The sequence below is a fragment of the Bubalus kerabau genome, chromosome 3 (genome assembly GCF_029407905.1).
Source record: "Bubalus kerabau isolate K-KA32 ecotype Philippines breed swamp buffalo chromosome 3, PCC_UOA_SB_1v2, whole genome shotgun sequence".
Taxonomy (NCBI): Eukaryota; Metazoa; Chordata; class Mammalia; order Artiodactyla; family Bovidae; genus Bubalus; species Bubalus kerabau.
In genome coordinates, this window is record NC_073626.1 from 49,732,836 (window position 1) to 49,804,924 (window position 72,089).

A 72,089-nucleotide genomic window follows, 5' to 3' on the forward strand; every position below is an offset into this window, starting at 1 on the left:
AGAACTTATTAAAAACATACCATTTATAATGCACAAATTGTGGTCGTTGCAGTGGCCATTATTGTTATTCTGAGCTGTTTCTCCAGATTTTCAAAGGAGACCAGTGTCGTCAGACAGTCTCTTTTGTCAATGATGGATTTTTCTTTTCATGTCACAGGACTATAGGATTTGTTCCTTTACTTAGTTCAAAGGGATACACTTCTGTTCATCCCTGTTCTCAATAATTTCCTTTCTATCTTGTCTCTGCTAAGCTGGTTACAGGAGTTAAGTCTTTTTCTCCTTTTCTGAAAATAAACCAAACAGAAATTAACTTTCTGCTTCAAGGGAATTTAAAACTTCCATTAAAATATGTTCCCTGTAGAATTTCTGTAGCAGTCAATTTTGTTTCATGTAAGATTGTTTTGATGTCTTGTGTTTTAACAGCTAGGAGTACTGTGCATTTGTATCATGCCCAAGAAAAGGATGTGTCCTGCCTCATGTGAACTTTTTCTACATTTGCATGAAGAGTTTTTGCAAACATTTAGCCTTTTTTTTTTTTTTAAGGATGGAAATAGCCCCTGAAAAGCATCACTAGAACCAGCATGCTGGTAAACAGCAGCAGCAGACGGATTGCATGGAGACTAGACACTGCAAGTGTTGTCTGATGTGAAGGAGACGTGTGCATCAGTGCGACAAGTCTAACAAGCAGTAGTAACTGGAAGGGAGATAATAAGGAGTATGAAGAGAACTATGGATAATGTATCATCTTTTATTATATAACCACACCATGAAGATGTCATCTCACTAGTGGCAGAACTTTCCAGAGAAGGGGACATGATTTATAGAGCTCAAGCTATGCAAAGCATTGGATGCTATTTATCTTATGGGTTGGGGGCCATTATGGGCTGAATGGTTGTGTTCAAAATTCACGTGTGAAGGGCCTTCCCTCAATGTGATGGTAGTTGGAGAGGATGCCTTTGGGAGGTAATTAGTGTTAGGAGGTCAGTAGGATGTAGCCTTCATGATGGGATTGGTGCTCTGGTAACAGACACTAAAGCAACTCTCCCATCCAGCATTATTCTCTCTCTCTCTCTCTCTCTCCCTCTCCTTTCCCTCAGCACACAAGGAAGTCATCTGATCACATAGCAAGATGACACCCAGCTATGAGCTCAGAGAAGATGACACCTACCTTGCCAACACCTTGACCTTGGATTTCCAGCCTTCAGAACTGTGAGAAATAAATTTCTATTGTTTAGGCTGTCCAAGCTATTGTATTTTATATGTCAGCCTGAGCTGACAAGGACAGGGGCCACTAGAGAATATATGTGTGTGTGTGTGTGTGTTTGTGTGTGTGTGAGCCTGGCATGGTGAGGTGAAACTCGAGTGTAGTAGTTTTTACATTACGACCATTGTGGTCTTTAATGTCACAGCTGATTGCAGGTTGAGGTGGACCCACCTCCACTTCCCACCACACATAAATTGTGACTCACAAAGGAGCAGACTGAATCCTGCTCTCTCCTCCATCAATGCCCGTCATTTATCTTATCTTGGGTCTCCTTGTTATTGAGACTGGTTTTTAATGTTTTTTGTTTTTAAAATAATGGGAACTCAGACGGTGAAGAAAAACTCACCATTTTCACATATGGGCAAATCTGACAAAGTTTTGGATTCACTGAAGTTGAGCTCAGCGCAGTGAAGGCTGGGAGGAGAGGAGTAATTTGGCCCCAGGAGCTGATGTGGCGAAGTGTAGGTGGACCCGGCCCAGCCCTGCTCCCTGCCCCACCCCACACTTCCCCAGGCACGCTTTGTCTCCAGCTCCTCTGGGGTTGCCTGGTTCCAGGACTTGCTGTCCTCCTCTGTCTCCCCATGAGCCACTCTTTCAATGCTGAGCCCCACTGGGGAAGAGATTGGCTAATGAAACCAAAGGTAATCTAAACTAGACATTTCAGAGGAGATGTCTGTTTTGTTTTAATGGCAACTTTGGGTTGTTTCTCTTTTCCCTACCCCTGTTACACATAATAAGAGTTAACAGTACTCAACAGCATGTGTTTATTGGATCACCTCTATATATTAGGCATTGTATAAGCTGCCAAGCATAATGATAAGTAAGACCTGGTCTCTGAACTTGAAATGCTTCCATTTCAATGTGTAATAGGAGAGTGGGTGGAGTAAGGCAATAAATAAAGAAAAATAATATTAATGCATTTTGTTTTCTGGTTGAGGAAAGAGAAGTTCATTCAGGCACGGTCAGAGGGTGGATTTAATAGAGTTTCACAGAAAAAGTAAGAGTTAAATTTGGAGCTTGAATGATAAAAGTCTGACAAATGGGATTGAGTAATAAGAGCCTTCTAAGGCAGGCAGGCGTGAAGAGACTTGCAGTATTCAGACAGCTGAAAAATCTGGCTACAAGGTCAGTGAAGTGGGTTTATGGCAAGGAGAGGGCAAGAGATGACCCTGGAAAGTTGGGTCATATCTAGACTGAAAAACGTCTTGTAGGATAGGCTATAGGGTTTGCCTACTTCAATCTTGCCAAAGGGGTATGGACAAGAGTCTTAAGCAGGAAATTATTGTGGAAGTTTGATTTCTGGACAATCCACTTAGGGTGGAATGACAGGTGTTAGATCAGATTGAAGCCTGTGGTAACATTCGCAGGGATGGGGATGCTGTGGTTAAGGCAATGCAAGTGAAAGAAGGAGCCAGAGAGGATTACAGGGCTTGGCAGATCTAAAAAGGAAGGACAGTTGGTTGTGCTTCCCTACATGTAAAACTTCAGAACTGAGGATTTTTGAATTGGTAAGAAGAAAATTAGGGAATCATGTCTTTAGTGGGATATGATGAGAATTGACTCTGATGTTGTCATTTACCTGGAAACACTGTCTTATGTCATATAAATGCTGAGTTATAAGTGCAGGGGTGGAGACAGATGCCTAGTTTCCTGATGTATCTAAATATTTGTAACAGTTTTGCCTGCCTCCAAGAGCTACATAGAAAAGCAACCCATGTCATATTGAAACTCATGAAGCAAGTTAATGACAAAGTTAAATCTCATTTAAACTTGACTTTTTAATGGAATAGTTTATTTAAATACACAATTGAATTAACCAAAAGTATGACTCATTGGAAAAGACTCTGATGCTGGGAGGGATTGGGGGCAGGAGGAGAAGGGGACGACAGAGGATGAGATGGCTGGATGGCATCACTGACTCGATGGACGTGAGTCTGGGTGAACTCCGGGAGTTGGTGATGGATAGGGAGGCCTGGTGTGCTGCTATTCATGGGGTCGCAAAGAGTCGGACACGACTGAGCGACTGATCTGATCTGATCTGATCCTTTCAATAAATAGTAACCAAAGACCATACTTTGGAGAACTCCCTCTCCATTTGTTTCCTATCACAGATCAGTTGTCATTTGATATAAGCAAGAAGGGCACAGTGAAATGATGAATAAATGCCACTTGCTCTGGTGATCTCCACATATTTTTTTTATTCATTCATTTAACTGTGACCCTATGTGCTTATGCTCTGGATACTTTCCTAGGTATTAGGACATATTCTTTGATACCAAGATGCTTATAGTTTAGCAAACATGATCTCAAAAAAATACACATGTAGGAGCAGGTATCAATATGGAAATTGTATTAACTTGTGTTTAAATATGAAAATATTGGTTAGAAAAGAGACATCTCTCATTTAAAAATAAAAACCAGTATGCTTATCCTTTTTCAAAATATTTAAAGATATTCTTGTTCATATTGTAAAAAAAAGCAATTCTGAAAAAGTATTATTTTAAATATATTCTTTTGCTTGTTTTCATTGATTAGATTCATACTGCCAATATCTTCATTGCAGTCTGTTGTAATTTTAGCATATTAACATAATGTGATAAAATGCTAATTCTTTTGTTTCTTGCTGATTACAGTACCAAGAGACTATTTTATATATTTAAACTAATAAATTTTAAATCATATTGTATAGATTAAATGCTTTCCCCCGGAGCTATTCAACCACCATTATGTACAATGCTATGCCAAGAAATAAGAAAATCTATATGAAATGGAATATTTTCAGAGAAAAATGTTATCCAACTGAATTTAGAAGAATTGATACTTCTTATTAGAAATAGTTCTTTATAGAGATATTAAAAAAGGTAGTCAGAAATGTATCCATATAAAAAGAACTTGGCCTAAAGTTATCTTTGACAAAGGATACAAGTATATACAATGGAGAAAAGACAGTCTCTTCAATAGGTGGTGCTGGGAGAACTGGACAGCTTCGTGTAAAAGGAAAAAAAATGAAATTACAATACTTCTTAACACCATACACAAAGATAAAGTCAAAATGGATTAAAGACCTAAATATAAGGTCAGAAACTATATAACTCTTAGAGGAAAACAGGCAGAGGACTCTTTGACATAAACCACAGCAAGATCCTCTATGACAGACCTTCTAGAGTAATGGAAATAAAAACAAAAATAAACAAGTGAGACTGAATTGAACTTAAAAGCTTTTGTGCAGCATAGGAAACTATGAACAATGTGAAAAGGCAACCCTCTCAGAATGGGAGAAAATAATAGCAAATGAAACAACTGACAAAGGATTAGTTTCCAAAATATACAAGCATCTCCTATAAGTTAATACCACAAAAACAAACAGCCCAATCAAAAAGTGGGCAAAAGACCTAAACAGACATTTCCCTAAAGAAGACATACAGATGGCTAATAAACACACAAAAAGATGCTCAACATCGCTCCTTATTAGAGAAATGCAAATGAAAACTACAATGAGATATCACCTCACACCAGTCAGAATGGCCCTCATCAAAAAATCTGCAAACAATAAATGCTGGAGAGGGTGTGGAGAAAAGGGAACCCTCTTGCACTGTTGGTGGGAATCTAAATCGATACAACCACTACGGAAGACACTATGGAGATTTCTTAAAAAACTAGGAATAAAACTACCATATGACCTAGCAACCCCACTACTAGCCATATACCCTGAGGAAACCAAAATTGAAAAAGACTCATGTGCCCCAATGTTATTTGCAGGACTATTTATAATAGCTAGGAAATGGAAGGAACCTAGATGTCCATTGACTGACAAATGGATAAAGAAGCTGTGGAATATTGCTCAGTCATAAAGGCAAACACATTTGAGTCGGTTCTAATGAAGTGGAGGAACCTAAAGCTTATTATACAGAATGAAGTAAGTCAGAAAGAGAAAGCAAATATGTGTATTGATGCATATATATGGAATCTAGAAAGATGGTACTGATGAACCTATGTGCAGGGCAGCAGTGAAGAGGTAGACGACGGAACAAACTTATGGACAGGGGGTTGAGGGGAGGAAGGTGAAGGTGGGAGGAATGGAGAGAGTAACATGGAAGCATATGCACTACCATAGGTAAAATTGGCTTCCCTCGTGGCTCAGATGATGAAGAACCTGCCTGCAGTGCAGCAGACCTGGGTTTGATCCCTGGGTCAGGAAGATCCCCTGGAGAAGGAAATAGCAACCCATTTCAGTATTCTTACCTGGAGAATCCCTTAGACAGAGGAGCCTTGCGGGCTAGAGTCCACGGGCTCACAGAGTCAGACAGGACTGAATAACACTTTCACTTTCATATATAAAATAGATGGCCAGTGGGAATTTGCTGTATGACTCAGGGAACTCAGACCAGGACTCTGTAACAACCTAGCGAGGTGGGATGGGGTGGGAGGTGGAAGGGAGGTTCAAGAAGGAAGGGACATGTGTATACCTATGGGTGATTCATGTTGATGTATGGCAGAAACCAACACAATATTGTAAAGCAATTATCCTTCAATTAAAATTAAATAAAGAAAAAAACAGTACCTGGCCCAGAAAAATTTAAGAACAATTCTTACCAAAGGTAAGGAATTGTTAATTTACATTACAATTGATCTTTGAACCACATGGGTTTGAACTTCATGGGTCCATACATACATGATTTTTTTTTTCAATAAACATATTGGAAAATCTTTTTTGAGATAATTTGAATAAGTTTACAAACTTTATAACCTAGAAATATTGAAAAAATTAAGAAAAATTGTGTGTTGTGAATGTATAAAATGGATGTAGAAACCCATGTATTTTATCAATTATCAATATACACAAATCTATTATCAAAAGTTATCAAAATTTAAACACACAAATATAGAATGTACATAATATCACTCACAGGTGGGAAGAATATAAGTCCACATAAAGGCATGATGTATTTCATTTTTACACAGGGATTTTTTTCTTTTTTAATTTTTATTTTATATTGGAGTATATTTGATTAACATTGTTGGGTTAGTTTCAAGTGTACAGCAAAGTGATTCAGTTATATATATATATATACATGTAATTATTCTTTATGAAATTCTTTTCCCATTTAGTCTATTACAGAGTACTGAGCAGAGTTCCATGTGCTATATAGTAGGTCTTTATTGGTTATCTATTTTCAACATAGCAGTGTTTACAGGTCAATACCAAACTCCCAATCTATCCTCCTCCCTCACCCCAGGTTTCTCCTCTGGTAACCATAGACTATAAAGAAAACTGAGTGCTAAAGAATTGATGGTTTTGAACTGTGGTGTTGGAGAAGACTCTTGAGAGTCCCTTGGACTGCAAGGAGATCCAAACATCCCATCCTAAAGGAGATCAGTCCTACATGTTCATTGGAAGGACTGATGTTGAAGCTGAAACTCCAATACTTTGGCCACCTGATGCAGAGAGCTGACTCATTTGAAAAGACCCTGATGCTGGGAAAGATTGAAGGCAGGAGGAGAAGGGGACGACAGAGGATGAGACAGTTAGATGGCTGGACACGGGTTTGGGTGGACTCCGGGAGTTGGTGATGGACAGGGCAGCCTGGCATGCTGCGGTCCATAGGATTGCAAAGAGTCGGACATGACTGAGCGACTGAACTGAACTGAACCATAAATTCATTCTCTAACTTTATAAGTCTGTTTCTATTTTGTAAACAAGTTCAACTGTATCATTTTTAAAAAAAAAAAAAAGATTTCACATATAAGCAATATCATAATATATTGGTCATTTTCTATTTGACATATTTCACTTAGTATGATGATCTTTTGGTCCACCCATGTTGCTGTAAATGGCATTATTTCATTCTTTTTAATGGCTGAGTATAATAGTACCACATCTTCTTTATCCACTTCTCTATTGATGGATGTTTATGTTGCTCCCATGTCATGGCTATCGTGAAGAGTGCTGCAGTGAACACTCTGGTATATGTATCCTTTTGAACTATGGTTTTCTTTAGATATACACTCAGGAATGGAACTGCTGAATCATATGGTAGCTCTATTTTTAGTATCTTAAAGAACTTCCATACTGTTCTCCATAGTGGTTGCATCAATTTACATTCCCACCAACAGTGTAGGAAAGTTCCCATTTCTCCACACTGTGTCCAGCTTTATTTTTTGTAGACTTTTAAATAATGACCATTTATTATCACCATATATTACCATATATCACCTACAGCTGGTGATATCTTATTGTAGTTTTGATTTACATTTCTCTAATAATTAGACATCACCAGATGGTCAACACCAAAACCAAATTGATTATATTTGTTGCAGCCAAAGATGGAGAAGCTCTGTACAGTCAACAAAAACAAGACCAAGAGCTGACTGTGGCTCAGATCATGAACTCCTTATTACCAAATTCAGACTTAAATTGAAGAAAGTAGGGAAAACCACTAGACCATTCAGGTATGACCTAAATCAAATCTCTTATGATTATACAGTGGAAGTGAGAAATAGATTTAAGGGCCTAGATCTGATAGACAGAGTCCCTGATGAACTATGGACTGAGGTTCCTGACATTGTACAGGAGACATGGATCAAGACCATCCCCATGGAAAAGAAATGCAAAAAAGCAAAATGGCTGTCTGGGGAGGGCTTACAAATAGCAGTGAAAAGAAAAGAAGTGAAAAGCAAAGGAGAAAAGGAAAGATATAAACATCTGAATGCAGAGTTCCAAAGAATAGCAAGAAGAGACAAGAAAGCCTTCCTCAGTGATCAATGCAAAGAAATAGAGGAAAACAACAGAATGGGAAAGACTAGAGATCTCCTCAAGAAAATTAGAGATACCAAGGGAACATTTCATGCAAAGATGGGCTCGATAAAGGACAGAAATGGTATGGATCTAACAGAAGCAGAAGATATTAAGAAGAGGTGGCAAGAATACACAGAACTGTACAAAAAAGATCTTCATGACCCAGATAATCACGATGGTGTGATCACTGACCTAGAGCCAGACATCCTGGAATGTGAAGTCAAGTGGGCCTTAGAAAGCATCACTATGAAAATAGCTAGTGGAGGTGATGGAATTTCAGTTGAGCTATTTCAAATCCTGAAAGATGATGCTGTGAAAGTGCTGAACTCAATATGCCAGCAAATTTGGAAAACTCAGCAGTGGCCACAGGACTGGAAAAGGTCAGTTTTCATTCCAATCCCAAAGAAAGGCAATGCCAAAGAATGCTCGAACTACTGCACAATTGCACTCATCTCACACGCTAGTAAAGTAATGCTCAAAATTCTCCAAGCCAGGCTTCAGCAATATGTGAACCGTGAACTTCCAGATGTCCAAGCTGGTTTTAGAAAAGGCAGAGGAACCAGAGACCAAATTGCCAACATCTGCTGGATCATGGAAAAAGCAAGAGAGTTCCAGAAAAACATCTATTTCTGCTTTATTGACTATGCCAAAGCCTTTGACTGTGTGGATCACAATAAACAGTGGAAAATTCTGAAAGAGATGGGAATACCAGACCACCTAACCTGTCTCTTAAGAAATCTGTATGCAGGTCAGGAAACAACAGTTAGAACTGGGCATGGAACAACAGACTGGCTCCAAATAGGAAAAGGAGTACGTCAAGGCTGTATATTGTCACCCTGCTTATTTAACTTATATGCAGAGTACATCATGAGAAATGCTGGACTGGAAGAAGCACAAGCTGGAATCAAGATTGCTGGGAGAAATATCCATAACCTCAGATATGCAGATGACACCACCCTTATGGCAGAAAGTGAAGAGGAACTAAAAAGCCTCTTGATGAAAGTGAAAGTGGAGAGTGAAAAAGTTGGCTTAAAGCTCAACATTCAGAAAATGAAGATCATGACATCTGGTCCCACTTCATGGGAAATAGATGGGGAAACAGTGGAAACAGTGTCGGACTTTATTTTTTTGGGCTCCAAAATCACTGCAGATGGTGACTGCAGCCATGAAATTAAAAGACGCTTACTCCTTGGAAGGAAAGTTATGACCAACCTAGACAGCATATTCAAAAGCAGAGACATTACTTTGCCAACAAAGGTCCGTCTAGTCAAGGCTATGGTTTTTCCTGTGGTCATGTACGGATGTGAGAGTTGGGCTGTGAAGAAGGCTGAGTGCCGAAGAATTGATGCTTTTGAACTGTGGTGTTGGAGAAGACTCTTGGGAGTCCCTTGGACTGCAAGGAGATCCAAGCAGTCCATTCTGAAGGAGATCGGCTCTGGGATTTCTTTGAAGGAATGATGCTAAAGATGAAACACCAGTACTTTGTCCACCTCATGGGAAGAGTTGACTCACTGGAAAAGACTCTGATGCTGGAAGGGACTGGGGGGAGGAGGAGAAGGGGATGACAGAGGATGAGATGGCTGGATGGCATCACTGACTCAATGGACGTGAGTCTGAGTGAACTCTGGGAGATGGTGATGGACAGGGAGGCCTGGCGTGCTGTGATTCATGGGTTCGCAAAGAGTTGGACATGACTGAGCGACTGAACTGAACTGAATAATTAGTGATGTTGAACACCTTTTCATGTGCCTGTTGGCCATCTGTATGTCTGGAGAAATGTCTATTTAAGTCTTCATTCAGTCATGTTTTTGAGCACCTGCTGTGAGTTTGCACTATCACAGATCCATGATTTTATGGAGAAACCATTTTCTAAAAGTAACTTTTGCCCAAGTGGCCTCTTCACAGAACCACTCATAACTGGAGATAATTTTTAGTTTTCTCAGGTTCCATTAAAAAAGTATAAATACATGATATTTAATCACACCTGGCTAAGTTTATATAGGGCACACTCTCCTACTGTAGTAACTTCCTAGTCACCTGTGTTACTAGTGTGCTGAGCTCAGTTGTCATGAGGACCCACTTGAAATGCATGTGATGCTCATCACCTCCACATGAGCAGTTCATCTCTCCCATAGGCTGTGTATCACAGTAAAAAGTGACCTCTTGCCATCCTTTGTTTAATGTAATATTGTAAACCTTGAATAGCACCACAGGACCCACGGAGTGCTACTAGTGATGGTGGAAGAGCTCCCAGGAAGCAGTGAAAAGTCATGATGTTACAGGAAACGTTGAACTACTTGATGTGTATGATGGGTTGGGGTCTGCAGCTGCGATTCCACCATTTCAAGATAAACAAATCCAGTATAGTGACTACTATAAAGGAAAAAGAAAAGGAAATTTGTGAAACTGTCGCTGCCCTTACGCCAGCAAGCATGAGAACCTGGCACTCTTTGTGAAATAAGTTTTTATCTCAATTGAAAATGCAGCTTTTATGTGAGTGCAGGATTCTTTTAAGAAAGGTATATCTAAAGGCTGTAACATGATTCAAGGAAAATCAAAGTCACTTTTTGTCACCTTAAAGCAAAAGGAATGTGAATAATCTAAAGCTGGAGAAGTTAATGCCAACAAAGGATGGTTTGATAATTTCAGAAAGATGTTTAGCCTAAAAAATCATCAAGATAACAAGAGAAGCAGCTTCTGTTGACCAAGAGACAGCAGACAATTTCCAGAGGCCATTAAGAAAATCAAGGAAGAAGAAGAATATCTGCCTGTTAGGCTTTTAATGCAGACAGAAGTGCTTTACTTTGAAAAAGATGCCACAAAGGACGTTTATTAGTAAAGTAGAGAAGTGAGAGCCCTAAGATTTAAGGCAGTAAGGGATAGGTTAATTCTACTGTTTTGTGCTTAGAAAGCATCACTATGAACAAAGCTAATGGAGGTGATGGAATTACAGCTGAGCTATTTCAAATCCTAAAAGATGATCCTGTGAAAGTGCTGCACTCAATATGCCAGCAAATTTGGAAAACTCAGCAGTGGCCACAGAACTGAAAAGGGCAATGCCAAAGAATGATCATTTCGCATGCTATCTAGGTCATGCTCAAAATCCTCCAAGCTACGCTTCAACAGTATGTGAACTGAGAACTTCCAGATGTACAAGCTGTATTTAGAAAGGTCAGAGGAACAAGAGATCAAATTGCCAACATCTGTTGGAACATAGAAAAGGCAAGAGAATCTCAGGAAAACATCTACTTCTGCTTCATTGACTATGCTAAAGCCTTTGACTGTGTGGATCAGAGCAAACTGGGGAAAATTCTTAAAGAGATGGGAACACCAGACCACCTGACCTGCCTCCTGAGAAATCTGTATGCAGGTCAAGAAGCAACAGTTAGAACTGGACATGGAATGACAGACTTGCTGCAAATTGGGAAAGGAGTATGTCAAAGCTATATATTGTCACCCTGCTTATTTAACTTATATGCAGAGTACATCATGCAAAATGCTGGGCTGGATGAAGCTCAAGCTGGAAGCAAGATTTCCAGGAGAAATATCAATAACCTCAGATATGCAGATGACACCACCCTCATGTCAGTAAGTCAAGAGGAATTAAAGGGCCTCTTGATGAAGGTGAAAGAGGAGAGTGAAAAAGCTGGCTTAAAACTCAACATTCAGGAAACTAAGATCATGGCATCCAGTCCCATCAGTTCATGACAAATAGATGGTAAAACAATGGAAACAATGACAGACTTTATTTTTTTGGGCTCCAAAATCACTGCAGATAGTGACTGCAGCCATGAAATTAAAAGACGCTTGCTCCTTGGAAGAAAAGCTATGACCAACCTAGACAGCATATTAAAAACAGAGACATTACATTGCTGACAAAGGTCTGTACAGTCAAAGCTATTGTTTTTCTAGTAGTCATGTACGGTTGTGAGAGTTGGACCATAAGGAAGACTGAGCACTGAAGAATTGATGCTTTTGAACTGTGGTGTTGGAGAAGACTCTTGAGAATCCCTTAGATTGCAAGGAGATCAAAGCATTCAATCCTAAAAGAAATCAGTCCTGAATATTCACTGGAAGGACTGATGCTAAAATTGAAACTCCTATACCTTAGCCATCTGACAGTAAGAACTGACTCTTTGGAAAAAATCCTGATTCTGGGAAAGATTGAAGGCAGGAGAAGGGAACAACAGAGGTAGAGATGGTTGGATGGCATCACTTACTTGATGGACATGAGTTTGAGCAAACTCCAGGAAATGTTGACGAACAGGGAACCCTGGTGTGCTGCAGTCTATGGGTTCACAAAGAGTCAGACATGAGTGAGTGACTGAATAACATCAACACTAACTGTTTTTTGCAAATGTAGTCAAGGTTGTGGTCAGAACTGCCCTTTTCTATAAAGTTGCTAACCTCCAAAACTTAAGGGCAGAAGATAAACACCAGCTGCCAGTCTTTTGACTGAACAACAAGAGAGCCTGAGTATGAGAACTCTTTTTTTTTTTTTTTTTTTTTTGAATTGATTCCACTGATGCTTTGTCCCTGAAGTCAGGAAGTATTTTGCCAGGAAACTGTAAAGTTCTTTTGATGGTGGAGACAATGCCTCTGCCCACCAGAACTGCATGAATTCAACACCAAAGTCATAGTGGTCTGCTGCTGCTGTTAAGTCACTTCAGTCGTGTCCGACTCTGTGTGACCCCATAGAGGGCAGCCCACCAGGCTCCCGTCCCTGGGATTCTCCAGTCAAGAACACTGGAGTGGGTTGCCATTTCCTTCTCCAATGCATGAAAGTGAAAAGTGAAAGTGAAGTTGCTCAGTCGTGTCCGACTCTTCAAGACCCCATGGACTGCAGCCTACCAGGCCCCTCCGCCCATGGGATTCTCCAGGCAAGAGCACTGGAGTATTTGCCCCCAATACAATGTCTCCACTTCAGCCTCTAAATCAGGAGCTTGTAAGCACCCTTGAGGCTCTATGGAAAGGATTATTAATGCTTTAGGAGAGAACCTTGGACATCATGAAATTCTGGAAGGATTACACCATTAAAGATGCCATCATTGTTGTAAAGAAAAAAAAAAAACTGTGAAAGCCATCAACTCCTTCCCTTATCACACCCCTCATATAAATTCCCATTGGAGAAAACTATGTCCAGATGTTGTGCATTACTTCACAGGATTTATAGAACGAATCAAGGAAATGATGAAGAAACTTGTGGATGTGTCAAAAAAGGTAGAGGTTTTCAAGATACAGGTCTTGGAGAACTTCCAGAGCTAATAGACACCACACCGGAGGAATTAACAGAAGACAGCTTGATGGAGATGAGTGCTTCTGAACCAGGGCCAGCGAGGACGAACGTGTTGAATAAGCAGTGCCAGGAAACAAATTGACATTAGAGAAACTGACAGAAAGGTTTTGACTATTCAGCTGCTTTTGACTTCTTTTATGACGTGGACCCTTTTGTGATATGAGCACTGAGACTAAAGTAAACGGTGAGAGAGAATTGGTCCTATATAGAAATATTTTTAGATGAATGAAAAAGTAAGAAGTCAGACATTAAAGTAAATTTCTGTGAAGTTACACTGAGTGAGCCTGGCTCTCCTACCTCCCCTCCACCTCCTCCACTTCCTCTGTCTCTACCATCCTGAGACAGCTGGCCAACCCCTGCCCTTCCTCCCCAGCCTGCTCAACATGAAGACCTTTATGATGATCCACTCCTGGTTAACAAATAATACATAATCAATCACGATGCAGCACAGTTCATACACTTAATCTGTTATTTATGTGTGTGAGCATCTCATGTGAAAATCTAATAACTGTCTGGCAAAAACTGTATGAGATATTTTTGTGTCATCTTCATCACCTAAGCGTCCATTGTGTAGAACATCATGTGCAAGATTTGTATTGAGGTGGATAGCCTGTCCTCACATAGACATAAAGTGAGTGATATTTAATGTAAAATTAGTAATGTGTTAGTTTTCTTACTGTTTTATAACTTTGCTTTCAAAGAATTACAAGTACTGTATGCCTCTTTCTCTCTTGAATTGTAGAAACTTCATATCAGCCTATCAACACAGGTAAGTTGTTTTTAAAAAATAACAAAGTTTTCTATACTGTGTTATGAATATGACTCTATGCCATAGGTGATACTCTATGCCACAAAATTTTTATAACAATTAATTTATTAGTGTGTAGGTTAGGCTACTGTGAAGCAGTTGTATCAATTACGTTGTTGTTCTTAGCCACTCAAATGTGTCTAACCATTTGTGACCCCATGGACTGTAGCCCACCAGGCTTCTCTGTCCATGGAATTTTCCAGGCAAGAGTACTGGAGTGGGTATTCATGCCCTTCTCTAGGGAATCTTCCTGGCCCAGGGATGAAAACTGGGTCTCTTGTGTTGCAGGCAGATTTTTTTACAGTCTGAGCCACCAGGGAAGTCCATCAATTACATTAGACAACATTAAAGCAATCCTATTGCAGCTTCTTTATTATTAATGCATGAATGGTTATACCTGTATAAAAATATCAATTTCTTTTTCATGATATCTTTTCATTTTTGATGTCTTGTGTAGTAATACATGTAACATCTACAGTGTTTTGTAGCATATCAGGCAATATTGATGAAGGTATTGACAGACAATTTATCTTGTAAGCAGACAACATAAAGTTATGGCATCAATAAGTACAGTACTATAAACATATTTTCTATTTCTTATGAATTTTTCAATAACATTTATTTTCTCTAGCTTACTTTATTATAAGAATTCCATTTATAATACACACAACATAAAAATATGTGTTAACTGACAGTTTATGTTATTGATAAGGCTTCCAGTCAACTGTAGGATATTAGTAGCTAAGGTTTTGATGAGTCAAAAGTTGTACATAGATTTTCAACTCCACAGCAGGCTCAGTTCAGTTTAGTTCAGTCGCTCAGTCGTGTCCGACTCTTTGCGACCCCATGAATCGCAGCACACCAGGCCTCCCTGTCCATCACCAACTCCTGGAGTTCACTCAAACTCACATCCATCGAGTTGGTGATGCCATCCAGCCATCTCATCTTCTGTCAACCCCTTCTCCTCCTGCCCCCAATCCCTCCCAGCATCAGTCTTTTCAAATGAGTCAACTCTTCACATGAGGTGGCCAAAGTACTGGAGTTTCAGCTTCAGCATCAGTCCTTCCAATGAACACCCAGGACTGATCTCCTTTAGGGTGGACTGCTTGCATCTCCTTGCAGTCCAAGGGACTCTCAAGAGTCTTCTCCAACACCACAGATCAAAAGCATCAATTCTTCAGTGCTCAGCTTTCTTCACAGTCCAACTCTCACATCCATACATGACAACTGGAAAAACCATAGCCTTGACTAGATGAAGCTTTGCTGGCAAAGTAATGTCTCTGCTTTTCAATATGCTATCTAGGTTGGTCATAACTTTCCTTCCAAGGAGTAAGCGTCTTTTAATTTCATGGCTGAAATCACCATCTTCAGTGATTTTGGAGCCCAGAAAAATAAAGTCTGACACTGTTTCCGCTGTTTTCCCATCTATTTCCCATGAAGTGATGGGGCCAGATGCCATGATCTTCATTTTCTGAATGTTGAGCTTTAAGCCAACTTTTTCACTCTCCACTTTCACTTTCATCAAGAGGCTTTTTAGTTCCTATTCACTTTCTGCCATAAGGATGGTGTCCTCTGCATATCTGAGGTTATTGATATTTCTCCCAGCAATCTTGATTTCAGCTTGTGCTTCTTCCAGCCCAGCATTTCTCATGATGTACTCTGCATATAAGTTAAATAAGCAGAGTGACAATATACAGGCTTGATGTACTCCTTTTTCTATTTGGAAGCAGTCTGTTGTTCCATGTCCAGTTCTAACTCTTGCTTCCTGACCTGCATATAGGTTTCTCAGGAGGCATGGTGGGTTGCTACCCCTAATTCCTGCCTTGCTCAAGGGTCAACTGTATATGAAAAAGATGGAAGCCTTTTTAATTCTTTAAGTCTTGTGTGTGTGTGTGTGTGTATATATATATATATATATAAGAAAGCTAAGCAAGTGAGTATACCACAAGGGAAATGACAGAGATGTTTTATTTATTTATTTTATTTATTGTTTTTATGAGGATAAACATGAATAGCTTTAATAATGTATCATGAAATCAAGCCCATCAAATATATTTAAATTTGAAATATGAGAACTGCCATTAGAATCAGAAATTATCACTGTTAATATTGTACAGGTGATGTTAGCCAATGAATGGAATAAAAAAATCAATAAATAGCTCCAAGACACAAAGAAACAAAAAAATGAGAGTTAGAAAGGACACGTTATGTTTGATTTTCTTTGTTTTTTTTTTTTTTTTTACTTTCTAATCTTCTCTTTTATTATTATTTTTTTAAATTTTGAGGTCTTTTTCAATCTTTCCCCTACAGTTTTGTGGTTCTTTTTTTTTTTTTTTTTTAGACTTGGAACTTAATTCTTTATTGTGATTTATCTTATGCTTCCTGATTATGATCTAACATAACTGATCTTATGAAACAAACTTTTTTTTTTCTCGTTTCATACATGATATTATACATGTTTCAATGCCATTCTCCCAAATCTTCCCATCCTCTCCCTCTCCCACAGAGTCCAAAAGACTGATCTATACATCAGTGTCTCTTTTGCTGTCTCGTACACAGGGTTATTGTTACCATCTTTCTAAATTCCATATATATGCATTCATATACTGTATTGGTGTTTTTCTTTCTGGCTTACTTCACTCTGTATAATAGGCTCCAGTTTCATCCACCTCATTAGAACTGATTCAAATGTATTCTTTTTAATGGCTGAGTAATACTCCATTGTGTATATGTACCACAGCTTTCTTATCCATTCATCTGCTGATGGGCATCTAGGCTGCTTCCATGTCCTGGCTATTATAAACAGTGCTGCAATGATCATTGGGGTACACGTGTCTCTTTCAATTCTGGTTTCCTCAGTGTGTATGCCCAGCAGTGGGATTGCTGGATCATAAGGCAGTTCTATTTCCAGTTTTTTAAGGAATCTCCACACTGTTCTCCATAGTGGCTGTACTGGTTTGCATTCCCATCAACAGTGTAAGAGGGTTCCCTTTTCTCCACACCCTCTCCAGCATTTATTGCTTGTAGACTTTTGGATTGCAGCCATTCTGACTGGCGTGAAATGGTACCTCGAACAGAAAGAGAAATTAAGGAAACAATTCCATTCACCATTGCAACGGAAAGAATAAAATACTTAGGAATATATCTACCTAAAGAAACTAAAGACCTATATACAGAAAACTATAAAACACTAGTGAAAGAAATCAAAGAGGACACTAATAGATGGAGAAATATACCATGTTCATGGATTGGAAGAATCAATATAGTGAAAATGAGTATACAACCCAAAGCAATCTATAGATTCAATGCAATCCCTATCAAGCTACCAACAGTATTCTTCACAGAGCTAGAACAAATAATTTCACAATTTGTATGGAAATACAAAAAACCTTGAATAGCCAAAGCTATCTTGAGAAAGAAGAATGGAACTGGAGGAATCAACCTACCTGACTTCAGGCTCTATTACAAAGCCACAGTCATCAAGACAGTATGGTACTGGCACAAAGACAGAAATATTGATCAATGGAACAAAATAGAAAGCCCAGAGATAAATCCACGCACATATGGACACCTTATCTTTGACAAAGGAGGTAAGAATATACAATGGATTAAAGACAATCTCTTTAACAAGTGGTGCTGGGAAATCTGGTCAACCACTTGTAAAAGAATGAAACTAGAACACTTTCTAACACCATACACAAAAATAAACTCAAAATGGATTGAAGAGCTAAACATAAGACCAGAAACTATAAAACTCCTAGAGGAGAACATAGGCAAAACACTCTCCGACATACATCACAGCAGGATCCTCTATGACCCACCTCCCAGAATATTGGAAATAAAAGCAAAAATAAACAAATGGGACCTAATTAAACTTAAAAGCTTCTGCACAACAAAGGAAACTATTAGCAAGGTGGAAAGGCAGCCTTCAGAATGGGAGAAAATAATAGCAAATGAAGCAACTTACAAACAACTAATCTCAAAAATATACAAGCAACTCCTACAGCTCAACTCCAGAAAAATAAATGACCCAATCAAAAAATGGGCCAAAGAACTAAATAGACATTTCTCCAAAGAAGACATACAGATGGCTAACAAACACATGAAAAGATGCTCAACATCACTCATTATCAGAGAAATGCAAATCAAAACCACTATGTTTGATTTTCTACTCAACCAAAAATTATTAAGGTTTCTAAAAATATTTAAGGAAAGTGATTGTCATTCAGTCAACATATAAAAGTAACTATACTATATGGATACATTTCCATTTAGAAATGTAAATGATGAAAGTATATCCTTTAAAATAACTGAAAAACTTAGAACATGCAGGAATAAATCTAATCAAAATGTGCAACATCTATGAATTAGTTTCCTGTGCTGCTGTAACAAATTACCACGAAGTTAGTGTCTTAAGGCAACACAGATTTATTGTTTTATCATTTTCGAGGTAGGAGTTCAAACTAGTTAGACAGGACTGCATTCCTTCTGGGGTCTCTTTCTAGTTTCTGGAGACTACCTGTGTTTCTTGGCATATGAACGCTTCTTTTATCTTAATAGAAAACCATTTGCATCACTTTGACCTCTGCTTCTTCACAGACTTTTCTGTTTCCCTCTTTCATCTTTTAAGGATTGTGATTACATTAGGCCTACATGGATAATTCAGAATAATCTCCCTCATCTCAATACCCTTAATTTAATCACATCTACAATGTCCCTTTTGCCATGTAAGGCATTAAAGTAGATTATTCAATCAACTATAATCTGTATGAAGAAGATGAGGCACTGTAATGTGGTCATTAAGATTATTAATTTTAAAGTCAGACTACTTAAAGGGGAATTGTAATTCTATCACTTAGATTTACTGTTTTTATGATTGTAAGAAATTTTGCTAAGCTTCTTTTTCTTAAATGTAAAGTAATAATAATTATTCTTCATTCCACAGTGATTTCAGGAAATAAGATAAACTGCTTAAAGAGTTTTGCACAGTTTGATAATTTAAGAAAACATTGCATGCATAATCAAGAACAGCATGTGATTAAAAAAAGAAAGATTATAGACAATAAAGTATTCTTGGTAAATATAGTTAAGCTTATCAATATAAAATTTTGATAGAATTGAAAGAAAAATTTTGGGAAATGTCATAATATAAAATAAGAGAATGGCTTCCCAGGGGGCGCTAGTGGTAAAGAACCTTCCTGCTACACGAGGCGTAAGAGACACAGGTTAAATTCGTGGGTCAGGAAGATCCCCTAGAAGAGGAAATGGCAACCCACTCCAGTATTCTTGCCTGGAGAATCCCATGGACAGAGGAGTCTGGCAGGCTACAGTCCATGGTGTCACACAGAGTTGGACATGACTCAAGCAACTTGGCATGCACACAAGCAAAATAAGACAACAAAGGGAAAATGTGAACTAAAGTTTAAAGACATAGAGAATAATTTTAGCAATTTCAACATTTGATAATGGGTCTTCCAGAAAGAGAGAACAGATTCAACAGAGAAAGTTATAATAAGAATAATAGTTTCTCATAGCTAAAGAATGACATGAGTCTTCAAATGGAAGAGAATTATTAACTGCTAAATGAAATGACTATTATCAGACTTCTTATGGGAAATACTAGATTCTGGAAAGCAGAGGAGTACTATGTTAAAAATCTGTCAGGCAATGAATTTCAACCTAGATTTCTATACCTAGTCCAACTATCACTCAAAGTGAAGAGAAGATACATTTTCAGGTACACAGAGACAGAAGTTTACCTTCCATGTAGTCTTCATTAAGGAAGCAAAGTGAGGGAATGAAATAAAAAAAAGGACTTGACATCTGAGAACAAAAGGAACCACCTAAGGAGAGAAAGGCAGACAGTCTTATCATAAGTGTGGCTAAAGCCCAGAGGTAATTAGTCTAGGTTGGAGTAGGAGGGCTTGTGGGTCACTATCTCTAGTGTGTGTAGCCTTAATCTGTAGCGTCCAAAACATCTCACTGCCTTGTCTGTACCTCACCCAATAGAAAGGAAAAGGGAAAGAGGAGAACCTCCCCTTAAGTACATGATCAAATGATTCTCATTTCTGCTTATGTCCTACTGGCCAGAAATTAGACCTGCTGAACCTAATCACACTTACTGAAATGGAAACTCAGGCTCCCAACCTTGTAGCCTAAACTGTTTCATTATTCCATCTGCTCTTGAAAACTGTTTATTAAATGCTTAACATGTGTCAAACACTGTGACAAGTTCTTGAATTAACTTACTTCATCTTCAAAATAATCATATGAGGTAATATTCTCATTTAGAAAATAAAAAAAGAAAGACACATGAAGTTTAAATTATTTTCCCAAGGTCATACAGCAAGTAAGTTGAAGAGTCAGGATGAGAATTCACATCTAACGCTAGTGTTTAGAATCTTCATTACCAAACTGTATTGCCTTCATCATGATTGTCAACTGATGCAACGAGTCAAGGTTCACAACCACCAGAGCTGAAATCTTGGTGTCACTTGTATTATATGCCTAGGAGCTGTGGTCTCCTGAAAGGATATAAAAAGACACCGATATGAACTTTGGGTAAAGATCATATTTGTGGAATGGGGCTGATGGGGAGCAACTCTTGATTGTCTGGGATATAACTGAAGTTTCAAATGTTTAAATTAGGGGTCTCTGGAAGCATTTCCTCACATCTTATCTCTATAAATGGAAATGCTTTAGACATAACCCAGGTACTAATCATTTCTTAAATCCATTAATTTGCTTTGTATTTAGAAATAATTTTTTTCCAAACTGAGAAACTCTTTGATATTATTTATTTAAATTCTGTTACAACTTTGAGTCTTTTCCAGTCTTCATGGGTCTTTTAATTGGAAAGTGAATGAGGCCCAGCTCGCTTACTGCCTCTAAACTTGGAAATTAACTCAGTGCCAATCAGTGTGCTATGTAAGGAGCAGGTATTAAAAGACAGAAAGCTGAGTCATGGCTACTTCATATGCTTAGCAGGTCTGAGCAGATATAGTGACATCCAAAGGGAAAAAGTAATATCATACAAAATCACTTACATGTGGGGTATAAAAAATGATACAAAACAGAAATAGACTCACAGACAGAAAGCAAATTTATCATTACCCAAGGGGATAGACAGGGAAAGGATAAATTAGGAGACTGAGATGAACATAAGCACATTATTATATATAAAATAGATAAGCAATAAGGGCCTACTGTATAGAACAAGGAATTCTACTCAAAATTTTGTAATAAACTCTAAGGAAAGTAATCCAAAAAAGAATATATATATATATATCAGGATCACTTTGCTGTGCACCTGAAACTAACCCAAGGTTGTAAATCAACTATACCTGAATAAAAACTTTTTGAAAAGAAAAAATGACTCCGTGTTTAGCATGCACTTTCTCAGAAAATTAATGCTTTTCTTGTGAAGAGGTGTCTGTATGTTGGTGATTGTACATGTAAGTGAACAAGTGTTTCAATGGTTAGGAAAGTCAGCTGGTGGAGAAAATTTGAAGGGCACCAGCCTTGAAGTGTCTACTCTGTCCTGGAAGACTTTGGAGTATCAGGGCTTGGCCTCATTCCTCAAGTATGCTCTTCAGAGGCAGAATGCCAAATATCACCAATGACTGCTTGGCTAAGGCCCCCAGGAGTTTATTCTAGGGCACATTAATAAGATTTGGGGAAATGCCCAGATTGGGAGAAAAAAATGAATCTGGTTTGAAAATAGTACCTGTGAGCATACAGTGGGATTTGCCTTAAGCTGGGTCCCCAGCCACTTGACGGGGTGGGAGGGCAGGGAAAGAAGGAGGTAGAAAAGTGCATCTCTCAGTACAGTAAGGAGCAGGTCTGAAGGGGACGTGTCTGAGCAAGGAGTCCTGGGAAGATTCATTTCTCTGGATGCTCTTCCTTTGAACTCTCAGAAAAGCCATGCTTACTAGACAGTTTCAGTTTTCTCCTAGGTGTAATCCTCTTTAATTTCTCCAACCCGTCAGTAAAATAAAATACTCCTGAACAGCTGTGTGTGGGAATTGTTCTGAATAAAGTGAGGATAAATGGACATGTGAATTGCATTAGTTCTCAAGAGCTATAATGAGGGAACAACTTCAATGTCAGGGGCTTGGGGGGTGTCAGGCAGGTCCACTTTGCTGCTCTCAATGTTAGGGGCAGCACTACGGTAACAGTCTGGGGAGTAGGCAGGACAGGAAGGGCTTACAGAAAACCGCTTCTTCTCTTTCCAGATGGTGGCAGGGAGTGGTGGTGGTGGTGATTTATGGCTTCATGGAGGGAGGGTGATAATTGGAAGTAAACTTTGAGGTAAAGTGCTTGTTTATTTGTCCGTCTTTTCCATTGTCATAATTTTATTACCAGTCTCCTAGTAAGATTAAAAAATAATGGTTAGCTAGATTTATTGTAATCATTTCACTATACATATATAGAAATAGTATCAAATACCTAAAATTAATATAATTCTATATGTCAATTACATACCTCAATACACTTTTTTAAAGATTAAAAGATAAGTGGTTCCTTCTGATAATCATCATCACAAAAACTTGCCTGGGTAAAATATTATTACTTTTCTCTATATATGTTTATACAAAGAAATACATTTTAAAGAGATTTCTGATAAGGGCATTTGTGCACAGAATAAATGTTCATATGTCTTTTACAAATACAATTCTGGCTAAAAAACAATATGCTTAGATTAGCATTTATAGTGCAATTCAAAGATAACAACGTGTTCCTAACATATACCGGGCCTGCTGGAAACCAGGAGAGTTTGTAAATAATTTAACAGTCTTCAGTAGTATAGGCTGTGGAACATCTGGAATCTCTTTCTTCTTTTTGGATTGCACACTTTCAGATTTGTTTTGCCATCTTTCCTGTTTTTCCCCTAAACTACCCAATAAGGAAAACTGAAAATCTGAAAGGTGCTCATCCTCCTGACTGCTTTTTTCTCCCTCTAACTTTCTTGGCACCAGATGACAGAAGGAAGTTTATTCCCATCATCAGGACATGCTGGTCCTATTGAGAAGCCATTCTCAAGACTAACCTCTTACTGATGCCCCCTGCCAGAAGAGTTACTTAGCTCCACTGAAAGCCATGTTGTGCTTTTCCAGGCTACAGCTGCTGCACATAAATGAGGTAGGGAAGGTCTTAGAGTCATTTTATGGCTATTCTTCCATGTTCTAGAGTCAAGAAATCTCTGAGTCCTTATTAACATGCTCTCTCCACTACCCTTAGGGTCCAAATTGCTGATTTAAAGTATACATCACATCTTGGAAATTCCTGCCTCATTGGAGGAGAATAAGTGCTGTTCTGATGAGGAAACTCCATTTGCAGCAGCTGCACAGGCCCTGTCTTCATCTGTCACATCCGAGTCTCCTGTGGGAGGTGAGGGGTTGCATCCATCCACAGCTTTCCCACATGGCCTTCAGGGCAACTGTTCTGGTAAATGTGCTGGAAAGTGGTCCTGTTGGGAGCTGTGCATGTCCACAGTCCTGACTGAGAGTTATTTTCCTTCTTTGTCCTGTCCTAAAACAGCAGAATTTTTGAGTTTTACAGGGACAGTAAACATAGAGATTATTGTATCTTTTCTAGAGTTGCCTGGTGATTTGAATCCTGTGCAATTTAGATTATGAGATTTTGCATACTGTCACAGGCATTGGTAAGGAAAATATTTTTTGAGTGATTCCATTATAAAGTGACATACTTCCAGTTTGCAGCCCAGCTAAGACTAAGAATGACTAACCAAAAACACAGAGAATATTATCGATGGATTTTGGGTCTTCCAAGGAAAGCAATTCTCAATGTTGTAACAGACAATCCTAAAATCCCTGTCAGATTGTACAGTTAAATCCCATTTTTCAATCACATGATACCTACTGGAGGAGAAAGAGCTTTGTTACATGGTATAATTTGAGAATTCAGACTTCTTTCTTTTTGTGGGGCAGCATGTTCAAGTAAACCTGTATGCAGATCAAGAAGCAACATTTAGAACCCTGTATGGAGCAAATGATTGATTCAAGATCAAGAAAGGAGTACGGCAGGACTGTCTGCTGTCACCCTGTTTAACCTATACACTGACCACATCATGAGAAATGTCCAACTGGATGAGTCACAAGCTGGAATCAAGATAGGTCGGAGAAATATCAACAACCCCAAATATGCAGACCAGCTCAGTTCAGTTACTCAGTCTTGTCCAAATCTTTGTGACCCCATGGACTGCAACACTCCAGGCTTCCCTGTATATCATCAAATCATGGAGCTTGTGCAAAAACTCATGTCCATTGAGTCGAGATGCCATCCAACTATCTCATCCTCTGTCATCCCCCTCTCATCAAGGTCTTTTCCAATGAGTCAGTTCTTCACATCAGTGGCCAAAGTATTGGAGCTTCAGTTTCAGCATCAGTCCTTCCAATGAATATTCAGGACTGATTGCCGTTACAATGAACTGGATTGATCTCCTTGCAGTCCAAAGGATTCTCAAGAGTCTTCTCCAACACCACAGTTCAAAGGAATCAATTCTTCAGCACTCAGCATTCTTTATGGTCCGACTCTCACATCCATACATGGCTACTGGGAAAACCATACCTTTGACTATATGGACCTTTGTTGGCAAAGTAATGTCTCTGCTTTTTAATATGCTGTCTAGGTTGGTCATAGTTTTTCTTCCAAGGAGCAAGCGTCTTTTAATTTCATAGCTGCAGCCACCATCTACAGTGATTTTGGAGCCCAAGAAAATAAAGTCTGTCACTGTTTCCATTATTTCCTCATCTATTTGCCATGAAGTGATAGGACTGGATGCCATGATCTTAGTTTTTTGAATGTTGAGTTTCAAGCTAGCTTTTCCACTCTCCTCTTTCACTTTCATCAAGAGGCTCTTTAGTTCCTCTTTGCTTTCTGCCATAAGGGTGGTGTCATCTGCATATCTGAGGTTATTGACATTTCTCCCAGCAATCTTGATTCCAGCTTGTGCTTCATCCAGCCTGGCATTTTTTGCATGATGTACTGTGCATATAAGTTAAATAAACAGGGTGACAATATACAGCTTTGCCGTACTCCTTTCCCAATTTTAGCCAGTTCTTTGTTCCATGTCTGGTTCTAATTGTTGCTTCTTGACCTGCATACAGATTTCCCAGGAGGCAGGTAAGGTGGTCTAGCATTCCCACCTCTTAAGAATTTTCCAGTTTGTTGTGATCCATACATTCAAAGACTTTGATGTGGTCAGTAATGCAGAAGTAGATGTTTTTCTGGAACTCTCTTGCTTTTTTGATGATCCATCGGATGTTGGCAATTTGATCTCTGGTTCCTCTGCCTTTTCTAAATCCAGCTTGAATATCTGGAAGTTCTCGATTCACATACTGTTGAAGCTTTGCTTGGGGAATTTTGAGCATTATTCTGCTAGCGTGTGAGATGAGTGCAATTGTGCAGTTTGAACATTCTTTGCCATTGACTTTCTTTGGGATTGGAATGAAAACTGACCTTTTCCAGTCCTGTGGCCACTGCTGAGATTTCCAAATTTGCTGGCATATTGAGTGCAATAATTTAGCAGCAGCATCTTTTAAGATTTGAAATAGATCAGCTGGAATTCCATCACTTCCACTAGCTTTGTTTGCAGCGATGCTTCCTAAGGCTCACTTGACTTCACACTCCAGGATGTCTGGCTCTGGATAAGTGATCACCCCATCGTGGTTATCTGGGTCATGAAGATATTTTTTGAATAGTTATTCTGTGTATTCTTGCCACCTCTTCTTAATATCTTCTGCTTCTGTTAGGTCCATACAGTTTCTGTCCATTATTGTGCCCATCTTTGCATGAAATGTTCCCTTGATATCTCTAGTTTTGTTGAAGAGATCTCTAGTCTTTTCAGTTCTTTTATTTTCCTCTATTTCTTTTTCATTGCTCACTTAAAAAGGCTTTCTTGTCTCCCCTTGCTATTCTTTGTAACTCTGTATTCAAATGAGTATATCTTTCCTTTTCTTCTTTACCTTTAACTTCTATGCCTTTCTCAACTATTTTTAAGGCCTCCTCAGACAGCCATTTTGCCTTTTTTCTTTCTTTTTCTTGGGGATGATCTTGATCACTGGGAATGATGCTTAATTGTATACAATGTCATGAACCTCCATCCACAGTTCTTCAGGCACTCTGTCTATCAAATCTTATCCCTTGAATCTATTTGTCATGTCCACTGTATAATCATAAGGGATTCATTTAGGTCATACCTGAGTGGTCTAGTGATTTTCCCTACTCTCTTCAATTTAATGAATTTTCCAATAAGGAGTTCTTGATATGAGCCACAGTCAGCTCCCAGTGTTGTTTTTGCTGACTGTGTAGAGCTTTTCCATCTTTGGCTGCAAAGAATGTAATCAATCTGATTTCAGTATTGACCATCTGATGATTTCCATGCATGGAGTTGTCTCTTGTGTTGTTGGAAGAGTGTATTTGCTGTGACCATCCGTTCTGTTGGCAAAACTCTGTTAACCTTTGCCCTTCTTCATTTTTTATTCCAAGGCCAAACTTGTCTGTTACTCCAGGTATCTCTTGATTTCCTACTTTTGCATTCCAGTTCCCTATTATAAAAAGGATTTCTTTTTTGGTGTTAGTTCTGGAAGGTCTTGTAGGTCTTCCTAGAACTGTTCAACTTCAACTTTTTTGGCATTTGGGATTGGGGCATAGACTTGGATTACTGTGATATTGAATGGTTTGCCTTGGAAATGAACACAAATCATTCTGTCATTTTTGAGGTTGTACCCAAGTACTGTATTTTGGACTTTTTTGTTGACTCTTAGTGCTACTCCATTTCTTCTAAGGGATTCTTGCCCACAGTAGTAGATATAATGGTCATCTGAATTAAATTCACCCCTTCCAGTCCATTTTAGTTCACTGATTCTTAAAATGTCTATGTTCACTCTTGCCATCTCCTATTTTACCACTTCCAATTTACCTTGCTGCATGGACCTAACATCCCAAGTTCCTATGCATTATTGCTCCTTACAGCATTGGACATTACTTCCACCAGTAGTCACATCCACAACCAGGTGTTGTTTTTGCTTTGGCTCTGTCTCTTCATTCTTTCTGGAGTTGTTTCTCCACTGATCTCCAGTAGCATATTGGGCACCTACAGACCTGGGGAGTTCATCTTTCAGTGTCATATTGTTTTGCCTTTTCATAACATTCATAGGTTTTTCAAGGCAAGAATACTGAAGTGGTTTGCCATTCCCTTCTCCAGTGGACCGTGTTTTGTAAGAACTCTCCACCATGACCTGTCTGTCTTGGGTGGCCCTACAGGGCATGTCTCTTAGTTTCACTGAGTTAGACAAGGCTGTGGTCCATGTGATAGGTTTGATTAGTTTTCTGTGATTGTGGTTTTCATTCTGTCTGCCCTCTGATGGATAAGGATAAGAGGCTTATGGAAACTTCTTGATGGGAGGGACTGAATGTGGAGTAAACTGGGTCTTATCCTGATGGGTGGGGCCATGCTCAGTAAATATTTAATCCAATTTTCTGTTGATGGCCAAGGCTGTGCTCCCTCCCTGTTGTTTCACCTGAGGCCAAACTATGGTAGGTATAATGAAGATAATGGCAACCTCCTTCAAAATGACTTGTGCATGCACTGTTGTGTTCAGTGCCCTGACCCTGCAGCAGTCCACTGGACCCACACCTCTGCTTGAGACTCCTGGACACTCACAGGCAAATCTGGTTCAGTCTCTTGTGGGGACACTGTACCTTTCCCCTGGGTCCTGGTGCACACAAAGCTTTGTTTGTACCCTCCAAGCATCTGTTTCCCCAGTCCTCTGGAAGTTCTGTAATCAAATACAACTGGCCTCCAAACTCAGTCCCTTTGCCAGATCCCCTGGTAGGGAATCTGTTGTGGGTACTAGAACTTTCTTAACAGTATGAGAATTTCTTTGGTATAATTGTTCTGCAGTTTTCAGATATGCAGATGATACCACTCTAATGGGAGGAAGCACAGAGGAATTAAAGAGCTTCTTAATGAGGGTGAAGGAGGAGAGTGAAAGAGCTTGCTCAAGAGTAAATATTAAAAAAAAAAATAAGATCAAGGCATCCAGCCCCATTGCTGCATGACAAATTTCATCTTCTTGGGCTCCAAGATCACTGAGGAAGGTGCTGCAGCCTTCAGAAGATGATTGCTTCCTAGCAGGAAAGCAAAGGAAAGCAACACACTAGATAGTGTGTTGAAGAGCAGAGATACTACTCTGCCAACAAAGGTCTGTATAGTCAAGGCTATGGTCTTCCCAGTGGTAGTTATGATTGTGAGAGCTAGACCATAAAGAAGGCAGAACAAGAAAGAATTGATGCCTTTGAACTGTGGTGCTGTAGAAGACTCCTGAAAGTCCCTTGGACAACAAGATTGAACCAATCAATCTTAAGGGAAATCAACCCTGAATATTCATTGGAAGAACCGATGCTGAAGCTGAAGCAACAGTATTTTGGTCATCCGATGCTGAAGCTGAAGCAACAGTATTTTGGTCATCTGATACAGATGACTCGTTGGAAAAGTCCCTTATGCTGGGAAAGATTGAGGGCAGAAGGAGAAGAGGGTGTCAGAGGATGAGATGGCTGGATGACCTCACAGATGCAATGAACATGAACCTGGGTAAACTCTGGGAGAGGGTGAGGAAAGGGAGACCTGGCATGCTGCAGTCACTGGGGTCTCAAAGAGTCGGACATGACTGGGTGACTGAACAACAAGAACAACATGTTCAAATATGGCCTCTAAGTTTCATAGAATAATGGGAAGAGAGAGGGACTAGAGCAGGGTTGGCAAACTTTTTCTAAAGTGTTAGATAGTTACTATTTTTGGTTTTGTGATCTGTGTGGTTTTGTTGCAATTGTAACTGAAAAGCAGCTTTAACTGTAGCTTTGTTTCAATAAAGCTTTATTTACAAAAATATATGATGGGCGGGTTTAGCTGCTGGGTTATAGCTTGCTGACTGCTTGAGTAGTCTTGCAGGATATATATTTATGATTTAGACAAAGGAGTAGCATGTATTTCTCCCACTCATTATGTTGACAAATTAGTCCCATAGTCTCAGCCTAATTGAAAAAGAACTGAAATGAATTTTACCTGGGTGCTCAAAAGAGAAGAAATGGATATTATGGACCCCAGCAGCCTCTGCTACACTCTTCAACAGCTTAATGTGAACTGGCTCTTTCAGGCAAACCAGAAACTTGTAATGATTCAACTTTTGGCTAAGATTTTAGATTATTTAAATTTATATATCTTTTCTACTGTGGTTTTTGTTGGAAAAACCACTACAATGACAAAGCCTCAGAAAAAAGTTATTATACAATGTGCATTGAAAATTTTATTGCTCTTGTGATCTTGGTTCTGATGTTTCATAGAATTGGAGGAAAGTTGCCTGCAATTAAAACAAAGCAGATGAGTGCTGCCTATTTGATGAATTCATCCAATCCACTCTGGTTGGATGTGGAGTAGAGGAGTTTCCAAAGTCACAGCTTTGATTAGAGACTCAACTTGAGGAGTCTGGCTAGTCCTTAGGAGTTGCTTGATTCCATTTATATAAGGTATCTAAAGCAATCAAATTCAGATAAGCAGAGAATTCAAGAGTGATTGGCAGAGGTAGGGGAATTGGGTGGGGGGAGGGGATTTGTTATCCAATGATACAATGCTTCATTGTTACAACATTCCAGAGGTCTGATGTAGAAAATGGTGCCCATAGATCATGGTACTCTACTGTGAACTTACAATTTGTTAAGAATGTAGATCTCAACCTACATGTCCATCAACAGATGAATGGTAAAAAAAGTTGTGGTACATATACACAATGGAATATTGTGCTACATGTTAACACAATGCCATAGACTGGCTGGCATATAAACAAAGGAAGTTTATTTTTCAGTCCTGGGGGCTGAGAAGTCAAAGATAAAGGCACTGGCAGATTTAGTGTCTCATCAAGACGCATTTCCTGGTTTACAGATGACTGTCTCTTCACCGTGCCCTCATAGGGCAGAAGTGGAGAGTAAGATCTCCAGAATCTCTGTTATAAGAGCAATCAGACAAGAAAAAGAAACATGTCATCCAAATTGGGAAGGAAGTAAAACCTTCACTGTTTGTAGACGACAGGATACTATGTATAGAAAACCCTAAAGTCTTCACCAAAAAACTTTAGAACTAATAAAGGTATTCAGTAACACTTCAGGACACAAAATTAATATGTGAAATAATAAAGGAAGTCTGTTGCTTTTCTATAAACTAATAGTGAACTATCAGAAAGACAAAGCAAGAAAAAATTCCATTTAAAATCTCATCAAAAAGAATAAAGTATCTAGGATAAACTTAACCAAAGAGGTAAAAGATCTGCCCTCTGTAAACTATAAAACACTGATAAAGGAAATAGAAGAAGAAATAAATAAATGGAAAGATATACTATGTTCATAGATTAGGAGAATTAATGTTAAATTGTCCAAACTACTCAAAGCAATCTACAGATTTAATGCAATCCCTATCATTATACCCATGACATTTTTCACAGAACTAGAATGAATAATCCTAAAATTTATTCAAAACCCCAAAAGACCCCAAATTGCCAAAGCAACCTTGGGAAGAAGAACAGAGGTGGAGAAATCATGCACCTTGATTTCAGACTATTCTGCAAAGCTATCATAATAAAAACAGATTGATACTGGCACAAAAACAGACACACAAATCATTGGAACAGAATAAAGAGCCCAAAAATAAACCCACATACTTATGATCAATTAATCTATGACAAAGGAGGCAAGAATATACAATGGAGAAAAGACAGTCTCTTCAATAAGTGATTCTGGGAATACTGGATGGCTGCATGTAAAATAATAAAATTAGAACATTTTCTCACACCTTATACAAAATAAACTAAAAATGTATGAAAGACCTAAGCATAAGACCAGAAACCAAATATTCCTAGAAAGGAACATAGGCAGAACATTCTTCAACATAAATTGTAACAATATTTTTTTGGATCTGTCTCCTAAGGCAAAAGAAACAAAAGCAAAAATAAATAAATAGAACCTGCATGTATTTAATTTATAAAATTTGATGAGTTTGGCATATGCATGCACCATCACCACAATCAAAGTTACAAATATAACCATCACCTCCAAAAGTTTCCATGTGTCTCTTTGTTTTTTTCTTTTTCTTTTCTTTTTTATTCTTTTAAAGAACATTTAACATGAAATCTACCCTCTTTATTTTTTATGTGTCTTAGAGGATTTCCATTTTCTTTCTTTTATAAAAAATTTTATTTATTTTCAATTGAAGAATACTTGCTGTACAATATTGTGTCGGTTTCTGCCATACATCAACAGAAATCGGCCATAGATATACATATGTCCCTTCTCTCCTGAAGCTCCCTCCCACCTCCCACCCCATCCCACCCCTCTAGGTTGTCACAGAGCACCAGTTTGAGCTCCCTGAGTCATACAGCAAATTCCCACTGGCGATCTATTTTACATATGCTAATATATGTTTCCGTGCTACTCTCTCCATTCGTCCCACCTTTTCCTCCCCTCTTGTCCTGCCCACCATGTCCACAAATCTGTTCGCTATGTCTGTGTCTCCATGGCTGCCCTGCAAATAGATTCATCAGTATTGTCCTTCTAGATTCCATATATATGTATTAATATACAATACTTGTTTTTCTCTTTCTGACTTCACTTTGTATAATAGGCTCTAGGATCATCCACCTCATTAGAAGTGACTTGAATGCATTCCTTTTTAAAGCTGAGTAATATTCTATTGTGTATAGGTACCTCAACGTCTTTATCCATTCATCTGGTGATAGACATCTAGGTTGAGATCTACACTCTTAACAAATTGTAAGTGCACAGTAGAGAAAAATAATACTTTTCTACAGCAGGTCTCTGGAACAGACACATCTTGCAGAACTAAAATACTGTTTCTATTGGATAACAACCACACCCTCTTCCTATTCTCCCTGGCCTCTAAGGATCACTCTTGAATTCTCTACTTCTCTGAATCTGACTATTTTAGAAACCTCATAGAAATGGAACATGCGGTATTTGTATTTCATTTAGCATGGTGCCCAGGAAGTCCAGACCTCAAAGGAGTCTCCCCAACCAGTGCCAACTGCAGTGACACGGAATTGCTCAGGAACACTCTGATGCCACTCGCAAGAAGAAGAAATATCTACAACTAGTATCTTCCAATAGAGTCAAATTTCAATGACAGAAGGGCCATTATCTCCTCCCAGACAAAGGATATGGTCCTTGACACCAGATGGACCAGAATATGATATGGTGCAAAGACTCTGTGGGTCCAAGGACCACAACTAGCCCTGAAGCTAAGAGGTCTCCTTTCACCCCCAGACACTTAGAGACAAACTCAGAGAAAGAGGCAGAAGACAAAGCTCTGAGAAGCACTTTTGTCTAAGAGAAATTGAATAATACTAACAGTTCTATTGGACATATAGGTTATTTTTTCTAGCTAATCAGCTTGAGAGCAAAGCTGATTAATTATAGACAAATTGAGAAATTACTTTTTCTCTGAACACCTGAATTGACTTGTGAGTTAAATATTTGCTATCCTTGTACTCCAATGAATCAAAATAAAGCAAAAATCTACAAAGAAACCATGTAATTTTTTTTTTATTGCATTTCAGACTCTCAGCTAATTGGAAAATATTTGTATTATCCAAAATGCATGTATGTTTACATCTACCTATCTTGAAAGAATCAAATATAAAAAATGAAAGACACTTTTTTCAACATTAAGCAGAGATATAAATTGGATGTTCTCTGAGTTTTATAATAGCACACTGGCTTCATATACACATAATGGTTCACCTCCAAAATCCAAATGTGCCTTTAAAATATGTATCCTTATAGGAAAGTTGCTTGTCTTTTTTATGCAATTGATAGCATCACAGAAAAAGGCAAGTCACTACATACTTCCTTGTGGTTAACACTGAATGAAGCCACATGCCACTTTTCACCCTGAAGCTTCCTGAGTATTCTACATATTATTACTTTGTGCCTGAGATAGAAATTTATCAGAAAACAAAATTCGATAAATGTTAAAGAGGGAAAACATTCTCAAGTGAGGTGGGTGCCAGGCGAGCAATGTTTGCTTTCCCTTGTTTTTAAGGAAACATGCTATTCATTCCCCGCTCTCCCAGTTGGGTACCATGGGTCGCATCACTGTTCCCTCTGCGCTTGCACGCTTCTGGCTGAGGCACCCCACCAGGGGCGGGCCTGCCCGGGGACCAGGCATGGGTGCTGCTGTGATGTGGCCTTGTGGAGCAGGGCAGCCTGGCGTCCCCTGGCCCATTGGCATGCTTCCTACCCTGTAGATCATGATTCGATAGAATCCAAATCTTTCACTGCCTGGAGGGGCCAGGCTGCAGGCCCAGAGGCCTTTTTAAGTCAGGGTTTTTGCACTTATTTTCATCCATGGGAGATGCCAGCATTTTTCTGCCTCACAAACACAAACAAAACTGTACAAACACAAAGGCTGGTGAGATATGAAGTCTTGAGGAGAAAGTGGAGCCTGATTCTCTTGTGGGGGAAAGCATTAGAGCTAATGCGTGTGTACCCTTGGTTGTGTTAGTCCGCTGTGTGTTGCAGTTCTCAAGGCTGGATGCAGGTGGCAATGACACAGCAGATAAATAAACATGGGAGAAGAGTGCAGACAAACACAGCAGGGAAGCTGCAGCCAACACACTGTGGGTCAAGTGACCCTGATTCAACAGCGTGACTGGCCAGAGTCACTTTCACTTCATGTGGTTTCCGTGGGACCTCGGGGGGATGATTGCCCAGCACTAATTAGCTGAACACTGGGTGTCTAGCAGTGATGCTGAGATGTAAGTTCACACAGAGCCCTGGACAAGCAGTACAGAGCCTAGTGGTTACAACGGCACAGATGCTGGGACCATGTGCCTGGGTTCAAATCTTGCTTTGTCATTAACTGATGATGAGAGTAGAGAGGGCAATGGCACCCCACTCCAGTCCTCTTGCCTGGAAAATCCCATGGAAGGAGGAGCCTGGTAGGCTGCAGTCCACGGGGTCGCTAAGAGTCAGAGATGGCTGATTGACTTCACTTTCACTTTTCACTTTCGTGCATTGGAGAAGGAAATGGCAACCCACTCCAGTGTTCTTGCCTGGAGAATCCCAGGGACAGGGGAGCCTGGTGGGCTGCCGTCTATGGGGTCGCACAGAGTTGGACATGACTGAAGTGACTTAGCAGTTAGCAATAATGAGAGTGTGGGCACATTTGTAACCTCTCTGTGTGCTCTGAGTTGAGATAGGGGGTAATGACTTTGCCTACAGTGAGGGTTTAATGAGTGAATGTATATGGAGAGCATAAAGCAGAGTCTGGCTCACAGTGCTGTTCAGAGTGTGGCTGCAGCATCAGCAGCTCATTAAAAATGTAGGTTCTTAGGCCCTATCTCTGATCTCCAACATCAGAATTGCATTTCAACAAAATTCTGATGGACATTAAAGGTTTGAGAAGCATTGCTGTGTAAATGGTGTTGGTATTTCTAGCTGGCACTAACTAGTTGAAGAGATCAGGGTAAGAGGGGCAGCCCCACTGATTCGCCTGTCCAGGCCAGGTTCTGAGCTCCAGGAAGTCTTTGTTCTCCCTGATTGTCCTGGCTGCTTGGTGACCAGTGGAGTGCATTCTGGGAGCCTCTGCCTATATCATCCTCAGCCTCCAGGTCAACTGTGAATGTCTCCCTTACATCCATATGCTGAAGTTTCTGACTCCACCAACTTATTTAACCCCAAGTCCCTGTGAGTGCCTCTGTTGGTCAGCTATACTGAAGGTATTAATTAGATACTACATCCTGAGGACTTTCCAGCTCAGCTGGAAGGTTCTAACCCATTTGCCTTCCTGATCAAAATAAAAGTATGAGGAACATGTTAGGAGGAATAAGAAATTTGGTATTACTTAACACTTCCCTCCTAGGCTCCACATCACACAGAAACATTTATAGTCAGCTCCAAGAAGCAATTTTCTACCAGATTTTATAGCAGAGAAGAGAGCTCAGCCTTTAAGGAAAGGAAAGGTCAACAAAGCAAAATTCACTCTATTTATGGTATTGGTGTGACATTTGGACCTCCTAGCAGCCAATATTCTTTTCGCTTTAGGAAAGGGTTCATTACCATACCTGCTTGCTTTATTTCATATTAAATGGTCTTTAGTAAAGAGAGACGGATGCAGAGACCTTCCATTGGTATTCATGCCAAGCTTATCACAGTTCCATGATGCTTGGCCAATAGCGCAATGAGAAAGGATGATACAAGGATGCCAGAGCCCTGGTGTGTGGCGAACCGAAGGGAATGTAATTGTAAGTGAAATGGACAGAAATTTCAGGGGCACACTGGCTCCTGACTCACAGTGGCAGAACAACCCTGGCAAGTGGCAGGAATTCACAGTAATAAGTTTCATATGCTGCTATGGATCAAACTGGAAAAGAGGAGAGAATAGTTATTTGTAGACTGTGTGATAAATGGCATTCTTAGTGCCACCTATAATTGTGGGTGGCCAAGCAATCCTTCCACAACTGAAATGGTTTGTGAGTCACATCATAAATGGCACTAAGGAAGCTCCTTCATGGATCACAACCTTGTTGTGGCAGAGGGGCTTCTGTAACTTGGTGAAGCTATGAGACATGCTCTGCAGGACCACCCAAGACAGATAGGTCATAGTGAAGAGCTCTAGCAAAATGTGGTCCATTGGAGAAGGAAATGGCAACCCACTCCAGTATTCTTTCCTGGAGAACTCCATGGATACTGTGAAAAGGCAAAAAGACATAATGCCAGAAAACGAGCCCCCTAGATTGGAAGATGTCCAATATGCTACTGCATAAAAGCAGAAGACAACTACTAATAGGTCCAATAAGAAGGAAGTGGCTCAGCCAAGACAGGAATGACACTCAGCTATGGATGTGACTGGTGGTGAAAGTAAAGTCTGATGCTGTAAAGAACAATATTGCATAGGAACCTGGAATGTTAGGTTCATGAATGAAGGTAAATTGGATGTGGTCAAGCAGGAGATGGCAAGAGCGAAGATTGACATGGTAGGAGTAAGTGAACTAAACTGGATGTGAATCAGTTTAGCTCAGTTCAGTTGTTCAGTGGTGTCTGATTCTTTGTGACCCCATGGGCCACAGCATGCCAGGCCTCCCTGTCCAACGCCAACTCATGTAGTGTACTAAAACTCATGTCCATTGAGTCAGTGATGCCATCTAACCATCTCATCCTCTGTCGGCCCCTTCTCGTCCCGCCTTCAATCTTTCCCAGCATCAGGGTCTTTTCAAATGAGTCAGCTCTTCGCATCAGATGGCCAAAGTATTGGAGTTTCAGCTTCAGCATCAGTCCTTCCAACAAATATTCAGGACTGATTTCCTTTAGGATGGACTGGTTTGATCTCCTTGCAGTCCAAGGCTCTCTCAAGAGTCTTCTCCAAAAGTTCAAAAGCCTCAATTCTTCGGTGCTCAGCTTTCTTCATGGTCCAACTCTCACATCCATACATGACTACTGGGAAAAACCATATCTTTGACTATACGGACCTTTGTTGGCAAAGTACTGTCTTTGCTTTTTAGTATGCTGTCTAGGTTAGTCATAACTTTTCTTACAAGGAGCAAGGGTTTTTTATTTTCATGGTTGAAGTCACCATCTGCTGTGACTCTGGAGCCCAAAGAAATAAAGTCTGACACTGTTTCCATTGCCTACCATCTATTTGGCATGAAGTGATTGGATCGGATGCCATGATCTTAGTTTTCTGAATGTTAAGGTTTAAGACAACTATGTCACTCTCTCTTTCACTTTTATCAAGAGGCTCTTTAGTTCTTCTTCACTTTCTACCATAAGGGTGGTGTCATCTGCATATCTGAGGTTATAGATATTTCTCCCAGCAATCTTGATTGCAGCTTGTGCTTCATCCAGCCCAGCGTTTCTCATGATGTACTTTGCATATAAGTTAAATAAGCAAGGTGACAACATACAGCCTTGATGTACTCCTTTCCCAATTTGGAACCAGTCTGTTGTTCCATGTCCAGTTCTAATTGTTTCTTCCTGACCTGCATATAGATTTCTCAAGAGGTGGGTAATGTGGTCTGGTATCCCCATCTCTTGAAGAATTTTCCATAGTTTGTTGTGATCCACACAAAGGCTTTGGCGTAGTCAATAAAGCAGAAGTAGACAGTTTTCTGGTATGCTTGTGCTTTTTTGATGATCCAGCAGATGTTGGCAATTTGATCTCTGGTTCCTCTGCCTTTTCTAAATCCAGCTTGAACAACTGGAAGTTCATGGTTCATGTACTTTTGAAGCCTGGCTTGGAGAATTTTGAGCATTACTTTGCTAGCATGTGAGATGAGTGCAATTGTGCAGTGGTTTGAACATTCTTTGGCATTGCCTTTCTTTGAGATTGGAATGAAAACTGACCTTTTCGAGTCCTGTGGCCACTGCTGAGTTTTCCAAATGTAGTGGCATATTGAGTGCAGCACTTTCACAGCATCACCTTTTAGGATTTGGAAAAGCTCAACTGGGATTCCATCATCTCCATTAGCTTTGTGGGTAGTGATGCTTCCTAAGACACACTTGATTTCACATTCCAGGATGTCTGGCTCTAGGAGGGTGATCACACATTCATGGTTATCTGGGTCATGAAGATCTTTTTTGTATAGGTCTTCTGTGTATTCTTGCCACCTCTTCTAAAGGTCTTCTTTTCTGTTAGGTCCATACCATTTCTGTCCTTTATTGTGCTCATCTTTCATGAAATATTCCCTTGGTATCTCTAATTTTCTTGAAGAGATCTCTAGTCTTTCCCATTCTATAGTTTTCCTCTATTTCTTTGTATCTATCACTGAGGGAGGCTTTCTTATCTCTCCTTGCTATTCTTTGGAACTCTCAATTCAAATGGGTGTATCTTTCCTTTTCTCCTTTGCTTTTCACTTCTCTTCTTTCCTCAGTTATTTGTAAGGCCTCCTCAGACAAACTTTTTGCCCTTTTGCATTTCTTTTTCTTGGGGATGTTCTTAATCACTGTCTCCTGTACAATGTCATGAACCTCTATCCATAGTGTCTATCAGATCTAATCCCTTGAATCTATTTGTCACTTCCACTGTATAATTGTAAGGGATTTGATATAGGTCATACATGAATGGTCTAGTGGTTTTCCCTACTTTCTTCAATTTAAGTCTAAATTTAAATCTGGATTCGAATGGGAGAATTTAATTCAGATGACCATTATATCTACTACTGTGGGCAAGAATCCCCTAGAAGAAATGGTCATAGTCAACAAAAGAATCTGAAGTGTAGTACTTGGGTGCACCTCAAAAACTACAGTATAATCTTGGTTCATTTCCAAGGCAAACCATTCAATATCACAGTAATCCAAGTCTATGCCTCAATCACAGATGGCAAAGAAGCTGAAGATGCCTGGTTCTATGAAGACTTATAACACCTTCTAGAATGAAGACTAAGATAAGATGTTCTTTTCAGCATAGTAGATTGGAATCCAAAAGCAGGAAGTCAAGATATACCTGGAGTAAAAGACGAGTTTGGCCTTGGAGTACAAAATGAAGCAGGGCAAAGGCTAACAGAGTTTTGTTGAGAGAACATGCTGGTCATAGCTAACATCGTTTCCCAACAACCCAAGAAACCACTCTACACAGGGACATCTCCAGATGATCAATACTGAAATCAGATTGGTTATGTTCTTTGCATCCAACTATAGAGAAGCTCTATAGAGTCAGTGCAAACAAGACCTGGATCTGGCTGTGTCTCAGATCATGAGCTGCTCATTGCAAAATTCAGGCTTAAATTGAATAAAGTAGCAAAAACCACTAGGCCATTCAGGTATGATTTAAATGGAATCCCTTATGATTATGCAGTGGAGGTAATGAATAGATTCAAGGGATTAAATCTGATAGACATAGTGCCTGAAAGATTATGGATGGAGGTTCATAGCACTGTATAGGAGGTGTTGACCAAAACCATCCCCAAGAAAAAGAAATGCAAGAAGGAAAGGTGGTTATCTGAGGAGACTTTACAAATAGCTGAGGAAAGAAGGAAAGAAACAGGCAAGAGAGAAAGGGAAAGATATACCCAAGTGAATGCAGAGTCCCAGAGAATAGCAAGGAGAGATAAGAAGGTCTTCTTCAATGAACAGTGCAAAGAAATAGAGGGAAAAATTGAATGCAGAAGACTAGATATTTCTTCAAGAAAATTGGAGATATCAAGGGAATATTTCATGCAAGGATGGGCACCATCAATGACAGAAATGGTAAGGACCTAACAGAAGCAGCAGAGATTAAGAAGAGGTGGCAAGAATACACAGAAGAGGTATATAAAAAAGGTCTTAATGACGTGGATAACCATAGTGGTGTAATCACTCACCTAGAACCAGGCATCCTGAAGTGTGAAGTCAAATGGGCCTCAGGAAGTATTACTATGAACAAAACTAATGGAGATGACAGAATTCCAGTTGAGCTATTTAAAGTCCTAAAACATGATGTAGTTAAAGTGCTGCACTCAACATGTCAGCTAATTTGGAAAACCCAGCAGTGGCCACAGGACTGGAAAAGGCCAGTTTTCATAGTTTTCATTCCAATCCCAAAGAAAGGCAATGCCAAAAATGTTCAAACCACCACACAAATGTGCTCTTTTCATATGCTAGCATGCTTATGCTCAAAATCTTTCAAGGTAGGCCTCAAACCAAGAACTCCTAGGTGCACAAACTAGGTTTCAAAGAGGCAGAGGAGCCAGAGATCAAATTGCCAACATTTCTAGGATCATGGAGAAAGCAAGGGAGTTCCAGTAAAACATCTATTTCTGCTTCATTGACTATGCTAAAGCCTTTGACTTTGTGGATCACAACAAACCATGAAAATTCTTAAAGAGATTGTAGTACCAGACCACCTTGTCTATCTCCTGAGAAACCTGTGTGTGGGTCTAGAAGCAACAGTTAGAACTAGACATTGAAGATGGACTGGTTCAAAATTGGGAAAGGAGTACATCAAAGTTGTATATTGTCACCCTGCTTATTTAACTTATATCTAGAGTACATCATGTGAAATCCCAGGCTGGATAATCACAAGCTAGAATCAAGATTTCCAAGAGAAATACATTAAGAACCTCAGGTATGCAGGTGATACTTTCTGCTCTAATGACAGAAAGTGAAGAGGAACTAAAGAGCCTCTTGATGAGGGTGAAAGAGGACAGTGAAAAACTGACTTAAAACTCAATATTAAAAAAACTAAGATCATGGCATCTTGTCCCCTCACTTCATAGCAAATAGAAGGGGAAAAGGTAGAAGCAGTGATTGATTTGTTTTCTTGGACCTCAAAATCACTGTGGATGGTGACTGCAGCCATGAAACCAAAAAATACTTGCTCCTTGGGAGAAAAGCTATGACCAACCTAGACAGAGTATTAAAAAGCAGAGACATCACTTTGCTAAAAAAAGCTATAGTCAAAGCTATGGTTTTTCCAGTAGTCATGTATGAATGTGAGAGTTGAACCCTAAAGAAGGCTGAGCAGCAAAGAATTTATGCTCTCTAATTGTAGTCCTGGAGAAAACGCTTTAGAGTTCCTTGGACAGCAAGGGGATCAAACTAGTCAATCCTAAAGGAAATCAACCCTGAATATTCACCTCAAAGACTGATGCTGAAGTCAAAACTTCAATACTTTAGCACCTGATGCAAAGAGCTGACTTACTGGAAAAGACTGATGCTGGGAAATACTGAGGGCAGGAGGAAAAGGGATGGCAGAAAATGAGATCGTCTGATAGCATCACCAACTCAATGAACATGGATTTGAGCAAGCTCTGGGATATAGTGAAGGACAGAAGAGTCTGGCATGCTGCAGTCCATAGGGTTGCAAAGAGTTGGACATGACTCAGTGACTGAACAGCTAAGGAAGCCACCAAGGTACAGAAAGGAGAAGTATGACACTCAGATTCTTCCCCTAATGAACTCAGCACCACATGTTAAAAATGCATTTTATATATATATATATATATATATATATATAAAATATATATATCTAATCTAATATATATATATATTACATGGAAATAAATTTTATCAGGGAGTAAGTTGGAGGTTCCAAGTAAGTAACAGAGGAAATGTTTCTTTTGTCTAGAGGGTCCAGACAACTTTGAGAGGATGGGGATGGAGTTGGGTTGGACTTCAGAAGATCAATTAATATTTGTTGTGTGTTGTACTCACAACCTTAAAAAAGAAGATTAATTGTTGAGGGCCATTAAATAACCATTTTTGTCATCCAAAACTCAAATATATGAAGAGAAATACAGGAGTCAGAACCTTTAGGAGAACATCAACTTACCTACTGATGGAGGCTCCATTGGAGGACCTGGGTGGTGTGAGCTGTATGCACTCTAATGCTTTGCTGCAGATGTAGGCAGAGTTAGCTGCCATTTGCTGGAAGAGCTGGTCAACTACAGGCCACATCTCACACCTGTCACATGGGAGAGAGCAGGCGAGATGCATCTTCTCTGCAGCCAGGCAGCCAGGAAGGAGAACTCAGAGGTGCTAAACCTCTTGGCTTAGCACTTTCTCCAGGGTTCTCAAGTCAGAAAAGCATTTCTACTCTCTTGGAAATATACCCTCTCCCCGATCCACTTGCCTGATATCATTTCCCAGAGTTTATTTTATTTTTTAATGGACTTTGTAAGTGTATTTCCATACAACCAAATGAACAACAATATTTATCTTTCTTTAAATCTGTACATTTTTGTGGTGTCCAGTGTATATATATATCGAATGTACTTAATAGTGTTTTTTTCTGTTAAATTTTTTCTGTTTGATATGATATTAATAAAACATTAAGAAAATATTGTATTATTGAAAATGAACCCTCTTTCCATGACCAACACATATATTCCATCTTCACATGTGTTGTGCTTATTGTCTGAGGGTCTTGATGCAGTTGGTTGCGGGTAGCTCCTTTTCATCCACCTGACTGAGAGCTACCAAAGAGACTCTGGATGATGAGATGACAAAAGACTTAGGAGAAACAAACAAACAAAACTGCAAGTGTTGGGGCTATCATGTGGAAAGCACATGGAGATTTACTCTGAATGGTCTCAGTGGCTTGCATCTAAGAGTAAAAATCGATTGCATCTAAGAGTAAAAATTTTTTAAAGTCATGTGAAGATATTTAACACACATAAGGGAAAATTTTCCAACAATGTGAACTTAAAAATTGAAGCCAGTTTTCTCGGGAGACTGTGAACTTATGTCTCAGTTCAGTTCAGTTCAGTCGCTCAGTCGTGTCCGACTCTTTGCGACCCCATGAATCGCAGCACGCCAGGCCTCCCTGTCCATCACCATCTCCCAGAGTTCACTCAGACTCACGTCCATTGAGTCAGTGATGCCATCCAGCCACCTCATCCTCTGTTGTCCCCTTCTCCTGCCCCCAATCCCTCCCAGCATCAGGGTCTTTTCCAATGAGTCAACACTTCACATGAGGTGGCCAAAGTACTGGAGTTTCAGCTTTAGCATCATTCCTTCCAAAGAAACCTCAGGGCTGATCTCCTTCAGAATGGACTGCTTGGATCTCCTTGCAGTCCAAGGGACTCTCAAGAGTCTTCTCCAACACCACAGTTCAAAAGCATCGATTCTTCGGCGCTCAGCCTTCTTCACAGTCCAACTCTCACATCCATACATGACAACTGGAAAAACCATAGCCTTGACTAGAGGGACCTTTGCTGGCAAAGTAATGTCTCTGCTTTTGAATATGCTATCTAGGTTGGTCATAACTTTCCTTCCAAGGAGTAAGCATCTTTTAATTTCATGGCTGCAGTCACCATCTGCAGTGATTTTGGAGCTCAAAAAAATAAAATCTGACACTGTTTTCACTGTTTCCCCATCTATTTCCCATGAAGTGATGGGACTGGATGCCATGATCTTCGTTTTCTGAATGTTGAGTTTTAAGCCAGCTTTTTCACTCTCCTCTTTTACTTTCATCAAGAGGCTTTTGAGTTCCTCTTCACTTTCTGCCATAAGGGTGGTGTCATCTGCATATCTGAGGTTATTAATATTTCTCCTGGAAATCTTAATTCCAGCTTGTGCTTCCTCCAGCCCAGCATTTCTCATGATGTACTCTGCATAGAAGTTAAATAAGCAGGGTGACAGTATACAGCCTTGACGTACTCCTTTTCCTATTTGGAACCAGTCTGTTGTTCCATGTCCAGTTCTAACCGTTGCTTCCTGACCTGCATACAAATTTCTCAAGAGGCAGATCAGGTGGTCTGGTATTCCCATCTCTTTCAGAATTTTCCACAGTTTATTGTGATCCACACAGTCAAAGGCTTTGGCATAGTCAATGAAGCAGAAATAGATGTTTTTCTGGAACTCTCTTGCTTTTTTGATGATCCAGCAGATGTTGGCAATTTGGTCTCTGGTTCCTCGACCTTTTCTAAAACCAGCTTGAACATCTGGAAATGTACAAATCAAATGACAGGAATTTTTAAAAAGTTATTTTAAGCAGCATATGGCTGGTTGCCTAGATCAGTTAGTTCAGTCACTCAGTCATGTCTAACTCTTTGTGACCCCATGGACTGCAGCACACCAGGTTTCCCTGTCCATCACCAACTCCAGGAGCTTACTCAAATTCATGTCCATAGAGTCGGTGATGCCATCCAACCATCTCATCCTCTGTCACCCCCTTCTCCTGCCACCTTCAATCTTTCCCAGCATCAGGGTCTTTTCCAATGAGCTGATTCTTTGCATTAGGTGGCCAAAGTACTGGAGTTTCAGCTTCAGCATCAGTCCTTCCAATGAACACTCAGGACTGATTTCCTTTAGGATGGACTGGTTGGATCTCCCTGGAGTCCAAGGCTCTCTCAAGAGTCTTATCCAATCAGATCAGATCGGATCAGTCACTAAGTCATGTCCGATTCTTTGCGACCCCATGAATCACAGTTCAAAAGCTTCAATTCTTCACTGCTCAGCTTTATTTATGGCCCAATTCTCATCCATGCATGACTATTGGAAAAACCATATCTTTGACTAGATGGAACTTTGTTGGCAAAGTAATGTCTCTGATTTTTAATATGCTGTTGAGGTTGATCATAGCTTTTCTTACAAGGACCAAGACTCTTTTACTTTCATGGCTACAGTCACCATCTGCTGTGACATTGAAGCCCAAGAAAATAAAGTCTGTCACTGTTTCCATTGTTTCCCCATCTATTTGCCATGAAGTGATGGAACCGGATGCCATGATCTTAGTTTTTTGAATGTTGAGCGTTAAGCCAACTTTTCCACTCCCCTCTTTTTCTTTCTTCAAGAGGCTCTTCTTCATTTTCTTCTGCCATAAGGATGGTGTCATCTGTGTATCTAAGGTTATTGATATTTCTCCTGGAAATCTTGGTTCCAGCTTGTGCTTCATCCAGCCTGGCATTTTGCATGATGTACTCTGCATATAAGTTAAATAAGCAGGGTATCAATATACAGTTTTGATGTACTCCTTTCCCAATTTGAAACTAGTCTGTTGTTACATGTCCATTTGGCTAGATCAGAAGCTCCTAAAAGCCTGTGCTAAAACTAATAGCACAGTGGCTGTTTCAGATTAATCCAGAGAGTGTGTAAAATATAAAGATTTCTGGATAGAAATTCTCATCCAATGAGCTTTGGGAGATCCCCATAATTGCGGTCAGAACTTCCCAGTGTTTGTCATAAGGTATGCCATGAATGGGCCTGTGTTAGTGCAAACAGCCCCTTGGCCCAAGAGCTTCATTCTGCTGTAAATCCCAACCTTTAGCACTAGCTTCTATTTATTTTCCAAGACCTTGGTTTTACCTTGCCTAGCATGTTGATTTTTTTCTTCAAGAAGTAGGAAACAAGAATAAACGGTTAATGAATGATCAGATCTTTTTCTCTCCCAGCTTCCTTTTAAGCCATTCTGTAGGCAGCACATGTGGGCAAGAAAACATTTAGTGAAAGATCAGAAGGATCAGCAAATCTGCCTGCAGTGGAAAATGATGAAGAATCAGCATGTAGACTTGCTGATCCTTGTGATCTTTCTTTAGATGTTATCTTGCCCACATAGGCTGCCTGTAGTCTTTTCTTTCTTTCAGCACTTATCTCCTGAGTACTGGCTTTCAAGTGTCAAGCTGTCGAACTTGAGTTCAGTAATGTGAGGGGTCCCTGGGACACCTTCAGGCTCATGATCACTAGGACTCACAGGGTTCAGGAAAGTTGTGACACTATGATTACAGCTTATTGTGTTAGGACACAGGTTGACATCAGCAAATGAAAAAGTCATGCAGGGAAAAGTCCAGTCTAGGTTCGATGCATGAGACAGGGTGCTCAGGGCTGGTGCATCCCATGGATGGGATAGGGAGGTAGATGGGAGGGGGTTTCAGGATGGGGAACACATGTACACCCATGGCTGATTCATGTCAATGTATGGCAAAAACCACTACAATATTGTAAAATAATTAACCTCCAATTAAAATAAATAAATTAATTAAAAAAAGAAAAAGGGAAATAAGATTAAAAGCAGAAAATAGTAAAGTAGAATTCAATGAAAGCTTAGAGATAATTGACAAAGCCAATTGAGCTGTTGAGTATAATCTTCAAATCTTTTATGCTCTTGCTCACTTGTAGTTTTACTTTACCCATAGATATATTACCATAAAAAAAAAAAAAAGTCCAGGAAAAGCCAAGTGTCAGCATTCTCTCTGCAGAGTTAGATGGGGATGCACTCTCAACAGTGATGAATGACAATATTTGCAAAGTACTGCCAGTCAGGTCAGGTCCCCAAAGCTTTGGTGTCCAGGGTTTGGATTGGGTGTCAGTCAGGCATTCAGCACCTGAGTCACTGACCTTAGCATTTAGTCTCTGCCTAACAGACAGCAAACTGATACACTATGGCCCAAAGCCAAGGGCTCAGAGACATTTTTTTGTCCTTGAGCCTAAACTTTAATAACATAATGTCTGGCCATATAGTGAAGCATACATATAGTAAAAACACCATTAGGACACATTAGGAATTAGAACTCACATTCTCCTCAATATAAGCATTCACTCCTGTGAAGCTTGCTATCACTAAACAGACTTCAGATTGAACCTTCCTCTGGTCAGCTCCAACACTGGCCCCCACCCCACCTTAATGGGCTTTAATAAAGGGGCTTCTTGATGTTCTGGCAGTTGGAGGTCACCTCAGCAACTTCTTAACTCTGCTCCTATTGTAATGTCCTTGCTAAAATGTCACCCAAGAACAAGTCAAGGGCTAGTTCTTTCTTTGAAAAGCTCAGTGTTTGAGCAACCCAGGTTGTGGAGATGACCTTTCACTGCACAGGGATACTGGTGTGACTTGAGATATCCAACTGATCCCTTCAGTACTCCAGAGACCAGTACCCCATGCCAGATGGTATCACCATGAGCAGATCCCTTTTCTGATGCAAGTGTTGTAGGAAAAGTTGAGAAGCACTGATTTGTAAATAATTTCCAGGTGATTCTGATAAGCTGTAAGGCTTGGAATCTTTGAGATGAGATGATTGTCAAGGATTTCAAACTATGATTTCTATGATTCTTGGAGTTAAAATTCCTTGGACATGCTTGCTAAGTGTCTTTTTCTTTCTCTGTATACTTATTTGATTATGTTTAGTTTCTGGCTAAAGATATTGCACTTTGGAGAAGTATTTCCAGATAAAAAATGAGGATGAGAAATAGATATGAGAATATAGTACCTCAACTCTGTCTCCGGAAGAGGAGGTGACAGGAAACCATTGGGGTACTTAAAGTTGAGAGGGAGTAGGGTGGGATTGGCCCTCTGTCTGTTTCTACAAAGAACTCAGGACAAAAGACTGTTGTCATTGAAATGTGATGTAATGAAGAGATGTATGACAAACTGTTGAAAAGAAAAAATTAGAATTTTGTTGCAACTCCAGACTATTACATGTCTCTTGGCCTCATTTACCTTATTAGCTAAGTGAGATTAAATGAAACTATTTTTGCATGATTATAGTATTAAATACATAGATTGTTTTTGAGAAATTTGGAAATATAAGTGCTAATTATTAGATTAAGATTTCACTTCCCTAAAGTGAGTTTAAAGCCGGTGATCTGCTCACAAAGGTTAAATATGTTCTAGAAATTAATTAATTTTCATTTTGGTGTTGGCTTCCTTCTTTGTAATTTGCTACCAGCACCTTATTGTGTTGTCTTGAGGCTTCTAAGGCATCTTTCCTGTGTTTCTCTCTTTTCTCTAATATTTTTCTTTTTTTTGTGTCTGGAACCTGTACTTTTGCCTACCCTTGTGGAAAATTCTGAAAGAGATGGGAATACCAGACCACCTGACCTGCCTCTTGAGAAACCTATATGCAGGTCAGGAAGCAACAGTTAGAACTGGACATGGAACAACAGACTGGTTCCAAATAGGAAAAGGAGTACATCAAGGCTGTATATTGTCACCCTGCTTATTTAACTTATATGTAGAGTACATCATGAGAAATGCTGGGCTGGAAGAAGTACAAGGTGGAATCAAGATTGCCAGGAAAAATCTCAATAACCTCAGATATGCAGATGACACCACCCTTATGGCAGAAAGTGAAGAGGAACTAAAAAGCGTCTTGATGAAAGTGAAAGAGGAGAGTGAAAAAGTTGGCTTAAAGCTCAACATGCAGAAAACGAAGATCGTGGCATCTGGTCCCATCACTTCATGGGAAATAGATGGGGAAACAGTGGAAATAGTGTCAGACTTTATTTTCTTGGGCTTCAATGTCACTGCAGCCATGAAAGTAAAAGAGTCTTGGTCCTTGTAAGAAAAGCTATGATCAACCTTGACAGCATATTAAAAAGCAGAGACATTACTTTGTCAACAAAGGTCCATCTAGTCAAAGCTATGGTTTTTCCAGTAGTCATGTATTGACTCGATGGACATGAGTTTGGGTGAACTCTGGGAGTTGGTGATGGACAGGGAGGCCTGGTGTGCTGCAATTCATGGGGTCACAAAGAGTTGGACATGACTGAGCGACTGAACTGAACTGAACTGAACTGAAATTCAGTTGTGCCCCAACTTTATTTATAAGGTTCTGTTTTTAATGCCTATATTTCCTTTTAGGCTCATTCTTTCAGAACTACAATTGAATAATACAAGTTCATTGAGTGCCTCGGAGAAGGCAAGGGCACCCCACTCCAGTACTCTTGCCTGGAAAATCCCATGGATGGGGGAGACTGGTGGGCTACCATTTATGGGGTCGCACAGAGTCGGACACGACTGAGCGACTTCACTTTCTCTTCTCACTTTCATGCATTGGAGAAGGAAATGGCAACCCACTCCAGTGTTCTTGCCTGGAGAATCCCAGGGACGGGGGAGCCTGGTGGGCTACCATTTATGGGGTCGCACAGAGTCGGACACGAGTGAAGTGACTTAGCAGCAGCAGCAGCAGCATTGAGTGCCTACTACATGCCAGACAGTGTGCAGGGCACTGGGGTTGAGGAGAGAGAAGCAAAGATTCCAGCTTTTCACACATCTTACTATCAGTTAGATTCCTCTCCTCTGCTGTCCCAGCCCTAAATCATACTGAAGCTGAGCAGAACCCTTAATGCCCCCCACAAGTACAAAGGCCCTTCTATGTTCTTCTTGTTTGTAGAAAACCTGGTCTTTTAGGCTTCCCTGAGTCACAAAAGAGTGGATTCAAGTGGTTAAGGATTAGGACAATAGAGTCAGAGTTTGGGTAACTGGTATACATTACTGAATTGTTTTACAGATAGTTTAACAGCCACCAGGGGAAAAAAGCTAACTGTATGACGACCAGACTGCAGCTATGACGTGAGCTACTCCATCTATGGCTAGCACAATTCTAAGAACTGGCCTCAAGACAGTGGGATCAACATTATTGCTCATAATAATCTGCATCTTTGTGAGCATCAAAATAATTTTAGCTTGCTTTGCCCATGTATGTAAGCAGGCAACTGAAAGTGTCAGCAAAGAGATGCTACAGACCCACGTCAACATCTTCTACTTCAGAATACAACACTATATTAATATGAAGAAGCTACCAAAGATGGACCTTTGCCCCTAGTCCCATAGAAAGGGAATGATGTCTTGACAAGTGAGGATTTGTAAGCAGCTCTTTTGTCCTTTGCCCATTGGTTTATTTCTGTTCCCCCGGTAAACTTTTTTCATAAAAATCAGATCAGTAGGTAATGTTTGACCTAACTCCTGACTTACGCTCTGCTAAATGTACATAGTACCTTGCCTAACCTGTTGATTCTTTACTTAGATTAAAAGAGGAATTAAGTAGTTAAAGAATGACTAGGTATCTACCCAGAGCAGCCACCTTAGGAATCTTGTGGGCAGATCATGGGGACAAGACAACATCTGAAGAAAGATCATGAGGAGTCAGTCAGTCTTGCACAATGTAAAATGATGCAGGGCTTGGCCTCCTGCCTCAGTGATTCACTGAGATTCTCTCCCCCTCCCTGCCCTGCCACTTCCCCTTTAAAAAGTGTCATGGCCTAGCAGAATCATCTGAGTTGGTTTTAGGGACAGGAGTCCGCCTTCTCCCAAGACGGTCAGGTTTCTGATTAAAGCAACTTTCCTTTCTACCAACATTTGCCTCTCAAGCATTGGCCTTTGAGTGGCGAGCAGCTGAACCAGAGTTCAGTAACAATACACTGAGCACCTCTGTGTGGAGGTCCTGTGGGCATTGCATACTCACTGTGGAAAGTTGTTACCAAGCTCATTATCTTTCTCTGTAAACCTACTTTTCTGGGTTCCCTTCTCTATTAAACAGAGTTATTCCAGCTTCTATGTTAGTAAGTCTGTCATCTTCTCTGCATCCACTCAGTTGTCAGTCCTTGATTACTCTGCCTTTGATGTGCCCCTCATCTCTCTTTCTGCTGCAGATCTGACTTGCACAGATGGACCTGTGTCTTCACCATGTCCATGTGCCAGGTTATCACAAGGCTCCAGAGTTTCCTTCCTGCCCTTCATTTCCTGCTTACTTTCAGTGCAGCCCACAATCATTCCCACTGTGTCTTCCTGACTGCTCCCCCATCTCCTGCCATCTTAACTCATGCAATCATGTCCTGGTGGCCTCAGACTAGACAGGACCCCCAGCTCCCCCCAACCCCCACCACTCCTGTGTCTGCCATGTCTGGGTGCCTCTGTTGAAGAGTGTTCATCTGTGAAGATGTCTCCACTCCTCCCAGTTATTTGTCCATATTTCTCTTACAACATGTTTCATGTAGTATTTTCTATTCCCAGAAACTTGTTCAATGTCTGATAGAGGAGAGGATGATTTTTTTTTCCTGGTGAATGCTGAATAAGCAAAGTGAATTTTTTTGCATTTTTATGTCTAAGGCCCATTTTTATGTCTAAGGTACATTTTTATGTCTCTGTGACCCTTACCAACCAATTTTCACTTTAACAATTTAGACTGGATCATTGAATAGTTGATACATTTAATTGATGAAAATGCAATGAGAAATGTGAAATGTAAGCATTAACTTGCTGGATTCACATTTAGCTGGGAATTACATTTTAGTACAAACAGATAATTAATTAAAAAAATCTTTAGGCTTTTATTTCTTATAATATATTCTGATAAATGAGGTGCACCTGAGAAATTAAGATAATCTAGTTTGCCTCATGTATTTTCAGCAAACGGGCTGAAGAAAATGAAGGCATTCTGAGGTTTTGCAAAGCATATTTGCCTTATATTCTATGTCTACATTTTTTCTTAATATTGTGTTTTACATTCTAATGGAGTAAATACTGAATAGTGTAGGGTTTACTTCTTTCACTGGTTATTGGGAATATAAATGATAGGAAGACATACAGTTAATTTCACTTATTATATTTATATATTTATTCATAAGCTGGTTGTATAACCCATTATCACTATTTTTCATGGTAGGATTATTGAGTCCAGTTACTATGTGAAGCTTTGGGTTTCCCTTTAGTTCTAGGTAATTTAGGGTGGTGGCAGATGAGTTTATATTGCTACAGTCTGCTCCAGGAGATCATTCCTGGTAATCTGATTATCTCTACAGGGTGGGTTTTGCAGATATACTTCAACTTATTTACAGCTCAGGATGACATGTGAGCTGGGGGACAATAAGGATTTAGTGATGTTATTGCTGGGTTAGGCTGCATGTGGCTATTTTTACAATTCTTCTAGAGATTTAATATTATTTCCAAGGGATTTTTCTTTTGCAGTGTTTAGTCTAAGATTATTAAGAAGTGTAGCAAGAGAATACTTAGGATTCTCTTAAACTAAACATTTAAATATAGAACCACCCAGGATACAGTGAAACAAAATGAAACAAAACAAAAAAACACCAGCAAAAAAAAAAAAAAAAAAAAAAATTGAGGAAAGTGTTAAACTGACTCCAAACACTGTTTTTAGTGGATTGGGTGATACAGAGGGGTTTTTCTAAAAAAAAAAAAAAAAAAAAAAAGTACTATTAAAACAAATGAGTTTTAAATATCTTTCTATTTTCTGGCACGTCAGCTATTACTCGACTCAAATCTAGATCTGTAGCTGTCAGGGAAATGCTCCACCACCTAACAGCTTGCTGCACACATGAGGTGGTTTTATTCCCTCTTTGTCTTTACTGACCTAGTCCCATCTGCTGGAGTCTATATAATTCCTGCTCAGTCGTTAAGGCTCATAGCAAGTGTTCCTGACTCCAGGATACTTCCCTATTTTCCTTGGGCTGAGTTAGTGTCTGTCTATTGGATATTTCTGCCACTGTATTTTTAAATATCATTTAAATAATGATCTGCTCATCTGCTCATGTGTCAGTTTCTGCCCTTAGACTCTGTGCTCCTTGAGACCAGAGGTTGCTCTTTATCATTTGTGCCCAGCTCTGCGTCTTCAGTGCAGTAGGGGATAATGTGAGGATGTTAGTATAAGAAATGAATGAAGCCAGCTCTTAGGGGTTGAAATTTTCATTTCAGTACAGCACCACTGAAAGCTATTACTTTGAAAGATTGCATTAAAGAGAATATCAACTGAATTTTATGACATATCTGAATCACTGCACTAAACTACTGTGTTTAATTTCCTTTTAAAATAAAAGCAATATCTCTTGTCTTCTAGTTATTTAAAGGGTATATTTTTAAAACAGAAAGTGAAGGTGAATTAAAAAGCATAAAGTCACAAGTGTAAATTGCTTCCCAATATAATCTCGAGTTCATATTTAATAAAGATAAGTTACTGAATCAACAATTACCTCATGTGTGAGGATATTTGTACATAAATCACTTAGTTGATTTGGATCTAACATTGATAGGACATAATTGGTCTTTAAAAGTTTTATGAAGAATCACAGACTGTGAAATTACAAGTGTTATACTGTCTAACTTTGCCTTTCTCTCAAGCAGACACCTGTTTTCTTGGTAGTAGAGATCTCAGTTTCTATGTATTATTGATCAGTCCGTAAGCTAATTCCCTCATGATGATTAGCAGCATGTTGCTTTCTAGTTTACATCAGGAAAAGTTATCAGAATTTTCTAAGCTAATAAACTGTAAACTAGAGTTTTTTCCACCACCCTAAAATATTTAAAGCTAGCACCACAACATGCATTTTGCATTTTCTGACTCATGATTTGATAAACCACTGTGTTGTTTAAGCTTGTGTATGGCACAGAGTGGGATGTGTGATGAGAGCTGGAAAATGGCCAGGAAACCATTTTTACTCTGTTTTTTCTTACTCTATAAGAGGCTGTCTCTTGAAATTTTACTCTTTTAATTCTTTTGTTTTACTTTTAGAAACATCATTTTCTGCCAGCCTCTTTCCATTTTCTATTCAAGAGTCTGTGGAAGAGCAGCTTAAAACCACTAAATTGGTGTCCCTCTGCATTCAGTGGTCTGAGTCTCTGGAGGCCGGCTGGGGACCGCCGTCCCCAGAGGAGCTGCTGGAGGGCGCCCAGTGCCCCCTCTCCTAAGTCTAGACCTTGAAGAACATGGAGCTCATGAAATATCACCTGAATGAGTGAATGATTTATCATTCTCCAATGATTGAAATGTCTGGCCAGCTAGTTCACCTCATAGCTCAAAGAATCACAAAAGTGGTTTTGCTTGAGACAGACACTGTACTTTGATACAGAAAAGAAGGACTTGTATATTTTGTCATATGAAATACTAAAAAAAGGAGTGAACTTAAGGATTTACAGTTAACAATACGAATACTTTTCACTAATTCATCAAGGACATCCCTAAGTGAAACAACGTCTGTACCCCAACTATGAGGTTCAGAGGAATAAAGGACTGATTCAGGCTGCAGTACCAGAAGTTGTACTCACTAACCATACTGCTTTGCACTGTAAGTGCAATTGAAGCAGGAGATAGACGACGCCGGGTCAGACATTTACAACTAGCCTCCTATTTACTCTTTCAAAATAAAGGTAAGTAACAGGAACAGGATAAGCAGCTGGATTTCATCTCCTGTGGGCACTACAAGATAATAATAATGCTAGTAGCAGAGAGGGGCTGAGTCCTGCTTGCATAAAAGATAAGGAGGCCACATATTTCTCTTTCTTAAGGTCGAGGAGACAACCCCCCCACCCCCGTGCAAACTGCACATGTGCAGAAAGGTACCTGCAGAAAGCGAGGGGGTGCCAGACCATAATAAGTTTTGCTACTTCCCAGAGACCCTCACTCTGAAATCCACCTTGGCTAAAAGATACATGAGTACACAGGGGAGGGCCCTGAGCCAGAAGAAATATGGACTCAAATCCAGACAAAGCAAAATGATCAGCTGGAAGAAACCCAGAACAACTGTCCCCATATAAGTGGTCTAATTCACCTCAAAAGCTTGTGACATTTTCTCTGAACCCACCCAGGTGTTTATCCACATGTATTATTTAATAAACAGTATACTTGTTTCACTACTTACTATCTCTTTGCTGGAATTCCTTTCTTCTAAGCAGACAAGAGCCAGGGCCATATAGTCACCAGCCCCTGTGGTCTAAATGTTAAGATTTGATGCTTTCACCTCCACACCCTGGGCTCAATCCCTGTTGGAGAACTGAAATCTTGCTTCAGACTGCTGCAGTTATGGCCACCCTGAGGTCACAATGTCAGCTCAATGAGAAAGGCAAAGAGCAGCTTCATATTATTATGAAAATAGGGACCTGATGTTCCCTCTGATAGGACCTTAAGGACTCCTAGAAGGTCTGTGGACCATACTTTTGAGAACTGCTGTCCTAAGTGATATAAAGTTCCAGAAGCTCTAATAATAAGCCTAGAGAGTGTTTTGGAGAAGGAAATGGCAACCCACTCCAGTATTCTTGCCTGGAGAATCCCAGGAACGGAGGAGCCTGGTGGGCTGCCGTCTATGGGGTCGCACAGAGTCGGACACGGCTGAAGCGACTTAGCAGCAGTAGCAGCAGAGAGTGTTTACATATCTCCCTAGTTCAGTTGTCCCTTGGTATGAAAGGGATTGGTTCTGGGATCTGCCCCACCCATAACAGAATCTGAGGATGTTCAATCCCTTATAGACAATGGTGTAGAATTTGCATGTAGCCTACCCACATTCTCCAAATACTTTAAATCATCCCTAGACTATACTACTTATTACTGTATACAAACTACATCAATAGCTGTAAATTCAATGTTAATGCTATGTAAGCAGTTGTAAACACAATGTAAATGCTATGCCAATAGTTGCCTGAGCATGGCAAATTCAAGTTTTTCCTTTTGGAAATTTCTAGAACTTTTTTCTGACTATTTTCTATCCATGGTTGGTTGAATCCATAAATGTGGATCTCAAGGATACAAAGGGCTGACTGTATTAGGTTTGCCCCAGCAGTTCTTACTTCTAGGGTTGGTAAACATTTCAACCAAGTTGGAAATTAATTTGTCAAGTTTCTCCTAAACGTGCTACACTTTTAATTAAGGGGACAGCATTGTTAATTGCTAAATAGCTAGTATTTTTTTTGCGTTTCAGTGTTGGAGGATGTGTTAACAGTAATCACTTCATCCTTATTGTATTTCTTCAAATTTACTTTTAATTGGTGTAAAATGTGTTGTTTTCTGCTGTACAACAATCCTAATTGGCCATTATTATACATATATCACTTCCTTATTTTAGCTTTCATTTTTTTTTTTTTTCCCCATTCTATGCTTCCTTATCTAGAACCATGAGATATAAGGCAGTGGTGGAGAAAGAGATAGAAGCTTTGTGATAATTAACCTTCCATGACCTAGGAAATTCACAAAACTTTGAGCAGCTTTTTGGGGAAGTTTTCTGGATACTTTGTGGTGATAGACTGGAGATAGATTCAAACATATTCTGGCTGTCCTAGATCTCAGAACTGAGAATCTGGCCACCAAATCTTGATTTACATTTAAAAGGTGATATTCAGAGTTTAGTTGTGGGGTAGTTCTCTTCAGCCATGAACCTCACACAGCAATGGCAGAAGGGGAAATTGCCACGCTAATCTGTAACTTGCATTCGGTTTTTAGATTGAATTTGCATAATTTGTGACAATGCTGAAATATGGTGTGTCAGTGACAGGTTAGAGTTTTGCCTTGTGTTAATGTAGTTGTCTTTGTTTAGCTTTACATTGCAGCCTTCTTTGGCAATCACTGAAATTCTTTTTGTTACAGAAAATTTCTCAGCATGGCCAGGTGGCACTTAAAGAGCCCAGTGAGGAACATATCTTGGCTCCAAGTAGCGAAGTCAGAGGACACGTGGTGGCTGCCCTGTCTGGAGGTCTGGAGTGAGTCTAGTTACTGCCCAGTGCTGCCTGGTCATGCTCCCTTCCCAACATCCCCTTCTTCACACAGGATTCAGGTCATTCTTTATCTGCCCAGTTGGGTGCTTTGACTTGAAGCATTGGGCTTTATCTCTCTCATGCATCTTGCTGTCTTTGGCACATTTATTTTTTGTTGGTGGTGGTGCCAGGACTTAGCTGTTACATGACAGGCTTTGAAAGACTGAATCATTTCTTGTTGTTCTTCTTAAAAAGCCTATCATACTTTGTACTTCTCTTTTAAAAATGAGGGCTGTTCCATAATAGTTACTATTGAGAATAAGAAAAATGTTACACAAGAAATTGATATCATTTCACATTTGATCATTTTGGGTAAATTATCAGGAGGAAAATGTTTTGACTTTTCAGTGCTCATTGAGATGGGAACAAATTTTAGATCTCCCAGAGATCTTCAGTTCAGTTCATTTCATTTCATTCGCCCAGTTGTGTCTGACTCTTGGCAACCCGAACCACAGCACACCAGGCCTCCCAGTCCATCACCAACTCCCAGAGTTCACCCAAACCCATGTCCATTGAGTCAGTGATGCCATCCAACCATCTCATCCTCTGTTGTCCCCTTCTCCTCCTGCCCCCAATCCCTCCCAGCATCAGGGTCTTTTCAAATGAGTCACTTCTTTACATCAGGTGACCAAAGTATTGGAGTTGCAGCTTCAACACCAGTCCTTCCAATGAACACCCAGGACTGATCTCCTTTAGGATGGACTGGTTGGATGTCCTTGCAGTCCAAGGGACTCTCAAGAGTGCTGTCCAACACAACAGTTCAAAAGCATCAATTCTTCAGTACTCAGCTTTCTTTATAGTCCAACTCTCACATCCATACATGACCACTGGAAAAACCATAGCCTTGGCAAAGTAATGTCTCTGCTTTTCAATATGCTGTCTAGGTTTGTCATAACTTTCCTTCCAAGGAGTAAGCGTTTTTTAATTTTATGGCTGCAATCACCGTCTACAGTGATTTTGGAGCCCAGAAAAATAAAGTCAGCCACTGTTTACACTGTTTTCTCATCTATTTCCCATGAAGTGATGAGACCGGATGCCATAATCTTAGCTTTCTGAATGCTGAGCTTTAAGCCAACTTTTTCACCCTCTTCTTTCACTTTCATCAGGAGGTTCTTTAGTTTTTCTTCACTTTCTGCCATAAGGGTGGTGTCATCTGCATATCTGAGGTTATTGATATTTCTCCTGGCAATCTTGATTCCAGCTTGTGTTTCTTCCAGTCCAGCGTTTCTCATGATGTACTCTGCATAGAAGTTAAATAAGCAGGGTGACAATATACAGCCTTGACGTACTCCTTTTCCTATTTGGAAGCAGTCTGTTGTTCCAAGTCCAGTTCTAACTGTTGCTTCCTGACCTGCATTGCATACAGATTTCTCAAGAGGCAGGTCAGGTGGTCTGGTATTCCCATCTCTTTCAGAATATTCCACAGTTATTGTGATCCACACAGTCAAAGACTTTGATATAGTCAATGAAGCAGAAATAGATGTTTTTCTGGAACTCTCTTGCTTTTTCGAGATCCATCAGATGTTGGCAATTTGATCTCTGGTTCCTCTGCCTTTTCTAAAACCAGCTTGAACATCAGGAAGTTCACGGTTCATGTATTGCTGAAGCCTGGCTTGGAGAATTTTAAGCATTAATTTACCAGTGTGTGAGATGAGTGCAATTGTGTGGTAGTTTGAAAATTCTTTGGCATTGCCTTTCTTTGGGATTAGAATGAAAACTGACATTTTACAGTCCTGTGGTCACTGATGAGTTGCCCAAATTTGCTGACATATTGAGTACAGCACTTTCACAGCATCATCTTTCAGGATTTGAAATAGCTCAACTGGAATCCATCACCTCCACTAGCTTTGTCCGTATTGATGCTTCCTAAGACCCACTTGACTTCACATTCCAGGATGTCTGGCTCTAGGTGAGTGATCACACCATGGTGATTACCTGGGTCATGAAGGTCTTTTTTGTACAGTTCTTCTGTGTATTCTTGAAAAGAAGGGAAGTGAAAAGCAAATGAGAAAAGGAAAGATATACCCATTTGAATGCAGAGTTCCAAAGAATAGCAAGGAGAGATAATAAAGCCTTCCTCAGCGATCAATGCAAAGAAATAAAAGGAAAAGAATAGAATGGGAAACACTAGAGATCTCTTCAAGAAAACTAGAGATAGCAAGGGAACATTTCATGCAAAGATGGGCTCAATAAAGGACAGAAATGGTAGGTACCTAAGAGAAGCAGAAGATATTAAGAAGAGGTGGCAAGAATACATAGAAGAACTGTACAAAAAAAGATCTTCATGGTAATTACTTTAAATGTAGACAGATTAAGTGCTCCAACCAAAAGACACAGACTGGCTAAATGGATACAAAAATAAGACCCATATATATGCTGTCCTCAAGAAAACTACTTCATGCCTCAAGACACATATAGACTGAAAGTGAGAGGACTGAAAAATATATTCTTTGCAAATAGAAAGCAAAAGAAAGCTGGAGTAGCAATCCTCGTATCAGACAAAATAGACCTTAAAATAAAAATTACAAGAGTTAAGGAAGGACACTACATAATGATCAAGGGATCAATCCAAGAGGAAGACATAACAATTATAAATATCTATGCACCCAGCATAGGAGTACCTCAATACATAAGGTAAACATAAACACATAAAAAGGGGAAACTGACAGTAACACAGTAATAGTAGGAGACTTTAACACCCCACTCACACCAATGGACAGATCATCAAAACAGAAAATTAATAAGGAAAGACAAGTCTTAAATGATACATTAGATGAGATGGTTCTCATTGATATCTTCAGGAAATTCCATCCAAATGCAGAAGAAGACACCTTCTGAAGTGCACATGGAACATTCTCTGGGATAGACAATATCCTGGGTCACAAATCAAACCTCAGTAACTTTAATAAAGTTGAAGTCATATCAAGCATCTTCTCCAACCACAGTGCTATGAGACTGGATATCAGTTACAAGAAAAAAACCTGAAAGACATATAAACACATGGGGATTAAACAATACATTTCTAAATAACCAACAGGTTACTGAAGAAATCAAAAGGGAAATTAAAAAATTTCTAGAAACAAATGACTATGAAAACACAACAACTCAATACCTATGGGATACAGAAAAAGCAGTTCTAAGAGGGAAGTTTATAGCAATGCAATCATACCTCAAGAAACAAGAAAAACATCGAATAGACAACCTAACTTTATACCTAAAACAACAAAAGAAAAAGAAGAAAAAGAAAGGAAAAAGAAGAACAAAAAAAATCCCAAAATTAGTAGAAGTAAAGAAATCATAAAGATCCAAGCAGAAATAAGTGAAAAAGAAATGAAAGAAACAATAGTAAAGATTAATAAAACTAAAAGCTGGTTCTTTGAGAAGATAAAATTTACAAACCTTTAGCCAGACTCATCAAGAAAAAAGAGAATCAAATCAACATAATTAGAAATGAAAAAGGAGACAACAGACAATGCAGAAACATAGAGGATTAAAAGAGACTATTATGAACAACTAAATGGCAATAAAATGGATAACCTGGAAGAAATGGACAGATTCTTAGAAAAGTTCAATCTCCCAAGACTGAACCAGGAAGAAATGGAAATTATGAACAACTCAAAACAAGCACTGAAATTGAAGCTGTGATCAAAAATCTCCCCCAAAACAGAAGCCCAGGACCAGATGGATTCACAGGAGAATTCTATCAAATATTTATAGAAGAGCTAATGCCTATCCTTCTAAAACTGTTTCAAAAAATTGTAGAGGAAGGAACACTTCCAAACTCATTCTATGAGGCCGCCATCACCCTGATAACAAAATCAAAGATAACATAGACAAAGAAAACCACAGACCAACATCACTTATGAACATTGATGCAAAAACCCTCAACAAAATTTCAGCTCATAGAATTCAGCAACACCTCAAAAAGCTCATACACCATAATCAAGTTGGGTTTATTCTAGGGATGCAAGGATTCATCAATATACACAAATCAATCAATGTAATACTCCGTATTAGCAAATTGAAAGATAAAAACCATATGGTCATGTGAATACAAGCAGAAAAAGACTTTGAAAAAATCCAGCACCTATTTATGATTAAAACTTTAAAAAATGGGCATAGAAGGAATCTACCTCAACGTAGTAAAGGCCATATATGATAAATCTACAGCAAGCATTATCTCAATAGTGAAAAACTGAAAGCATGCCCCCTAAGATCAGGAATAAGACAAGGGTGCCCAAATTTCCCACTATTATTCAACATCTTTCTGGAAGTCCTAGTACAGCAATCAGAGGAGGAACAGAAATAAGAGGAATCCAGAATGGAAAAGAAGTAAAGCTCTCACTGTTTGCAGATGACATGATCATGTACATAGAAAACCCTAAAGATAGTATCAGAATATTACTAGAGCTAATCAGTGAATTTCTCAAAGTTTCAGGATGCAAAATCAATACACAGAAATCACTTGCATTTCTACATACTAACAATGAAAAATCAGAAGGAGAAATTAAGGAATCAATCCTATTCACCACTGCAACAGAAATAATAAAATATCTAGGAATAAACTTACCTAAGGAGACAAAAGAACTGTACTCAGAAAATTATAAGACACTAAAGAAAGAAATCAAAGATGACATAAACAGATGGACAGATATTCCATGTTCCTGGGTAGAAAGAATCAATATTGTGAAAATGACTATACTACCAAATACAATTTACACATTCAATGTGATCCCTATCAAATTATCAATGGGATTTTTCAAGGAGCTAGAACAAAAAATTTCACAGTTCATATGGAAACACAAAAGACCCGAATAGCCAAAGCAATCTTGAGAAAGAAAAATGGAGTTGGAGGAATCAACCTGCTGACTTCAGATTATACTACAAAGCTACAGTCATCAAGACAGTAGGGTACTGGCACAAAAACATAGGCCATTGGAACAAGAAAGAAAGCCCAGAAATAAACCCATGCACCTATGGGTACCGTATATTTCACAAAGGAGGCAAGAATATACAATGGGGCAAAGACAGCTTCTTCAATGAGTGGTGCTTGGAAAACTGGACAGCTACATGTAAAAGAATGAAATTAGAACACTTCCTAACACCATACACAAAGATAAACTCAAAATGGATTAAAAATCTAAATGTAAGACCATAAACTATAAAACTCTTAGAGGAAAACATAGGTAGAATACTTGATGACATAAATCAAAGCAAGATCCTCTATGACCCACCTCCTAGAGTAACAGAAATAAAAACAAAAGTAAACAAGTGGGACTTGGTTAAACTTAATAGCCTTTGCACAGCAAAGGAAACTATAGGCAGGGTAAAAACACAACCCTCAGAATGTGAGAAAATAATAGTAAATGAAACAACTAACATAAGATTAACTTCCAAAACATACAAGCAGCTCATACAACTCACTACCAGAAAAACAAACAACCCAATCAAAAAGTGGGGGAAAAACCTGGACATTTCTCCAAAGAAGACATGCAGATGGCTAACAGACACATGCAAAGATGCTCAACATCACTCATTATTCAGTTCAGTTCAGTCGCACAGTCGTGTCTGACTCTTTGCGACCCCATGAATCGCAACACGCCAGGCCTCCCTGTCCATCACCAACTCCCGGAGTTCACTCAGACTGACATCCATCGAGTCAGTGATGCCATCCAGCCACCTCATCCTCTGTCATCCCCTTCTCCTCTTGCCCCCAATCCCTCCCAGCATCAGAGTCTTTTCCAATGAGTCAACTCTTCGCATGAGGTGGCCTAAGTCCTGGAGTTTCAGCTTTAGCATCATTCCTTCCAAAGAAATCCCAGGGCTGATCTCCTTCAGAATGGACTGCTTGGATCTCTTTGCAGTCCAAGGGCCTCTCAAGAGTCTTCTCCAACATCACAGTTCAAAAGCATCAGTTCTTCGATGCTCAGTCTTCTTCACAGTCCAAGTCTCACATCCATACATGACCACTGGAAAAACCATAGCCTTGACTAGACGGACCTTTGTTGGCAAAGTAATGTCTCTGCTCTTGAATATGCTATCTAGGTTGGTCATAACTTTCCTTCCAAGGAGTAAGCGTCTTTTAATTTCATGGCTGCACTCACCATCTGCAGTGATTTTGGAGTCCCAAAAAATAAAGTCTGACACTGTTTCCACTGTTTCCCCATCTATTTCCCATGAAGTGATGGGACCAGATGCCACAATCTTCGTTTTCTGAATGTTGAGCTTTAAGCCAACTTTTTCACTCTCCACTTTCACCTTCATCAAGACGCTTTTTAGTTCCTCTTCACTTTCTGCCATAAGGGTGGTGTCATCTGCATATCTGAGGTTATTGATATTTCTCCTGGCAATCTTGATTCCAGGTTGTGTTTCTTCCAGTCCAGCGTTTCTCATGATGTACTCTGCATAGAAGTTGAATAAGCAGGGTGACAATATACAGCCTTGACGTACTCCTTTTCCTATTTGGAACCAGTCTGTTGTTCCATATCCAGTTCTAACTGTTGCTTCCTGACCTTCATACAGATTTCTCAAGAGGCAGGTCAGGTGGTCTGGTATTCCCATCTCTTTCAGAATTTTCCACAGTTTATTGTGATCCACACAGTCAAAGGCCTTGGCATAGTCAATAAAGCAGAAATATATGTTTTTTTTCTGGAACTTTTTTGCTTTTTCCATGATCCAGTGGATGTTGGCAATTTGATCTCTGGTTCCTCTGCCTTTTCTAAAACCAGCTTGAACTTCTGAAAGTTCACAGTTCATGTATTGCTGAAGCCTGGCTTGGAGAATTTTGAGCATTACTTTACTAGCATGTGAGATGAGTGCAATTGTGGGGTAATTTGAGCATTCTTTGGCATTGCCTTTCTTTGGGATTGGAATGAAAACTGACCTTTTCCAGTCCTGTGGCCACTGCTGAGCTTTCCAAATTTGCTGGCATATGGAGTGCAGCACTTTCACAGCATCATCTTTCAGGATTTGAAATAGCTCAACTGGAATTCCATCACCTCCACTAGCTTTTTTCATAGTGATGCTTTCTAAGGTCCACTTGACTTCACATTCCAGGATGTCTGGCTCTAGGTGAGTGACCACACCATCGTGATTATCTGTGTCATGAAGGTCTTTTTTGTACAGTTCTTCTGTGTATTCTTGTCACCTCTTCTTAATATCTTCTGCTTCTGTTAGATCCATACCCTTTATGTCCTTTATAGAGTCCATTGTTGCATGAAATGTTCCCTTGGTATCTCTAATTTTCTTGAACAGATCTCTAGTCTTTCCCATTCTGTTGTTTTCCTCTATTTCTTTGCATTGATCGCTGAGGAAGGCTTTCTTATCTCTTCTTGCTATTCTTTGGAACTCTGCATTCAGATGCTTATATCTTTCCTTTTCTCCTTTGCTTTTCACTTCTCTTCTTTTCGTAGCTATTTGTAAGGCCTCCCCAGACAGCCATTTTGCTTTTTTGCATTTCTTTTCCATGGGGATGGTCTTGATCCCTGTCTCCTGTACAATGTCATGAACCTCCGTCCACCGCTCATCAGGCACTGTATCTATCACTCATTATTAGAGAAATGCAAATCAAAACTACAATGGGATGTCACTTTGTGCCAGTCAGAATGGCCATTGTCAAAAAGTCTATGAAAGATAAGTGCTGGAGAGGGTGTGGAGAGGAGGTAATGCTCTTGCACTGTTGGTGGGAATGTAGATTGATACAGCCACAGTGGAGAATGATGTGGAGATTCCTTAAAGGGCTGGGAATGGGGCCGCCATATGACTCAGCAATCCCACTCTTAGGCATATACCCTGAGGAAACTAAAATTGAAAAAGACACATGTATCCCATTGCTCATTGCAGCACTGTTTACAATAGCTAGAATATGGAGGCAACCTGGATGTCCAACAACAGGTAAATGGATAGAGAGTTTGTGGTACATATACATAGTGGAGTATTACTCAGTCATAAAAAAGAATGCTTTTGAGTTAGTTCTAATGAGGTGGATGAACCTAGAACCTATTATACAGAATGAAATAAGTCAGAAAGAGAAAGATAAATATTGTATTCTAATGCATAGATATGGAATATAGAATAATAGTACTAAAGAATTTACTTATAGGGCAGCAATGGAGAAACAGACATAGGGAATAGACTTATGGACATGGGGAGAGGGAAGGAGAGGGTCAGATGTGTGGAAAGAGTAACATGGAAACTTACATTACCATACGTAAAATAAATAGCCAATGGGAATTTGCTATATAGCTCAGGCTGGGCCACAGTGGGCTGTTCCCTGCATCTTCCAGAACACGAACTCTCTGAGTGGTGGACAGTTAAGGGGAAGAGTGTATGGTTCACAAAGGGAGAACACCTTGGGCACAAGACCCCCAGCTTTCCTGGAGATGCCTGTGTCCCATTAGTGGTGAGGTCAGTAAGGTCTCAGCAGTGGTTAATGAAGATGAATGAGCTCGGATTGGGGGCCAGGGAGTCCCATTATTCTCTGGGGGCTGTAACACACACAACCTCTGTGCACTCTGGAGGGAGGAAAAATTCAGTAGGCCAGGTATTTGGAGATGTATTTTGCTGTTGTTCAGTTGCTCAGTCTGAGTCTTTGTGACCCCATGGACTGCAGCATGCTAGGCTTCCCAGCCCTTCACTATCTCCCAAAGCTTTGCTCAAACTCATGCCCACTGAGTGGATGATACCATCCAACCATCTCACCCTCTGTCTCTCCCTTTTCCTACTGCCCTCATTCTTTCCTAGCATTAGGGTCTTTTCTAATGAGCTGGCTCTTTGCATCAGGTGGCCAAAGTATTGGAGCTTTAGTTTCAGTATCAGTCCTTACAACGAGTATTCAGGGTCAATTTCCTTTAGGATTGCCTAGTTTGATCTCCTGCTGTCTGAGGGATTCTCAAGAGTCTTCTCCAACACCACAGTTCAAAAGCATCAATTCTTCAACTCTCAGCCTTCTTTGTGGTGCAACTCATCGTGTCATCAGTACATGACTACTGGAAAAACCACAGCTTTGACTATATGGACCTTTGTCTGCAAAGTAATGTCTCTGGCTTTTAATATGCTGTCTAGGTTTGTCATAGCTTTTCTTCCAAGGAAAAAGCATCTTTTGATTTCATGGCTGCCATCACCATCTGCAGTAATTTTGGAGCCCCAGAAAATAAAGTTTGTTTACTGTTTCCATTTTTTCTCCATCTATTTGCCATGAAATAATGGGACAAGATGCCATGATCTTAGTTTTTTGAATGTTGAGTTTTAACCCAACTTTTTCACTCTCTTTCACCTTCATCAAGAGGCTCTTTAGTTCTTCTTCACTTTATGTGATTAGTTTAGTGTCATCTGCTTTTCTGAGGTTATTGATATTTCTCCTGGCAACCTTGATTCTAGCTTGTGCTTCATCCAGTCTGGCATCTTGCATGATGTACTCTGTATATAAGTTAAATAACATGCAGTTTTCTCAGGAGGCAGGTAAGGTGGTCTGGTATTCCCATTGCTTTAAAATTTTTCCTTTGTTGTGATCCACATAGTCAAAAGCTTTAGCATCATCAATGAAGCAGAAGTAGATGTTTTTCTTGGATTCCCTTGCTTCTTATATGATCCAACAGATTTTGGCAATTTGGGTATATTTAAATATAATTGAAAAATTCAATATTTTCTGAGCACCTGGATTATGGACTGAACTTTTTTTATTTTATTTTATTTTATTTTTAAACTTTACATTTTTTTAAATTTTATTTTATTTTTAAACTTTACATAACTGTATTAGTTTTGCCAAATATCAAAATGAATCCGCCACAGGTATACATGTGTTCCCCATCCTGAGCCCTCCTCCCTCCTCCCTCCCCATACCATCCCTCTGGGTCGTCCCAGTGCACCAGCCCCAAGCATCCCGTATTGTGCATCAAACCTGGACTGGCAACTCATTCCATATATGATATTATACATATTTCAATGCCATTCTCCTAAATCATCCCACTCTCTCCCTCTCCCTCTCCCACAGAGTCCAAAAGACTGTTCTATACATCTGTGTCTCTTTTGCTGTCTCGTATACAGGGTTATTGTTACCATCTTTCTAAATTCCATATATATGCGTTAGTATACTGTATTGGTGTTTTTCTTTCTGGCTTACTTCACTCTGTATAATAGGCTCCAGTTTCATCCACCTCATTAGAACTGATTCAAATGTATTCTTTTTAATGGCTGAGTAATATCCATTGTGTATATGTACCACAGCTTTCTTATCCATTCATCTGCTGATGGACATCTAGCTTGCTTCCATGTCCTGGCTATTATAAACAGTGCTGCGATGAACATTGGGGTACACGTGTCTCTTTCCCTTCTGGTTTCCTCAGTGTGTATGCCCAGCAGTGGGATTGCTGGATCATAAGGCAGGTCTATTTCCAGTTTTTTAAGGAATCTCCACACTGTTCTCCATAGTGGCTGTACTAGTTTGCATTCCCACCAACAGTGTAAGAGGGTTCCCTTTTCTCCACACCCTCTCCAGCATTTATTGCTTGTAGACTTTTGGATCGCAGCCATTCTGACTGATGTGAAATGGTACCTCATAGTGGTTTTGATTTGCATTTCTCTGATAATGAGTGATGTTGAGCATCTTTTCATGTGTTTGTTAGCCATCTGTATGTCTTCTTTGGAGAAATGTCTATTTAGTTCTTTGGCCCATTTTTTGATTGGGTCATTTATTTTTCTGGAGTTGAGCTGTAGGAGTTGCTTGTATATTCTCGAGATTAGTTGTTTGTCAGTTGCTTCATTTGCTATTATCTTCTCCCATTCTGAAGGCTGTCTTTTTACCTTGCTTATAGTTTCCTTTGTTGTGCAGAAGCTTTTAAGGTTAATTAGGTCCCATTTGTTTATTTTTGCTTTTATTTCCAATCTTCTGGGAGGTTGGTCATAGAGGATCCTGCTGTGATGTATGTCGGAGAGTGTTTTGCCTATGTTCTCCTGTAGGAGTTTTATAGTTTCTGGTCTTTATACTTACAGTATTAATTGTTTCTTGTAAAGATATTATTTAGAGATGTGTTCTTTGATTTGCATGCATGCATGCTCAGTCGTGTCCAACTCTTTGCTACCTCATGGACTGTAGCCTGCCAGGCTCCTCTGTCCATGGAGTTCTCCAGGCAAGAATACTGGAGTGGGCGGTCATTTTCTTCTCTAGAGGATCTTTCTGATTCAGGGATTGGACACATGTCTCCTGGGTCTCCTGCATTATAGCTGGATTCTTTACTGCTGAACCATCAGGGAAGCTGTGTTCTTCGATTAATATGTATATATACTGTTTTTCAAAGTATATTATATCTTTGATGGCAGAGACCATTCCAAACTCTCTACTGACATCCTCCATTGGGCTTGGAATATTGTGCTCTGGGAATAGTGAGTGTTTAGTGAATATGAATGTGCTGCTCAAGGCCCAGGAGAGCCCTTGGTGTGTGGGGCGCAGAGGTAGACCGGATTCCTTCACCAAATTATATAGCGTGACGATTTTATCAGAGTATCATGCTTTGTGTGCACTCTCTGCACTGTCAGTCAGGGGCTTCTCAGGTGGTGGTGGTGCTGCTGCTAAGTCACTTCAGTCATGTCCAACTCTCTGCGACCCCATAGGCGGCAGCCCACCAGGCTCCCCCATCCCTGGGATTCTCCAGGCAAGAACACTGGAGTGGGTTGCCATTTCCTTCTCCAATGCATGAAAGTGAAAAGTGAAAGTGAAGTGGCTCAGTAGTGTCCAACTCTCACCGACCCCATGGACTGCAGCCTACCAGGCTCCTCCATCCATGGGAATTTCCAGGCAAGAGTATTGGAGTGGGGTGCCATTGCCTTCTCCACAGTTGGTGCTAGTGGTAAAGAATCCTCCTGCCAATGCAGGAGACATAAGAGACGGTGTTTTGATCCCTGGGTTGGGAAGATCCCCTGGAAAGAACATGTGCTTTTGGGATCATGTGAGATATTTTGCACCAGGAGGACGTAAGAGGATCAGGTCAGGGCAGAAGACATTTAGCCCTAAGAAAAGCAGCATAGAAAGGGAGTGAATGGAGCCATAACCAGAATTTTTTTTGTATAATTATTTATTTACATTTAAAAAATTTATTTATTTTTTTTATTGAAGGATAATTGCTTTACAGAATTTTGCTGTCAAACCTCAACATGAATCAGTGGAGTTTTAATGGAAACTGTGACAGTGATTTCTGTGTTACTAGTGACTTTGATGATGATGATTTTGGTATTTTATTCTTTTAAGAATGCTGCCAAACTTTTAGAATTCAAGAGTGTGACAAATATGAAAAGTTGAGAACTACTGCTCTGAGATGATTATATATTTTTAAAACACTGTGATGCGCTTGAATGGTAGGTTATCGATTCTTTCAACATCATCCTGTTGGATCAGAAAGAGATGTCTCATCTGGTTTCCTAAACAAACCCTGTCTATAGTCAAGTGGTCTGGCAGACCCTACCTGGCAGTGGCTGGGTGTCCTTGCTCATTCTCACAGTTTTCTTATTTAAAGAGAGAACATGGCCAAATTCAGGTAGACAGTTCATGCAGCAGAGTGTAATGTTTGTATCAGTTTCCTTTTCCTCCAGTCCCATGGGGAAGGTGCAGGTGCGAGACTAGATGGATGTTGTACGCATGTGGGGGGTGTGTCACAACTGGGGTGTTCTGAGTTTAGGAAACGCTAAACTTACACAGAGATGCTGGCAATCCTGCCCAATCTTTACTTCCAGGGAAGACATTTTTCTTACTTTGGAATGCAAGCATATTTCCTCTGAAAAAATCAAGAAGATATTATTATCCTGGACTGAGTAAATGAATCTGTTTTCTTTTTTTTTTAATTTTATTTTTAACCTTTACATAACTGTATTAGTTTTGCCAAATATCAAAATGAATCCGCCACAGGTATACATGTGTTCCCCATCCTGAACCCTCCTCCCTCCTCCCTCCCCATTCCATCCCTCTGGGTCGTCCCAGTGCACCAGCCCCAAGCATCCAGTATCGTGCATCGAACCTGGACTGGCAACTCGTTTCATACATGATATTTTACATGTTTCAATGCCATTCTCCCAAATCTTCCCACCCTCTCCCTCTCTCACAGAGTCCATAAGACTGTTCTATACATCAGTGTCTCTTTTGCTGTCTCGTATACAGGGTTATTGTTACCATCTTTCTAAATTCCATATATATGTGTTAGTATACTGTATTGGTGTTTTTCTTTCTGGCTTACTTCACTCTGTATAATAGGCTCCAGTTTCATCCACCTCATTAGAACTGATTCAAATGTATTCTTTTTAATGGCTGAGTAATATCCATTGTGTATATGTACCACAGCTTGCTTATCCATTCATCTGCTGATGGACATCTAGCTTGCTTCCATGTCCTGGCTATTATAAACAGTGCTGCGATGAACATTGGGGTACACGTGTCTCTTTCCCTTCTGGTTTCCTCAGTGTGTATGCCCAGCAGTGGGATTGCTGGATCATAAGGCAGGTCTATTTCCAGTTTTTTAAGGAATCTCCACACTGTTCTCCATAGTGGCTGTACTAGTTTGCATTCCCACCAACAGTGGAAGAGGGTTCCCTTTTCTCCACACCCTCTCCAGCATTTATTGCTTGTAGACTTTTGGATCGCAGCCATTCTGACTGATGTGAAATGGTACCTCATAGTGGTTTTGATTTGCATTTCTCTGATAATGAGTGATGTTGAGCATCTTTTCATGTGTTTGTTAGCCATCTGTATGTCTTCTTTGGAGAAATGTCTATTTAGTTCTTTGGCCCATTTTTTGATTGGGTCATTTATTTTTCTGGAGTTGAGCTGTAGGAGTTGCTTGTATATTCTCGAGATTAGTTGTTTGTCAGTTGCTTCATTTGCTATTATCTTCTTCCATTCTGAAGGCTGTCTTTTTACCTTGCTTATAGTTTCCTTTGTTGTGCAGAAGCTTTTAAGGTTAATTAGGTCCCATTTGTTTATTTTTGCTTTTATTTCCAATCTTCTGGGAGGTGGGTCATAGAGGATCCTGCTGTGATGTATGTCAGAGAGTGTTTTGCCTATGTTCTCCTCTAGGAGTTTTCTGACCAAGAAAGTGACACTCTCCCTAGCTTTCTTGGTTGTTTGTTATGGAAATATCTTTGAACAAAACTGTCCTAGCATTAAGGAAGAAGCAACAGAGGCCATCAGATCTGGATTTGAGTTTGAGGTCACTACTTCCTAGTGGCTTACCTGGTGGCTCAGATGGTAAAGAATCCGTCTGCAATGCAGGATGCTGCTAAGTAGCATCAGTCGTGTCCGACTCTGTGCAACCCCATACACGGCAGCCCAACAGGCTCCTCTGTCCCTGGGATTCTCCAGGCAAGAATACTGGAGTGGGTTGACATTTCCTTCTCCAATGCATGAAAGTGAAAAGTGAAAGTGAAGTCACTCAGTCGTGTCCGACTCTTAGCGACCCCATGGACTGCAGCCTACCAGGCTCCTCCGTCTGTGGGATTCTGCAGGCAAGAGTACTGGACTGCGGTGCCATTGCCTTCTTCCAAGTTCGATCCCTGGGTTGGGAAGATCCCTTGGAGAAGAGAACAGTTAACAACTCCAGTATTCTTGCCTGGCGAATCCCATGGTCTGGTGGGCTACAGTCCATGGGGTCACAGAAAGTTGGACATGACTGAGCAACTAAGGATGCACACAGGCACTTCCTAGTTGTATCATCTTGGATGAGTTATCTAACCTTCCCAAGAAATTGGGAATATGGGAGAGCTACTGAGAAAATTAAATTGGTTAGTGTATTTAAAGCACTAGTACTTGCAGACAAAATAGAATTTCTCTTGGACACTAAGAAGGTGGAACAGATGCTGGTGTCATCTGGCAGTGTCTGTGCCTGTGTTCAAGCCATTCATGCTATAATATGGTCCTTCTATGAGCAACAGAAACTTCCAACCCTGGCAGGCACAGACAGGAGCTGCTGGATGCTCTTTATTAGACATTTATATCTAAATTTGAAAAGGCTAATTCTACTTAATCCAGTGGTCAGAGGACAGATCTATTCCCAGCTTCCAGATTTTAGACACTGAATAGCATATTTGGGGAACTCTAAAATGGAGCAGAATGAACACACTACAGTTAATTAGGCTCTCTGGAAAGCCTATTGCCGCTTACATAGGCAGGCTAATTACCTTATATTTTAATTTCCTCCTCCTCATGAACAGGTACTGAGGGGCCTCATCAATGAATTAGCTCTCAGAATTTTGGCTTTCAGCTTCTGTTCCATCTTTGTATGATCAAGGGTCGGTCAGCTGGGTATCACCTCATTCTGTGTAGCCTAGTTTCTTGGATGCAAATTAAACTATTCAATTCAGGATTATTTATTTCAGCATTTCCTCTAGTGTAAATGCTTCTAAAATGTATTTCTCACTCCTTAATAAGAGAGTGTTGAAAATAATTGATTCAGATTTTAATGATTCAGCATCTCCTTTTGAGCATTAGTCATTATTACATTTCTTTTTTTTTTTGTTTTTGAGTCTGTTTCTCTTTTTTTTTATTTTTTTTTAAATTTTATTTTTAAACTTTACATAACTGTATTAGTTTTGCCAAATATCAAAATGAATCCGCCACAGGTATACATGTGTTCCCCATCCTGAACCCTCCTCCCTCCTCCCTCCCCATTCCATCCCTCTGGGTCGTCCCAGTGCACCAGCCCCAAGCATCCAGTATCGTGCATCGAACCAGGACTGGCAACTCATTTCATACATGATATTTTACATGTTTCAATGCCATTCTCCCAAATCTTCCCACCCTCTCCCTCTCTCACAGAGTCCATAAGACTGTTCTATACATCAGTGTCTCTTTTGCTGTCTCGTACACAGGGTTATTGTTACCATCTTTCTAAATTCCATATATATGCGTTAGTATACTGTATTGATGTTTTTCTTTCTGGCTTACTTCACTCTGTATAATAGGCTCCAGTTTCATCCACCTCATTAGAACTGATTCAAATGTATTCTTTTTAATGGCTGAATAATACTCCATTGTGTATATGTACCACAGCTTGCTTATCCATTCATCTGGCTGATGGACATCTAGCTTGCTTCCATGTCCTGGCTATTATAAACAGTGCTGCGATGAACATTGGGGTACATGTGTCTCTTTCCCTTCTGGTTTCCTCAGTGTGTATGCCCAGCAGTGGGATTGCTGGA

At 39.8% G+C, this 72,089-nt stretch overlaps 1 long non-coding RNA gene across 1 annotated transcript; it reads left to right on the forward strand.

Moving 5' to 3' along the window:
- The first annotated feature begins 806 nt into the window (after positions 1-806).
- LOC129647654 (uncharacterized) lies at positions 807-23,651 on the forward strand. Its single transcript, XR_008712412.1, has 4 exons — positions 807-1,209; positions 22,399-22,474; positions 23,143-23,305; positions 23,405-23,651. It is a non-coding gene; the product is annotated as an uncharacterized LOC129647654 (long non-coding RNA).
- Positions 23,652-72,089: the final 48,438 nt, after the last annotated feature.